Consider the following 72,089-nt stretch of genomic DNA (forward strand, 5'->3'; position numbering starts at 1 on the left):
CTCTATGGATGCAACGCATGCATGAGGGAGCAGAGGGTTAAAGCTTGGTCGTCGGGCAGGAATCTCCCAGCTATGACATGCAGGGCGTGCAAGGGTTAAAAGCTTGGTCGCCGGGCATGCATGGCGACCTCCTTGGTCGCCCGGAGTGCATGGCGACCTAGGAGGTCGCTGGGAGTGCATGGCGACCTATGGGTTGGGTTGTGCATGTCCCATGCACACGATCATTCTCTCGTCGGAAGCTGCCACGTCGTAGGTCGCCCGGAAGGCATGGCGACCTACGGCCAACACTGTGCAATTCGCCCTACTTCAGCAATTAATCTTGAGAACATTATCTCGTGAAATAAATAATTCCAACACATTATCTAGTAGATTTAGTCGGAAAAGGTCATAGGAAACCAAAGCCAAAAGATCGCCATTAAATGACGACGGTGATCGCTCAAGTACATAAACAAAAAAAATTCATAAAAATGACAGCAGATCAACTAAGTACAAACTCTTTACTTTAAGAATGACAGCAAATCCATATTTTTTTTTACTTGAAAATTCTGCCATTTATTGAACCAAAACCAGCTGTCTTGCACTACAATGAATTAAACTAAAGCGTTAAAAACAAACTTAAAAAAAAAAAACAAAAAAAAAACAACTCGAGCTAGTAACTAGAAAACAAAAACAGGAAAAACCATGGCCGGCGTTTCATCTCCTCGCGTGTGAATAAGAACCGTGAACGGGCAATCTGCAAGAAGACTCATTGACAAATAAATCTATCCTCAGCCGCTTGGAGTTCCACAGCAAGAAGTGATTCCTCCACCCAAAACGGGTCACTATCTCCAACACCTCTCTCCTTCACCAAAATATGTGCCGCTTGATTTCCGTTCCGAAGGATGTAGCAGAAAGAGCATGCATGGAAACCAGCCGCCCGTTGCCTAGCTTCCCAGGTCAAAGAACTAATTTCAGACAGATTCAGCTCCAAAGATGATATTTTTCCAATTACCGTCTTCGAATCCCAATCGACGATGACGTTATGGAACCCCAGGTCCTGAGCAAACCCAATATAGCATGAATCGCCGCCCAAGCTTCTGCCGAAAAACTGAGGTAATTCTTGAGACTTTCCTCCTACAAGCTCCTAAGATCTGACCATGGTTTTCTCGTATGACGATACCTGACCAAGCTATTTTGCGTGCAAGCAACACATGGGCATCGAAGTTGATCTTAACAACCCAAATTGACACTTGAGTCTCTGCATGTTTAGAGCTTATATTGTTGGTAAATAACCACCCTAACCATTCCACCATATTTGACTGAGATATCGTTTGTGGCCCAGTATAGTTTAAATCCCTCCAAACTAACTTTGCAAGAACACAATCTTTGACCTAGTGCCGAAAATTGTAATTACCAGTTCAGAAGTAGGATTAACTTATTGGGGCGATGATGGTCAGTGGTGGATCCACTTTTAAAGTATATTTTATTTTTTTGATTAATTAATTATTTTATTAATTATATTCATCTTAAAAATTTATGTATACCTATTATATATGAAAATTTATATTATTATTACATGTACACTCACCCAAAAAAAAGTTTCTGAATCTGGTAGAGAAGCCTTGTGTGCTATCCACAAGCCCGCCTTGCACTCAAATTCCGTTCTGTGGCCACAAGGCAGCCTAACAGTTAGAGAAAAGCTTAAAGTGAGATGTTCTGCGTTTGTCTTCATCTGTGGCAAAGGCCAAAAGGTCCCCTCTCTCTCTCGACCTCCAAGTGTAATATGCAATGCCCTCTGCTTTGTGTGACCGCTATATTCTTTGCGTGACTCATCACAATACATTTTTGACCATTCAACCTTCATCGATTTAATTCAAATACCACTTGGCCCACGTAATGTATTATTTTTCCTCCTTACAAGGTAAAGAAAGATGGGAGCAAATTTTTCCAAAAAAAAAAACTTGCTTTTTTATTTTGTCATGCTAGAGACAAAGATCAACACTTATCCAAAACGTCAAATCTTCTACTCTTATGCCAACTGTTCACTCCTCCAAACATGGTCTAACAAGTTCTTTTGATTTTTTTTCTAATTTATAGAAGTATAAGATATTTTCTGTTTAAAGATAATTTTTAATCATTTAATATTGAACACATACATCTGATATTTTTGTATTTAAATCCGAGACCTTAAGAAATACAATTCCTTTATCATTGAGATCACTTGGTTCGTTAATATTTAAACCTAAATTCTAAACACAATTTAACCCTTATTCAATTAATCTAAATCCAAATTAAAACAAACCTGATAGGTTCAAGTATACTCGATCAACTAAAAGAATTTCACTACGTAAAATATCTCAATTGACTTTCTTCTCAACGATAAAAGAGCGAAACTTGAATCGATTTAACATAAGTTGATAATTTAATTGAAGATATAGCAAGATGAAATGGAAATAGGAAACAGATTTTATAAGAAAAGGGCATAAATTTAAAATATAATAATAAAATAATCAAAGCCAGCCAAAATAAAAGAATAAAAAAAAAGATGAATACACAAACGAGTGCATGTATTGAAAACACATTATCCTCTAAGAATATCGTCCTTATCAACTTAGACCTTGTAGAAGAACATCAAATATTTATTGTTGTGCAATTGATCACTCAAACTTTTGAAACAAGAACAAGATGAAAAATTTGAAGAAAGAAGTACAAAGAAATCTCTCAAAAAATTGTAAAAAATCAATGTATTAAATGAATTATATTTTGAATACAAAAGAGAGGGGAGGTAGGTAATAAGAGCCTAAAACTAAAGCTATAGTTTTAGAATAAATGATAAATTTGATTTAATTTGAAAATCTAACAAGATAAATAATAACAAGAAATGAACTTGAATATTATCTTAATCTAGAGAAGGATAAATAAAAATAGATAAAATAAAATATTATCCTAATAAAAGAGATAAAATAGAGTCTTTAACTATGTAATTTATTTTTAATAAAATTAGCGGTTTTCTATAAAAAAAAAATTACACAAAAGTATTTAACTTCAATCTCATTTGTTTAACTTGCTTCTTATGATTAGGCCGGTTGGAAGATTAGGTCAGATTATGAACTTGGGTCTATAATGCTTATATCATATTTCTCCAAATCTTTTATATTAAAATATTGATGTTGAAAACATATTACAAAATAAAAGGAACAATATATATATATATGAGAATATGAAAAAAATTGTATTATTTTTCGATATCAATTGTATACGATACTTCTCTAAATTTTATATTTGTTGATATAAAGAACTTGAATACTAATGTGCATTAAAGTCGTAATAACAAATACATAAAAGTCTTGAATAATATACAATGTTCTAATCATAATAGATATCTACATAAACAAATATTCATGATAATATATAATTTTTTAATAATAGTAATATATAATTAGGTCAACTAGCTGTTTAGTTATTCACATATTATTATATTTTTATTTTGATCAGTCAACTATTTTTTTTTCAAATCATATGTATTCACTACTATTATAATTTTATAATAAACATCTTATGAAAAGAAAATTTCACATTGCATAGATCTGAACCTTGAAACAAAGTGACTAAGCATATTATGTGCACGAACCAAGCGACTTCAGTGGTAAAAGGGTTGCTATTATTTCTTAAGGTCTTGGGTTTAAGTACCAGTAATGTCACGGATGTGAGCATTCAATGTCAAATGGTTGAGAGTTATCTTTGAACATATAATACCTTATACTTACTTCATATTAATAAATAAAAATATTATCTATATTGGTTTCAACAAAATATATATTTAATTTAAGTTAAAATATAACATTGAGCACTTATCTAATTAGCCATTTTATTTTTACTATTGATCTTTTAATTTTGTTGATTATACTAATGTTATTTAATTGTTTTCAATCAAGTCATTTATTGTTAACATTTAACAGTTTAGGTGACATTTGTTATAGTCACACATTTGGTCCATGTGTCACCCTCTAATTGAAAGAAAATAAAGCAAAGCAATTTAGGGTCAAACAAATTTGAAACTTGGAAACTTGGGAATCCAAGCATGTATTCAACCATTAGCCAAGATCATTGCTTGGTCCAAAATATACACAACATTATGTATATTTTGTATTTTACTATAATATATAAGTACTTAACTTAAATTCATAATATTATATGTATATTAACTTAAAATATTTTATTTTTATATTAAATTATTTAATATTTTTTATTAATGTAATATAAAAATATTTATTTTCATTATAAATTAAAAATATATATTTTATTTTTATCTTAGGTTAAATATATATTTTATTCTTATTTTAACTTAAAAATATATTTTATTTTAAATTTTGAACATATATTTTATTTTTATCTTTATTTAAAAATTTAAATTAAAAATATATTTTATTTTATTTTAAATTTTGAAAGTATATTTTATTTTTATCTTTATTTAAAAATATTAAAAATATATATTGACTTAATAATATTTTTTATTCTTATTTTAACTTATAAAATATATTTTAAAAATATTTTTAAATTAAGATAAAAATAAAAATATTTTTTTGAACTTAAGATAAAAATAATATATATATATATATATATATATATATTAAGTTATGATAAGAATAATGTATTTTTAAGTTAAAACATATGTTTTTAATATATATATATATATATATATATATATATATATATATATATATTAAGTTATGATAAGAATAAAGTATTTTTAAGTTAACATAATATTAAAATATTTTTAAGTTAAGGTAAGACTAAAATATATTTAATAATTTAAAGTAATAATATAATATATTCAATAAATTAAGATAATATATATTTTAAATTAAATAAAATTCAAATATTTTAAGTTAAGATAATAATAAAATATATTTAATAAGTTAATATAAAAAATATTTTTTAAAGATAATATATATAAGATATTATAAATTTAAGTTAAATATTTATACACTAAGATTCAAAATATATAAAATATGTTGTCCATTTTAAACAAAGGATTGGTTTTAGCTCAGTGGTTGGATACATGCTTGGTTTGGTTTCTAAGTATCCTACGTTTAAATCTCTTTGATCCCAAATTACTTTTTTTTACTTTCTTTTATCCATATGGTGACATGTGTCACCCTTCGATTGGTGAAAATGAATATATTAAATTAAAATAAATTAAAAGTATAATTAAATTGAGAGAATATGTAAATAATAGTGACTAAATATGCGATCATACCAAAAATATTTAACTGCTATGTAACTTAATTTGTTAAATATTACGACACATGACTTAATTGAGAAGATTTAAATAATCTAGTGGTCTAATTCAAAAAATTGAAAGATCGATAATAAAAATAAAATGGCTAAAGTGATCAATGATATAGTTTATTCTTTAATTTATATACTAAATTATCTCTAAAAATAACTTTTGCTATATTTGAGATTGAGACATTTCATAAAAATATCAAACACTTAACTGCTAAATTAAGTAGAAAAAAAACATTTAGAATTAAAAGGAGCCTAAATTAAATAATATCATTGAACTTATATTAAATATTAAATAGTTTCCACTAAAATATAGCAATGTGAAAAGAATTTAACGGGCTAGAAATTCCCCAAAAAGCCTATTTTATTGAAGAAAATTTTACAACGCAGGACACACATCGCAATACATAACTAAAGGTACACCGAAACACATATTTTGTACATGAATTATCTTTATTAAGATTAAAAGGGAAATTACAAGTTTTGTACCTAAATTATCATCTTTGTTAAGATTAAAAAGAAAAATTACATGTTTTGTACCTGAATTATTATTTTTATTTTATTTTAGAATCAAAATTTTATTTTTTTAAATCATTAACCGTAATGATTATGTGATAGATGTATCAATTTTTTATTTTTAATTACGACGTCTCCTTTTCTTTATTCATCAATATTTTTAATTAATTTTATTCAACCAATTAGGGATAAAACGATAAAAACGATTCTTACTCCTAATATGAATTGAACTTCAATCTCTTACATGAGAAACAAATCACTCAACCATTGACATAAGTTAGTCATTTGAGTAAATTTCACTACATTTTATATTTAATTTATATGACGTATCACCACAAAATCAATATTTTTTTTTATAATTATAAGATTCAAATATGAGACTTTAAATTAAAGGTAAATTACAAATTTGATAACTGTTATTACATAAATAATTTTAAAAAAATATTATTTTAAAAGATATATTTATAATATTATAAAATCATTTATTTAATTTTTCAAATAACATTAAGTATTTATTTGAAATGAAATTATTTTTAAATTATCTATTTAATTTTAAATATTTTAAAATTTATGATAAATTATATGTTTAATATCCAACTATCATTTGGTTTCGTATAATATTATTTAAAATTACATAAACAATTTAAAAATAATATTATTTAAAATATATATTTAATATTATTTCAAATAAATAGGTGATATGATTTTAAAAATTAAATACATATTTTAAAATATTTTTAAAATATTATAAATATAATTTTTAAATAATTTAATATAAAATTTATTAATATATATAAATAATTATTTAATTATATTTTATTTCCAAATAAAGTGAAAATATTATTTAATTTAATAATGATATAAGTAAGTATTAAGTCTAATGTAATAAAAATATATTCACATTATAGTTGAATAAATAACCTTTCGATCATTAATTTAAAACACCACATATTTGAATTTTATAATCATCAGGAAATGTTGTTTTTGTGATGATATTATTATATAAAAAATATGAAATATGGTGAAATTAACTTAAATGACTAGTTTAATTCAACTGTCGAGTGCCTTGCATTTCATGTAAGAAGCATAGGTTCATTCATGCTAAGAGCAATAATAATTTCTTTTATTTTATCATCATAATTAGTGAAACGTGTCACCATTTAATTGGTTAAATAAAATTTATTAAAAGTATTAAAGAGAAATAAAAAGTGATGTGAAAATAAAAAAAATTGATATTTCATGTCACATTAATATTGTCGTTAATAATTTAAAAAAAAAATTCTAAGTATTAAAATAAAATAAAAAAATAGTGAAAGTACTAAACATATAATTTATTATTTTAATATTTTTATTTGATAAAAATAATTTAATTAGTGATGTGTTTTAATGTTTCACTTTATTTGTGTGTCGTGATGTTCAACTTGCGTCGAGTTATCCATCCCACTAGATATATCACGGGTTCACCACACGCCTGCCTACGTGTGTCTACAATAATATATAATTTATTATAAATTATTAAGATAAGAATAGTTGAATATTTAATACATTGATATATAATAATAAACATATCATTTGATGACACGCTAAAGATGGCAATGTGGAAAGAATCTTCGAGACTAAAAAATTCCACAAAAAGCTTATTCCATTGGATAGACCACGAGTTCTCCACACGCCTGCTTACGTGTGTCAACCTCGACCGTCCACCTGATTTCCAATCCCACGGTCCAAAACGAACCCCGTTCATTCCAGAACTCTTGTAACAGTGCATCACCACTCCCAATCGTGCTTCTATATATACCAGGCCTGCCATCCCTTCACCTGCAATCGCATCCTACCCTCCATCTTTCTTCATTTCTTAGATTATTCCCCGAAACATTTCACTTATTTCAATTCAATCCCCTTCCAGTGGAAAGCAATGCTTCTGAGATCAGTTTCATCCTTGTATGCCCAACCCAAGAACGGGGAAAATCTAATTTATTCCCCTAAGGGTTCCTCTGTTTTTCCTTCTCCATCAACCCTGAGTTTTCCTTCTGGAAAACATGGAAGGAATTCGGGTGTTTATGCATCCATAGGAACAGACAATTCTGCACTTACAGGAGTAGTGTTCCAGCCCTTTGAAGAGGTGAAGAAGGCGGAGCTCGGTATTCCCATGGCCCCTGACCGTTCACTTGCTCGACAGAAATACGCCGACGACTGTGAAGCCGCTATTAACGAGCAAATCAAGTGAGTCGTTGTTCTTTGTATTACTTTTTAATCCATGTTGTTGTAGTGTTTTATTCTGTTAATGGGTTGTTGTTTATCTTGTTCGACAGTGTGGAGTACAATGTTTCCTATGTGTACCACTCGATGTACGCTTACTTCGACAGAGACAACGTTGCTCTCAAAGGTTTAGCCAAGTAAGAAATATTAAAGAACTTCCCCAAAATTTCATTTTTCTTTTCTTTTTTGTAGAATTGTAGGAGATGATGAATCATTGATATGGTTTGCAATCAGATTTTTCAAGGAATCCAGTGAAGAAGAAAGAGAGCATGCGGAGAAGCTGATGGAATATCAGGTTTTCTTTTAATGTTTATTTAGTTTAGGTTGATTTCACCTGAAATTTGGAGGCATCTGATACAATTTCTAACTGTTTGATTAGAACATACGAGGAGGAAGAGTAAAACTACACTCGATTCTGACGCCGCCATCAGAGTTTGAACATTATGAGAAGGGAGATGCACTATACGGTCAGTCACTGTTCCCTTTTCTGCCATTTCCTAATTGATTCATGGTTGAAAATCTCTGTTACTTTTTTGCCATTTTTTAATGAGTTCAGCTATGGAACTAGCATTGTCGTTGGAGAAGCTGACGAACGAGAAGCTTTTGAACCTGCACAACGTAAAACTACTTGTTCCGAAACTTAGGTTATAGCCATAGTCGTAGATGAGGTGTTTGAGTCCACAACTAATCAATTGGTGTTTACTTCATTGATGAATCACAGGTGGCCGAGCAAAACAATGATGCTCAGATGACGGAGTTCGTCGAAAGGGAGTTTTTAACCGAGCAGGTGAGCTCTTAACTTTCATTCGTATCCGAAACAAAAAAGGTCTTTCGAACGACCCTGGTTTCTAAGTATATGAAGTTTATAGGTTGAAGCCATTAAGAAGATATCGGAGTATGTTTCTCAACTGAGGCGGGTCGGAAAAGGACATGGTAAGCTTTGAAAGCTACATGTTTCATCTTGTTATGTCATCAGAGTATTCCGTACATAAAACACTGGACGATGTTTGAGCTATTTTGTGATAACCGAGTGCAAATGATTTGCAGGTACTTGGCACTTTGATCAAATGCTCCTCGATGAGGGGGCGTGATGCTTGTATGATCGACATCTAAATGCTCAATCTTTTTGTCGTTCAAGTGTTTCAGAGACGTTCTACTATATATATGAGCAAATAAAGTGGTGTTGTAGGATATCATTGTAACTACTCCTTAGCTTTGGCATGTAAGATAAAATAAAATGCTTTGTTTTTAGTCCCATTTGCTTTCCCCACTGAGATTGTATAATTTGAAGATTTTTATAATGAAACTTGGATTTCTTACAAAGGAAATTAGTAAACTAACTAGAGTTAACAGCTTATCGACAATATAAGTCGGATAAAAAATAAAAATAATTAGAATGTAATTTTTTCAAAATAGATGACTAAAATAAGGTAGAACAAAAATAAAAGGGATTATCAGTGTCATATATTACCCTATAATGAAACTTGGAAAAGTACTCTTCTTCCCAAGGGAAATTTCCCGTGAAGGAATAGGAACAACTAGATTGTGGAAAAAGCGAGCTCTGTGCGTGTTGCTAATGACAAAGATCAGCACTGTCTAAAATGTCAGACAAAGATCAGCACTGTCCAAAATGTCAAATCTTGCAAGGCTTAGTTAATGCGAATAAATCACATATGTTGAGAACGTGAGTAAATATAAAAATAAAAAGTCTAAGAGATAAATTGTAGGAAGGAAGAAAACAAAGTATAAGATGGTGTGGGAGATTCGAGCAAGGAAAAGTTGTTGTCGTATTCACTCGTGACAGCTATTTTGACTAGACGCATATTGGGATGTAGTGGCCCAAAGATACCACGAAAGGCTTGTTGAATTGGATAAACCACGAGCTCGCCACACCCCTGCTGACGTGTTTCAACCGTGTCCGACCACATAATTTTTTATCTGACGGTTCAAGACGATCCCCAGCACTTCCGCAACTCCAAGTGATAGAAAGGTTATGAATTTACAGACTGAAGCCAGCCGTTCAAGAAGACAAGGGAACATGTTTCTCAACTGAGTAGGGTCGGAAAAGGACATGGTAAGCTTTGAAAGCTACTTGTATCATCTTCATCTTTCAGTTTCCTATGTCATCTGCATTCCATTCATAAAATCATTGGATTCAATGCTTCAATTACTTGTAATTTTGAGTTAATCTAGTATATTTTATAATTTTAATTTTGTTTTAAAAAATTGAGTTATGAAATTCAAATTGAATTATTTAAATTTATGTTTAAATTTAGTTATAAATATTTATAATGTTATAGTACTAACTAATCCTAATTTTAACAATTTTTTATAATTGTATGATATACATATATATTTCTTCATATACATAAATCATGTAAATTAAAAGATTAAACTTGAACTTAAAAATAATACATTAATTACTATAAATTGAGTTACTCAAATTCTATATTATAACTCAAACTTCATTTAAAAAAAATCAAACCGTTCTAAATTTATAAAGTTATGACATCAAATTATTTAATTTTTTCAAATCATTTTAAATTTATGAAGTTATGACATCATAATATTTAATTTTTTCAAATCGCCCCCAGGAGTGTAGAAGAGCGAGATGATCTATGATCTACATCTAAATGCCGTATCTTTTTGTTGTTACTTTCAGAGATATATATCTAAATTCAATTTTTTTGCCATGCAAAAGAGAATCAAAGCTTTGTTTTTAGCTACCCCAAAACTAAGGGTTATGCAGCTCAATACCTAGAGGAACAATGTTAACTCCAGAACAACAAAAATTGCAACAAAAAAGTCCTCAAAATTTTACTCATAACATAAAACAAACAATCTATCAAGTCCAGAAAAAACTACAGCAGCTAAACATATCTGAATATCTTATGCTAATGTTCAAGCAGAATTTTGGGCTGCAAGCCTCTTCCTAGCTTCCTCAATGATGGATAACTTGATACCCTTGCCCTTGGGAAGGGATACCCATGGCTTTGTTCCTTTTCCAATGGTGAAGACATTGCCAAGACGAGTTGCAAACTCGTGCCCAGCAACATCTTGAACATGGATAGTCTCAAAGCTGCCCTTATGCTTCTCCCTGTTCTTAATCACTCCAACACGGCCTCTGTTTCTTCCTCCAGTCACCATGACAACATTTCCAACATCAAACTTGATGAAATCAACAATTTTGTTGCTCTCTAGGTCCAGCTTGATGGTGTCATTAGCCTTGACAAGAGGATCTGGGTAGCGGATAGTACGCCCATCATATGTATTGAGGTACGGAATACCTTTCTGGCCAAATTGGACAGATCGAACCTTGCACAGCTTAAACTGCAGAACAGAAAAAACAAAAAACATTGTTATACCTACAGGGTGAAGAAAGTAGAAATACTACACTGCTATAAATCAAACCTTGGTTTCATCACCGGTGATGGCATGAAGACGGAAACGTCCTTTGGTGTCATAAAGGAGACGGAAGTCCTCATTTGTTTTAGGAATGGATACAACATCTGGAAGTAGGTGATCAAGTATGTTACACGATACTTGAACAGAATAATCTCAGGAAAGCAAAGAGAAAGGAGGATTATCCTAAAGCTAATATGGGAACAATCCAAGAGAGTGAGATCGCATGTCAATGAACATTGCCCAACTCATCATGTACATCTATAAATTAGAATAAAAGCCTCGGTCGACGAGACTAGTGAAGACGAAGAACGGACGTTAGGAGCCTGAAGCCATGTACAGATCAGAGAAATCAAACCAAACAAATTTCATTCAATTGATTACAGTGTCTCGACAGAACCAACTCAATCTAGTAATATCGAGAAAGGAAGCATACCCATGAAACCAGCAGGATAGGTCTTATCTGTCCGAACCTTCCCATCCACCATAACATGCCTCTGCATGAGAATAGCAATAACTTCTCTGTATGTGAGAGCATACTTCAATCTGTTTCGCAAAATGAGAATCAGTGGCAAGCATTCCCTGGATTTGTGTGGTCCAGATGATGGCTTCGGAGCCTACATAACAGGATCATAAGAAAAACATTTTATCGAGCAGGAGGAGAGAAAAAAGATGACACTGCAGTAAAATAGTATGGAAGTAAAAGGATCAAGGCAAAAAACATACAAAGGCACCACCCAGTTTGTCAAGCATCCAATGCCTAGGGGCATTGAGCCTCTTCAAATGTTTCTTCAAACCTCTAGCCTGTACCACCAAGGAAAATAAAACGTGTTAACGAAGCTCAAATGTTCTACTCTTTCAACGCAGAAAATTAAGACACTTCTAAATCAACAACGGCAAGACCGCACATTCACAGATAAGAAAGCTAAACTAAAATAATCAGATTTAAACAATCTAGCAATTTAAAAAGAAAAGAAAAAAGCTACACAGAAAAACAAGAAGAGAGAATCAATCTAAGATTACATTACAAAATATTGCCAATTTATATTAATTTTAACTTATGCGAAGCGTAGATACCAGATCTGATTATGAACAATGCAAATCACAGAAGAACAATGAAGCGAGTTTTTCATAGACATAGCAGGACTACTTCATTTGTTCAGAACTTAAAAAAAAAAGCCGAAGAACAATCAAATGGAAAAGATAAAAAGAGTTAATATGAAGCATAAACCATCAAAATACCAAAGATTGGGGGAAAGAGGAAACTAACCATCCTGGTGAAATGCGGCTTATTTAGCTCGAAGGCTGGTTTTGATGCTAGATCGCTCTTGAAAGAAGATGGTGTGAGGGGCTAGCAGGAAACCCTAGTGGCCTAATGCTTCACATTGTTTATATTGACGAAGATTGGGCTTGGTTCGGCCTTTTCTGAATAAAACGTTTTAACAACAACGGAATCAAAATACTCAATTATTTTTATGTGTTCTTAATTTAATAATAAAATAATCATTAATTTTTGGAATGATTTTAATGATAAATTTTTTTAAGCGATTTGAATTCAAATAATATTATTTATACATGTAAGCGAGATTAAATCTAAATCTTTTTTTAAAAGAGAATCAATTATTTGGTAAATTGATGTGGATATAAAATATTTAATATATATATATATATATATATATATATATATAATTAGTTGTGAATATTCGATCGAATCAAGTTAGTCAAGTTTGAGAGTACTATTTTATCATTCAAACTTTATTTGATTTTTGTTTTAGTCGGATTTATTATTTAGGATCGAGTTATACTCAAATATATTTTGTTAAGTTTATGTTCAAAATATAATTATTTGTAATGTTTATGATATTGATTGATTTTAATTTAAACGATTTTCTATAACTATATACAATATACATATGTATATTTTATTATCCTTTTCTACATGTGTAAATAAGATTTATAATATTATTTAAATAAATAAAATATCGTATAAAATTATATGATATATTTATAATTTTATTTTTTTAAATAAATAATTTTGAGATAAAGTATTTATAAGAATACAAAAGAGAAAGAATTGATGTGTATCAAAAACAAAGAGAAAGAATTGATGAAAGAGAATTTGCAAAGAGTCACGGTTGAATGATCGAATTAAAGAAAATATAATATTGAGGGACTAAATTGAAAAGGAAAATATTTATTGTCAAAAATAAGAATTGAAGTTACATAAGTTGTCTAAAGCGGTATTCACTTTTTTTTTTATAGAATTTCAACATAAAAAAAATCCTTCAGTTCTGCGTACATGAAGTTTAGCACTAATTCCTCCAAGAGGAGACTCTGACTAGTGTAATGCCTCTCCACTCTAAGGCTAACTCGTTCTCCGAATCCCCTCCAATGGTCACCTCATATAAGTTATCCCTTTCTCTTACTATTTCTTGAGCTTCAAGTAATCTCTCCGATCCCACCCTGAAGCCCTCGATTGCGTTGCCTGCATTGAAATGTCGAGCTTCGTTCATCTCCTTCCAATGTTGTAGCCACGCTTGACCACATATATTAGGTCCTATAAATAGACACTCCATTTTCATTCTTGCTTGCAGCAGGTGCTTTGCGAACCCGGATTCCATTGATTCCAAAACAGCTTGGTAGTGCGTCAATTGGTCGTCGAAGAATGTGGCGAATTCCGAGCAGTCTTTCGGTTTTTCATAAGCATCTCCATCACCAAATGTTATAATCCCCTTGTGTCTTGAAACGTAGTCTTTAGCTATGTTTAGAAATTCGTTTACGATCTTCCTGCTCCGGTGTTTTCCGATCCCCACCGTGCAATTGAAGGCCAACCATTCTCGATTTACACCTCGTTTCCTCATCTTTAGCTCATTCACCAAATCATGGATTCCCATTTCTTCCATTTTCAAGTTTACACCAAAAGACCTTGCATGGTCGCAAAGTTGCCCCATTGTGTCATCGAATCTCCACGGAGACCGACCAGTATCGTCATCTCCCCAACGTATCAATGTTAGTCTCATTGACTTCTGTTTCCATCCCATTGCCTCGATGACCGGAGGCCACTGAATTCCCTCACCGATGTCGAAATCGACTATGTGCACCACGTCTGCATCATTCGGCACGGCTTCAAGGATTGCCGAATTAGAAGCAAAATGGGCAAATCTCCAATATGGAAACATCTGATAGAACACTCTGAAAGCAACCTCAAAGTTCTTGCTAGACTCTTGAATTAGATAATCACTTGTTCCGACATAAACCGAATGCAACCCTTTCCCAAGTTTCACCGACCGGATTCGCCTTCTTTCCGACAGACCTTAGGATCACCTCGGCGAGCTCCGACCGGTCCTTCTCTATAGCTTCTGCATATGCCTTGAGAAGATGAAACACGCTCAATTGATCATCGATCTGCATGGCTTCCCCCGGCATGGTAAGCGTCGATCCCTCACTCGATATTGTCGATGCACTCGGACTGCCGAATTCTCGACTTCGAGAAGACAATGCTTCACTGTCATCCAAACAATTGTATATGTCGTGGATCCCATCGATCAGCATGGACTGGAGCCCCTCCAACGGGTCCTGGAACTGATCATTACATGGGAAAATTGTGGAGAAATGAGAAATTTCAGAGGACTGATCATCAAAATAGAAACCCATGTTAAGGCCACTGTAGGACTGATCAATGGTTGGATTCAATAAGCTTTCGAATGGCCATGAAAGTGGAAAATTATCTGATTGCATCATCTTCTGATGATATATATTTTACAGGCTTAGAACTTGGAAGATACTGTTTCGGGTTGAGTTTTGACTGCCAGTTTATAGTATTCGAGTATATATAAAGTGAAGAAACGGCATGAAGAAGAAGATAAGAAAAGGATATTTTCAATAAAAAAAATGAACTTCCAATCATTATAGAGCTTTATTCCATCAAGGTTCCATGTTGGATCGTCTTCCTTGCCTGGCGTCTTCCATTGCATTATTCTTATTCAATTAATATCTGATATATTTGACGTTATACATTATTATCTTATAATTATTTTAATCTAATCCATAACTTTTATAATTTTTTATTTGACGAGGAGTGATTGGAGAGGAAAATAACCTTCATTAAAAATGAAGCGATGACAATGGCTCATGGGTAGATATCAACAAAATCCTTGTAGATATCAACTTATTTTATTTGAATTTAAGGAAGAAGAAGCAATTAAATTACCAGGTTGCAGGAAGAGTTTAACAATTCTTGAGAACGTCTCTCAGTTAAATATATATGTTTAGTTAATAAAAACTTATTATATGGTTTAAAGTATATAGAATAAATATTATTTTATAATCACATTAATTTAATAAAAAAATTAATAAATGCTTATTGTTAGTCATGTATTGGTTTTCATTTAAGAAGATATTATTTTGATCCAAAATAATAATTAAAGTGTTTAAGAAAATAAGATCAAAATAACTATTCAATCATACATTAATAAGTAATTTTGATATTATGTTAAAAAATTACAAATAATCTTTTATTCTAATATTTTATTAACTTATAGTAAGTACAAGATAATATATATTGTTATATCATTGACATTTATGATGCTCGAATCCGAAATATTAAAAAAATAAGAATGATTCTTTTACAATCGACGTCACTTAGTTGAATGGTTTATTTATTGTGTTTAATAAAAAATTGGAATTATATTATAATTTAAAAATTATAATAGTCAAGTTTAGGGATGAAGTTACTTAGAAAATAAGAAATTTTTTATTTTTTAAAAAGAAATTTTAGTCTAACAATAGTTTAGGTTTTATTACTTCAAATTTATATTAAATTAGGTTTGTCCCTCTTGTATTAAGATTAAATATTTAAAAAAATTCCTTATTTTAAATTTAAATAATTGATTTTTTTTATATTTGATTTTAATTTATCTTTAGTACACTTCTAATTAGTTATCTAAATTTAAGGAATTACCGTAAAAAAACTTTCAAGCCATTTCCAAGGTTTTCGTGTATATTTATTTAATTTTATTCCTATTTTCAGATTCTTTAAGGAAATAGGGTTGGTGACAAAATGTGGATGATTTATCTTTTATTTGGTGAAAGCTTTGCTTTTAATTTTAAGTTTTGAATTTTAGTCGATGTTTCAATCATGTCATGTCTTGTTTATTTTATTTTATTTTATAATTTTAAAATATAATATTAAAAAATGGTTATCGCCGGCTGAGCTTCAAACTCTGTTTTTATTTTCTTATGGTTTTCCTTTTTTATTTTTATGAATTATATCATTTCTCAGTTGATTTTGTTCTCTCTCATACTTTACTCGCTGTGCTTTTAATTTTTTTTAATATATTTAATAAATTTTTGAATTGTTGCCGCTTTGATTAGTCTAGATTATTATATTATATTTTTGTATGATGTGGCATTATTATTATTATTGTTAAATATAAAAATAATCTAAAATAAATAATAAAATAATATTTTATTATCATTAAATTTAAAAATACATAAAATAATCATCGTCCGTTGTATGCACTTAAAATAATAAAATAATATTTATAACCGAGAATATTAGATACTTGAGTATCGTCGAGTGCGCGCGCTATATGTACTTAAAAGTGTCTCATAGGTCTCGTAGTGCAGTTGAAAGTGCCTCGTAGGGTTGCACCATAGGTGTCATATAAACTTATATATCATATAGTCACTCCATCTCATGGCATGCTATTTGTACCTCACACTCTTAAATATACACATTGGGCTTTTATTAAAATTATAACATTCACATGTAAATTCATTCAAACATGTAGCTAAAATAAAATATAAGAAGAACATGTCTCATGAAATTCATATTTAAAAGCATCTAAATTCAGTATAATGAAATTATAAAAATATAATTTCTAGGTACGTAAAAAATGTTTCTTTTAAATAATCGAGGTCGACTCATCGCGAGTCTTCTTCATTGTATAAATATATATAAAATAAGTTAGATGCACTCACATTTGCCTCACAAGTAAATCTTTGTGTCGGTTTTGCTTTCACTCTGGTCATTTGTATCTTTCTTTTTGCTCGATTTAACTTGATTTGCGGTCACATTCTATCTGAGAATTAATTTATCCGACAAATAAAATTTCAAGATATATGTTAGTACCTAACTAACATATAAATATGCATTTACCTAAAAAAAACCATAATATAGTCGATAATAATTTCTATAATTTAATCAATTCTATCTCAACTTCTCAAATTAATCCCTTCATGATGACTTTCAATCCTAAATCAATCACCATATTCATCATTCTTCACAACTTCCAACTTAGTACTTTAACTTTATATTTTTATCATTTCATCACTAATCTTTTCTCAAGCCTTTAAATTGATCCTTAATCTCATACCATTTTCTAATTTAACCACAATTCAACATTCTGACAAAATTTCCAGCACAATACTTAAATTTTCAAAAAATCACATCTTAATCCTTTAATTTCCCAAACTTTGCAAAATAGTCTCATAAACTTAACATAACTACAACTTGATCCAAAACTTAATTCCAACCACACGAAATCATTCCTATATCCATTCTAAGCCTAAAAGAAATTTTTGTATATTTTTCCTATTTTTCTTCCTTAAGGCCGAAAATTTTAAAGAAATTCCTTAATGGTCTCCAACTTTGTTTCAAGCTTGATTTCATCACCTACAACTCATTTCCATTCATTCTAATCATTCGCACATCAAAAACAAATAAAAATAAAAAATTTCCCATAAATTCCCTACATAACCGAATCCAAGTTGGTCCCTTAGTGATTTTTAATCAACTTTTAAACTTGTATATGATTACATAACACTCCTAAAATCAAAATCCAATCTTATTTCATTGATTTATCACCTCCCCTTCAACCACCATAAACACCTATTTCACTCTTTATGCATGAAATAATGCAAAAGTTATACAAAAAGAAAGAGAATTTAGCGTTAAACATTTTTCCTATTTCACACTTTAGTTTAAATTCTAATTAAAATGAACCAAAAATTGAAAAAGAAAATCAAACTCACATTAGCTACGGTGTTTCGTCCAACTGCCGGAGAAGAATAGAGATTTCTTGAATTTTCTTTACAAAAAAAATCTCTCAACCTCGCCTTTAAAATCTAATTAAAAATGAATTCTTTTATTCATTTTGGGCTAAAAGTTAAAATTGCCATTAATGAATCCACTTATTTACTTCAATGCCATCCTTTTATCTCCAATTTAATATTCTTAAATATATATAAAAATCTCAATTATCAATTTCCCTCTTTGTTCTTTTAATTTTCAAAATATTCATTTTAGTCACTAAATTGCACTATTCAACTTATAATGCAATTTCCACCAAATTCCACCAATCCACTGATAAAAATTATCATTATAATTTTTCTAACCCAAAATTACCTTCCTTAAATTTTTTTTAGACTTACTACTCGATTTGATTATCCGAGTATTATATCGAACTTTATCGTTTAATAGAATTTTATACAAACACCAAATCAAAAATATAAAAACCACTAAAATATTATTCTTCAGTTAAATTACTCATTTACAGGACCAAAATATAACTTTTAAAAATTAACATTTTTAGCTCCTGAACTTTTACAACTTTACACTTTAGTCTCAAAGTCTTTCAAATTTTTACATTCCAACCACTAATCCAAATTTTGGGATATTACACACCTCAAAACTAAAAGAGTAGCATAAACGGAAGAATTGAAAGCTCAAACCAGGAATATTCATTGCACCATTACATAAATGAAAGAAATGTTTAACTCACAATACGAGGTTGGAATAGTATAACACCTCATTTTTATCCCAAATTAAAAACCCTAGAAATTGGGGATTTTTCCTTAAAATCCTAAAAATTTATTTAAGATCAAATTAAATTTTTCAAAAACTTTTGTGACCATTTTGTCAAAGAATCAAAATATTTGGCCATTTTTAGAAACGTAAGAAATATAGGGACTTATGATACAATTATCCCTTTTTTTAACCCTATGCCCTTTTATTTTATTTCAGTCGCATGAGTCTCCCTTTTTCATTCTTCTTTTGCTTGTCCATTGTGCGTCATTTTCTCTCATCTCCCTCACCTTGTCCTTATCACCTTTGTTTTTTGACGAACAACGTCGTCGAAGTACAACCACCTTGCCTCGTGTTCTCCTTATTGTTGTGACATCGTCGTTAGCCATTTATTAAGGGGGAAAACTGAGACCTTTCGTCACCGTTGTTAACCTCGACTGTTTTCTAGGGTGTTCTTGTCGTAGGGGTACAATTTGGGAGTGGCGCCCATGCGGCCAGATTGGACCTCTGACCCCATTAATGCTCTTCAATACCCGTTGGTGTGCCCTCTTTCGCCCCTTGTGTGCCCTCTACCACCTTTTTGGTGCTCGATCGGCTGTTATTGTTTGAATCAAAACCCCCTATTTGGTTATGATTATGGTGAGCATTCGATCGAATCAAGTAAAAAAATTCGAGTTATTCGAGTTGATGAGTCGTATTTTACAACTCGAACTTAACTTGAAATCTTTTTCGAGTCGAGTTTAAGATATTTGATTCGAGTTATTCAAGTTGAGTTATTCGAGTTTCTATGCTAATTTTATTATGATTATTTTTAGTATTATGGTTAGGATTGGTTCTAATTTTTTTACTTTCTCTAACCATATAAGATAAATATATTTCATATTCTTTTCACATTATAATGTTATTTAATATATCAAATACAATATAAAATTATAAAACATATTTACAGTATTATATTTTAAAGAAAGCATTTTTTAGGGTTAAATATTGATGAGAGTATAAATGAATCAAAGAATTGATGTGAAGAAAGAATTTAAAAACAATTTCAGTTAAGAGACAAAATCAAATAAAATGTAAAGTTAAGGGAATAAAAAAAGAATGCATTTTTAGTCAAAAATAAGAATTTAAGTTACAGAGGTATTTAGTAGTGGTATATGAGTATGTGATTTAAATTTGATAAAAAATGAAATTAAAATAAATGATGAATTGAAGAAATAAGAAAATTATGAAAATTTGAGTAACTAAATTGAAAAAAAAAATTATCAAAAAGAGAAATTAAAAATACATATCTATTCTACGATGGTTTAGGAGCATGTGGTGCAAATTTGGTAAAAATAGACTTAAAATGAAGGAGGAATTGAAGGAATCATGAAATCAATGACTAAACCATAAAACTATCAAAATACTTAGTCAAATTTTTAGTTTTTCGAGTAACTTAAAATTTTCAAATTTCAACTTGACTAGAACTCAAAAATTGAATCAATAATTCGAGTTGACTCGAATAACTTAAATAACTCAACTCAAATTAAAAAAATTAATTTTGATTTTTCTAGTTGAGTCGAGTTTTGCTCACCCCTAGTTCCGAGCTCAAACTAGAAAATTATTTTAATGTTGTTTTACCACAAAGTATGCAGAATTGATGAATTCAGGATATTAAATTGGATACCGTTATATAAGTTAAATACAAAATGTGATAAAATTCAACTAAATGATTAGCTTAGTCTAATGGTCAAGTGATTTGTTTCTCATGTAAGAGACACAAATTTAATTTATATTAGAAGCAAGAGTGATTTCTAACTTTTTATCTCATAGGTGGTAAGACATGTCACATGTCATGCAACATAAGTATTGTCGTTATTGGTTTTAAAAAAATTAAAATGTAGATACTAAAACGAAACAAAAGTGATAATTTAGGTACAAAACGTGTAATTTACCCTTTTAATATTTACTTAATAAGGATAATTTAACTAGTTGTGTGTTTCGACACGTCGTTTTAGGAGTGTATTGCGATGAGCAACGTGCGCTGTAGAATTTTTCGTCACACTATTATTTTTTGTGATATGACACATATCGTATCATCACTTTAAGTGATATGACAGATGTCATGTTATCATTCTTGGTGATATGACACATGTTTTGTCATCATTTTTTGTGACATGATACTTAATACATTATCAATTAAACACATACGAAAATGATACATCAACAACATACGTTAATAGTTAATCATCAAACGGTTTGCATCCAACATGTATTGTTTAAACTAAAAATTATAATATTAAATTTAAAATGCTAAAAAAGAGAGAATAAAGTGATTATTTATACAAATATTAAATGTTAATTTTATCATTATGCCAAAATATTAACCCATATATAAATTCGTTCGACTCAAAAATCCCTCAAATTGAACTCATCAATTGCTACGTTATTGCATTAACATTCTAATCCCTTTTAATAATATCTATTTTGAACCTCAAATATTGATTATTATGGTATGATACGACAATAGTTCTAGGAGGTCCAGAAAATTCAAATTCTACCTCCTTACGGCAATTGCCCTACATCACCCGCCCACCACTGTTCAACTCATCAACTTTGAGCCAATCAGACGTGCCCTAAAATGTCAATAGACCTTGACTTTGAAACCTTCAAGTCTTTCCATTTAGGACAATTCATTTCTATTCACAGAATTTTGCTCTATATTATCTTCTTTTCATACTAACCTAAAGCTGCAATAAAGAAAAACTTTGTAAAATAACATGGCTTTCCTTCTCTTCATTTGGTTCATCTTCTTCCCAGTTTTTGCTCAAACTCAGCCCACAACTTTCTTCTTCAATGGTTTTAATGGAAGTGAATCGAATTTTACGTTTGATCATGGAGCTTCCATTAGTAGGCCTAGTGGTGCCCTAAAGCTGACAGACAATTCACGTAATACAATCGGCCATGCATTCTATGCAGAACCAATTCAAATGCTTGGCGAAAAGTCTTTCAGCACAACTTTCGTGTTAGCTATCGTTCCTTCGAGCTCCGGTCGAGGACTAGGTGGTCACGGTCTTGCTTTCACGTTGTCTCCGTCCAAGCAGTTCACCGGAGCCGAAGCGGAGCATTACATGGGAATATTTAACAAGGAGAATGATGGATTACCCTCCAACCATATTTTCGCGGTGGAATTCGATACCGTCAATGGACACAACGACAAAGGGGACAGTGATGGAAACCATGTCGGGATTAACATCAATAGCATGAATTCAACCGTGTCAAGATCGGCCTACTATTTCATGGGTAACTCGGACCGGACAGAGGATATGGTGCTGGAGAGCGGCGATCGGATCCAGGCCTGGATCGAATATGATGGGAACGTTGTGAATGTTACAATTAGTCCTTTGAACATTAGCAAACCCTCGAAGCCTCTCATTTCTAGTCCCATTGACTTGACACATATTGTTCCATCCACCATGTACGCTGGCTTTTCTGCATCCACGGGGCTAAAGACAAGCTCCCATTACATATTAGGGTGGAGCTTCTCGACGAACGGAACAGCGCCAGTGCTCGATATTTCCGAGCTTCCCATGGCACCAGCAAGAGAACAAGACGGATCATCCTACGATCGTCGAGTCATCGCTCTTATTGCTTCTTTATCGACCGTGACTGTTTTATTGTTGGGAATATTGATCTATTTCACGTTGTACAAAAGGCTTGGCGGGTCAGAGAATCTTGAAGATTGGGAGTTAGATTGTCCTCACCGGTTCCGGTACAAGGATCTTCATGCAGCAACTAAGGGCTTCAAGCAGAGTGAGATCATCGGAGTTGGAGGATTTGCTTCCGTATACAAAGGTGTTTTGCCGATGACCGGAACTGAAGTTGCTGTTAAAAAGATAACCCAAACTCAAAGTTCAATCCACGGTTTGAGAGAATTCGTAGCCGAGATCGAAAGCTTAGGAAGATTAAGGCACAAGAACTTGGTTTATCTTCAAGGATGGTGTAAGCGAAAGAATGATCTTCTTCTCATCTATGATTACATTCCCAACGGAAGCCTTTATTCCCTCCTCTTCGACAAGACACAAGGCTTTGTTTTAAGCTGGGAACAAAAGATTCAATATCATTAAAGGAATCGCCGCCGGACTCTTATATCTGCATGAAGAATGGGAGTTGGTCGTCGTTCATAGAGACGTGAAGTCGAGCAATGTTCTAATCGACGCCGACATGAATGCACGGTTGGGGGACTTTGGTCTCGCGAGGTTGTATGATCACGGCACCGATTGGCACACCACAAACGTTGTCGGAACTATCGGATATATCGCACCCGAATTGGCTCGCAACGGCAAGGCTTCTACTAGCTCCGACGTTTTCGCATACGGGGTTTTGCTGCTCGAAATCGTTTCCGGGCGAAAGCCCGTCGATTCAAGGAACTTCTTCTTGGTGGATTGGGTAATCGAGTGCCATCAAATGGGTGACATTCTTGATGCGGTGGACACCAAGTTGAATTCAAGTTATGTAGTGGAAGAGGTGAAGCTGGTGTTGCTGTTGGGGCTTCTTTGTTGTCAACAGAAGCCTGAAACTAGGCCTAGCATTAGCAAAATTGTGCGGTACCTCAACGGGGATGAGCATCTTCCTTCTATTGATGACTGGGATTCCTTTGATTCTAGAGATGAAATGTACTCCATGTTCCTGGAAACACTTTCTTCTCATAGCATCACTAAATCTTATCCCTCATCTTCCACCGGTGCCATCTCTTCCAGTTCCATTAACAGAGGCATATAGATACACGATTCGGACCCTTAATTTGTTTTTTTCTTCTTTTTTAATTGTTACAGATACAGAGTATAAAGTTGAATTTAATCTTAAATTTTATTGCCAATGTTATATGCATGGCTTAAAATGGGATGCTAAGCTAAACGATGAGGGTTTTGAACTATCATGCATCTTGGAAGATTTTTTGTGCACTGCAAGATTGAACACATGGCAAAAGGCATGGCCGACAATCTAATTATTGAGATTTGAGACTCTCTCCATGCACTTGGAAAGAAGCCAAGCTCATTTGACAATGAACGACTTTCCATATTGCAAACAGTAAATGAAACTCCGTTGCTTTCTTTTCGATTTGTCAATGTTCGGGACCAAGGGTTAGCTTTGAGATGAAAAATCAACGAACATAATATCACCTTATCACGTGATATGAAAGATCACTTTTAGAGATTTAATTATGTTATATCTCCTTCAAAACTCCTAATCTATATATGTGCGGTAATTTTATCATCTATTGAGGATTGAGGTTTTCGGAACTCTTCGAGGTCTATGAAGTTCCATGTCTTTTAGAGTATCTTAAAACATTCAAACAACTATAGTCTATTAATGTAATCTCTAGCATACTCACGTAATATCATGGTTAACTCTATTTTACCTCTTAACCTGTGAATAATTATACCATCCTAAGTCAGACACCAATATTAAGGCCATTATATAAGTCATCATACAAAACTGATGAAAGTGAACAAACTCTCTTAGATTCTCTTTTTTTATCTCTTTTAATGATTGCTCACCGTTATTTTTAACTCGATATTTTTTATTCTTTTTTATCTAACAACCAGATGCGAAAAGTGCAACACAATAACCACCCTAATCTTACTTTTTCATCGACAAATTTTATCTTTTTCATATTAAAAATGGGGTGAGGACGATTCTTAAAACCAAATAAAAGAGAGTAACTTTTTTTTTATTATCTAATTTACATGGAAAAAGAAGCCACTCAATTTGACTTTGTAGTTTGGGTTTAAGTGGACCAAAAGCAGCCAAGACTTCCTTTAGAAAGCAAAAACCTTGCCTAAAGGTAAAGACCTTTTTGTCTTCAAAGAGTGGGTACCTAGAATTTGATCTCAAGCACAAACTGCATGATAGAACAGTCAAATTTGAACAGCCTTAGCCTAGAAGCTGTCATGTCATGTATTCCACACGGCGACGGAAGTTATCTGCATCACTTTCTTTCCCATTTTCATGGATCAGCTCCACCTAATTTTCAGGGCCGCCCTGAGCCCAGTCGTGGAGGGCGATCGCCTAGGGCCCAGGTTTGATGGAAGTCAATTCTTGAAAATAATAATAATTTAACTATTAGAAAAGGGAATCAGATTTTTTTATCTAAAAAGAAATGGGTATAAAGGCTCTAAAGCATCTGTAAAACAGGGGGCCCATTTCTCTAATAAGCACTAAAAGCTGGATGGCAATTGGCATGAACCTGATTGTACCATTTTTCTTACAACTGAATTATAAATGCTACCCTTTTTGGTTTTACCCATTTTATAACCCTATTTTAAAAAAACTCTCCGAGCCGTTTCACTCTCCCTATTTCTCAGCAACTCACAGCCGCCTTCTCCAAAACCTTCAACATCTCACCGGCCACCACTCTATTTACCTTCAACAATCAACACCAAAGCCTAAAACATCCTAAATACTCCGATCTATTTACCTTAATCTAAATCAAAACTGAAAATCGCATAAATAAGGCCAAACCGCCCTTAAACCGAGACCTGAACTTTGGTTTCTGTTTGCTCCGATGAACCCGACTTCGATGGAAAGCTCCGATGACTCACAAGTAACGCTTTCCCCTTTCTCTTTGACTCTATTTTGCTTTATAAATTTGTGTTTTTATTCTTGTTGTATTCGAAATAAAAAACGAATGGATAAAGACTCTTGTATTGATTCTCTGGTTTGTGTGTTACTTCAAGAAATTAAAGAAAATGTTTGGTATTCTCTGATTTCTCTTGAATGGAGGGGAAAAAGAAATAAATTATGATTTGTCTTGTGTGTAGTAAAATTTTGGCATATATTTCTGGTTTTAAATTATGATTTGTCTTGTGTGTAGTAAAGTTTTGTTATAACTTAAATGTTTTAAAAGGATGATTGATACAATTTGCTAAGGCTCTATTTGCTTGATGCTTTTTGATATTTTTATTTTGGTGTTCATGTTATAACTATTAATATTTATGTCAACAGTGTCAATTATCAAATTGGGAATTTGGGATTTTATCTTACTCCCATGGGTTACAATTCTAATTGAAGAATCCATGTGCAATTGTTCTTTTCTTATACTTATTTATTAGAATTAGTTTGTGTTTGACTCTTTGATGAGATGTTGCCTAAAAAATATTTGTCTGGAAGTGAAAAAAGAAAAAAAAAGAAAGCGAGAGGATGAGTTAAAGAAGTCACAAAAAGGTGCTCTTGATAAATTTGTATTTAAAAATGCTAATTCTCATGCAACTTTGAATCAATCAACTGAAAATTTGCATACTGAAAATCCTGAAAATGTGAATGATGAAGTGAATGATCCAATTGACTTTAATGATGTGTCAATTGATGAAAATGTTGAAAATTTAGGCATTGGTGAAGAAACACTTCCTCATTTGAATATATACGATCCTATAAATTGGGAGAATCTTGACAATAATGCGAGAGATATGTTAGTTGAAAAAGGGCCTATAAGAGAAATGGATCTTGAATTTCATGTTGATAAATATTATAGACATTTCTCATATGCATGTTATTCTAGAAAGTTGAGCAATGGTGAGACTAGTGATAGAAAATGGTTAGTTTATTCCAAAAATGTTGACAAAATATATTGTTTTTGTTGCAAGTTATTCAAATCGATTAGTAATGTAAGTTTGTTAGCAAATGATGGCTTAAGTGATTGGAATGAATTGAGAGTAAGATTGGATCAAAAATCAAACAATCGATAAAAATTTACAAGAAGAGATTATGAAAGAGAAAGAGCGTTGGAGACAAGTGTTACAAAGAATATTCTCAGTTGTGAAATGTCTTGCTAAACATAATCTTGCATTTCAAGGATCCAATGAAAAACTATATCAAGATAATAATGGTAATTTTCTGGGATTGATTGAAATGATTGCAGAGCTTGATGTGATTATGCAAGATCATGTTAGACGCATTCAGGATCGTGAAATTCATTATCATTATCTTGGACATAAAATTCAAAATGAATTCATTTCCTTTTTGTCTCAAAGTGTGATAAATTCTATCATTAAGATTATTAAAGAGGCTAAATACTTTTCCATAATTCTTGATTGTACGCCTGATGTGAGCCATCAAGAACAAATGACCCTCATAGTTCGATGTGTTAATACATTAAATAACAAAGTTAATTGAGAAGTTCTTTTTGGAGTTTCTAAAAGTGGATGATATATTTGGATTAGGACTCTTTAATGAACTACAAAATGTTTTGAAGTCTTTTGATCTTAATGTTGATTATGTGAGGGGACAAGGTTATGATAACGGTTCTAATATGAAAGGAAATCACCAAGGTGTTCAAAAAAGATTTCTTGAAATTAATCCAAAAGCATTATACATGCCTTATGCTTGTCATAGTCTAAATCTCACTCTGGGTGATATGACACATTCTTGTGTTAAAGCTATTTCTTTTTTTGGAGTTGTTCAACGCATATATGCATTGTTTTCGGGTTCTACAAAGAGATGAAAAATTTTACTTGATAATGTTCCTGGATTAACTGTGAAATATTTATCAAATACTCGATGGGAGAGTCGAATTAAAAGTGTCAAAGCTATTAGATTTCAATGTCCCCAAATAAGATTGACTTTGTGTGAATTATATGAATCTTGTGAAAATGATGCAAAGTCAAAAAGTGAAGCTGAGAGTTTGGTGAATGCACTCTCAAGTTTTGAGTTTTTGCTTGGTATTGTGATTTGGTATGACATTTTATTTGCTGTTAATATGGTAAGCAAGAAATTACAATCTAACTCTATGTGCATTGATACTACCATAAGGCAATTAGAAGGTGTGATGTCCTACTTTGAAAAATATAGAGATGAAGGCTTTACAACTAGTATGAATGTAGCTAAAAGTCTTGCATTTGAAATGGATGTGGAGCTTATCTTTCCCACAAAACGTCGTGTGATTAGGAAGAATTTTTTTGGAGAGAATAATGAGGATAACGAAGTTGAATCGCCTGAAGAGTCATTTAGAGTTAATTATTTTTTGGTTGTGGTAGATATGGCAATTACTTCTTTCAAGAATAGATTTGAGCAATTGAAGACATTTGAAAGTATTTTTGGATTTTTATATGATTCAAATAAGTTAAAGTCATTAGATGATAATGAGTTGAAAGAATGTTGTGCTCATTTTCATTCTACCTTTTCTCATGGCAATTCATCAGATGTTGACTTAGATGATCTTTTCTCTGAATTGAAAGTCTTACAAATGACTTTGCCAACAAAATTGTTATCCGCCATTGAAATTCTTAAGTTTGTCAAATCTGCAGATTGTTATCCGAATGCTTCAATTGCTTATAGGATTTTATTAAATGTGCCTGTGATCGTAGCTTCAGCCGAAAGAAGTTTCTCAAAGCTTAAATTAATAAAAACATACTTGAGGTCATCAATGTCACAAGAAAGGTTAAATGGTTTAGCAACATTAGCAATTGAGAAGGAGATGATAGGAAATATTGATGTTGATGTTATTATCAATGACTTTGCATCTCAAACTGCTAGAAGAAAATGTTTCTTATGAGAATTTGTGTATGTTGTTTTGTAGGTGAAAGGCGTCAATTTTTGATTGAGAGAAACAATTCTAAGAGATGATTGAAGACATAATAAGAGTAAATTGAGTGAAAAATTGTGATGTCTCTTTATATATTTGGTAAAATAATGTTGGTTAATGTAATAGTATCTACTCGTACAATTTTTAATGAAAAAATTTGTTTGGCGTTTACCGAAATTTATTCTTGAATTTTAAGTTATTTTTTAAGAGCCCTTATCTCTTATTTTGCCTAGGACCCTTAAAATGTCAGGACCGACCCTGCTAATTTATTCTTAATTTTTAATATAAAGATAAACTACTCATTTAATATCTATAGTTTCACTTTTAACCCGTTTTAGTATCCTACCCTTAAATATTATTATTTATAATATCTTTTAATTATTATTTATATTATCTTTTAATTATTTATTATTATTATTTTTAAGAATAGAATATTAGTTTTAATTTAATATTATTAATTAATTAATTATAAATAATAATTTAATTGATAAATTATTTAAATTTAATTAAATATTTTTATATGTTAAATAATAATTTTGGTATGTATTCAATGAATTCTTAATCTTATTTAGTGATTAAATGATTGAATATTTTGTGAGATATTCTAAGTTGGATCGAAGATCTAACAAATTTCTTTTATTTTATAGTTTACAGATTAATATAAGTTAAATATATACCTTGCCATTCCAGGCCACTTACATGGGCTAGCTCAGGTGGTAGAGCCCTTCTCAATCTCCCCAGGTGGCCCAGGTTCAAATTCTGATGAGTGCAATTCCTTGGTATTATATGCTTAATTTTATTTCTAATAAGGTGGTGACACTCTTATTAATTGAATAAAATAATTAAAAGATAATATAAAAATAATTAAAACATGCTTAAAATTTTAACGGGTATTAAAATAAAACAAAAACTAAATATTATGTATGATTTTATAAAAATTAAAAGTTTAGATACTAAAACAGATAAAAAATAAAACTTTAAGTACTAAATGTATAATTTACCCTTAATATAATTATTATATTCGGTTCAAAGATCAATTAAATCGAACAACGATTTTACAAATACTTTTCTATTATCAAATCAATTGGCGCGCTTAGGCCAAGGTGACCATTCACGTCATGTCATATACATATGCTATGTGTATTCGATTGTGAACCACTTCAAATGCTTGATGTAAATGCTTTTTCCTCTCGGAAGGTCAAATGGGTTTATGATTATTATGGGCATCGGCCCACATAATCGAATTTGAAATCCTCGTGCCCTTGAAGCTTTTAACCCCATATAAATCACATACATTATTTTTTTTTTGAGTTGGAAGACCGCTTTAAGTCTATGATTTAAGTACGAATAATTTTATAATATAAAGGTCTTAATATATCTCTTTAAACAGGCGGTTGAATTTTGAATGGTATCGAGTCGAACAATGAAACTCGATAGTGATCAAGAGCTGACTTTATTATAGTCTCATTGTTGCGTTACCGTGAGATACAATTAATCAATTTAAATCAGAGATTTCCAATGAGCACATGTGACTTTTACTAGTGGGAGAGGGTTGAAGTCTGCGCCAAAAGCAAGGATTAACTTCACGGTACATCTGGAGTAGTTCAAAATCATAGGTCCATGCTACTTGAAGACCAATATAAAGGCTCCACATCTCAGTTTTAATAGACGTGACAATACCAAGAGCTTTTCGAATTCCAATGGTCTATCCATCATCTTTAGAGCCAACCCTATGATAGAGTCGAAACCAGTGATAGATAACATCAAGGCATTAATGATCAAGTAGATCTAGTCTTCCGAAGGTGGAATTCACCCAAAGGACTTCAGTCCGTGATGGTGAGGAACGACAATCATGAATAGAGATGTATATAGGTCGGGTTTTCGATTAACTCAATCTAATCCGAAAATTATACATTCTTTATTTGATCCAAAAATTATACATCTTTCACTTGATTCAACTCGATTCTTTATTTTTAGATAAAATCGACCCTAATTCGATCAGACCTAAAATAATATATTTATAAAAAAAATATTATTTTTATTAAATAAAAATAAGAATTTAATTAAAAAAATAATATATAGATGAATCTTATTATAATTATCTCTAAATATATAAAGTAAAATTATATTTTTAGGTGGAATTAGATCAAATATTTTTACTTTAAATCTAAACTGAATCGATCAAAACATAATGTCAAAAAAATCTATTCCACTCGAATCTTCTGACCCGATAGATTATCGAATCAGAACCCTCAGAGTTTGGGTCTCGTGCCCATCGGGGAGGTTTACGAAGTAGACAGTCCAAACAGAGTTAAAGCGGACGACGTCGGATAGAGGTGTTTGTATTTTGGCTTATAAAAATCGTTCCAAAAGTGCTTACACATCGGGCTTTGCTTTTGGGGTTGTAAGGATATTACGGAAACACCCTCGTTTCCAGCCCAGTTTTGCATCATTGGAGGAGTAATTGAATTAAACTGTACCTCCATCTAGCACTCGATAATACCTTTATGAAACTATAAATCTGTCCTTTTTTAGAGCGTAATGCTACTTGAACTTATAAGCTGATAAAATTATTGGTAAAAGTATTCTAATAACTGTCGGCTCACACTCAATGGAGCCATGGGATTTAATCGGAGAGAATACTAATAAATGAATTCGAAAGCTGTTGCTGTATTGAAGAGGCACAAACAGTAATGACTAAAACCAAGCAGAAGAAGGTATCAAGAAACAGAGAAACGTTTGTTTTCTTGGCGGGATATGGTGAAGGAGGGAAAGAGGACGCTGTCTTTTAGTTGCATAGACTGATTCAAGGCATAGATAACATACTTAGGTACTGGTTTTTTGAAATTTCGACCTTATTGTTCTGGAGTTTAATGGATAAATTTTATCATTTATGAGTAATCACGTGTTCGACGAAATTCCTCAACGAAAATTATCGTACATGTCATTGGTGTAGTTGTTTGTAATGGAAGTCGAGCAACATGCACATAGAGAAATTGAGTTTTTGATTGAGTTATTGCGAGTAAATCGTTGGTTTCGTTATATTGTTTACTGAGTTTCGGAAGTTACATGTTCATTTCTCATCTATGTACAAATAAAAAAAGGGAGCCCAAGGAGAAAAGGGAGAAGAGATGGAAGAAGGAGAAGATAAAGTTGAGGAATCATGGCAGGTACAACTTAGTTCATGAATTGCCTTCTTCCTGGTTATGTCAAGATTGGAGCAAAAGACACAATATCTCCCGCGAAATTCTTCGACATTCTCCTCGCTCTCTTTATCTTCTTCGTCATTTTCTGAGTAGTGTTCTTCAAGATTCTCATCTGTATTGACCTTCCTATCATCAGGACGAGTGTAAGTCCAACCCACCTTTGGAAGCATTACTCCAAGGAACTTGTTGATATTATCATCCACACATTTACTTGCTGGCTTCCAGAATATCAAGGGTGCAACAAATAGAGCAGCTCCAACACCAAAACCCACTCCAATGAATATGAATTGCCAATCGAATTCATCTGCTTCTTGTGATGTATGGGGTGCTGGTGAAGGCTCATTCCCACAGTTTGTAGTTAGAGGAGGCCCACATAATCCTTGATTGTTCTCGAATGAAGCTTCTGAAAATGATTGAATCTGGGTGCCTGTTGGGATCCGTCCCCCTAACTTATTGTTGGAGACGTTAAGAAATGAAAGAAAGTTGAGCTTTGCTAGCTGGACAGGGATCTCACCATTTAAATTGTTACTTGAGAGGTCTAAAGACTCCAGCTGAGACAGATTTCCCAGAAATGATGGGATCAACCCTGTGAAAGCATTATGCGAAAAGTTGAGGACATAAAGTGCGTTGAACGTTCCAATCACTGCTGGTATCGGGCCTTCGAAGTTGTTGCATGAAATGTCAATGGAGGTAAACACAGTTAGGATCTTCTGCAGTTCCAACTCTAAACCTTTCATGGTAATTGTTATTGCATCCTGATAATAAAAGTGGTTTAGCGGTAGAAAATCAAAATGGAGATGGTTAAGCTCTGATAGAGTTTCATCTTCAGTAGCAGTCATAGCCTCCCACGTCGACAAACATGTTTCATGCAGTCTACCACTGAAACTGTTTGAAGATAAGTCGACAATCTGAAGCATAGGCCAGCGGCTCTTATCTGCACAGTGCATGTTCCCATTAAACTTATTGGCTCGTAAAACAAGGACACGCATGCCGGTTATATTTTTCAAATGGCATGGGAATGTATCATTGATCTGATTGTTGCCAAGGTTTAGAGCCTCCAGCATTTTGCAGTTGACCAAGGATATTGGAACCTTTCCTTGCAGTAAATTACCATTGAGATCTAGAGTTTGTAATCTGCAGCTTACTGGAAATGTGTCAGATATTGCCGCTAAGATTGTTTTGCCTTAGATTCAATACTCCAACAGACACTCATCTGTATCAGGCATTTAGGAATTTGATCGCTCAGGGAATTATTAGACAGATCAAGTACTTGAAGATATGAACTGTTGCATATCGACCTGGGGATACCTCCCCGTAAGTTATTACCTGAGAGGGAGAAGAAATAGGCAAACTGGAGGAAGTCACCAATATCAGGTGGTAAAGTAGAGCTGAAATTGTTTCTTGAGTAATCCAGATAGTTGGCATATGGTGGAAGATGGTCTATTTGCCCTTGGAGTTGATTGCCATGAAGGTCGATAACAATTAGTGAAGATGCAATATTCTGCAAAGGTCCTTCAAATTTTGTAAGGAAATTCCGAGAAAGATTCAAGTAAGCAAGGTTTTTAAATTCCCAAACCCAATTGGGTATTTCCCCTGGAATCTGGTTTTTTGACAGGTCTAAACGGATCAACCTGAGTTGAGTTTTCAAGAAAGCAGGGAATTGTTTCAAGTTGCAGGAAGCCAACTTCAATGTGGTTATGTTGGGAAAGGAAGACAAGGCAGAATCAGTAGAAGTTGCATCAATGGACAAGTTGTTATATGACAGATCAAGATTGGAAAGATTCCTCAACTTTTGAATGTCAGTCCATTTTATGAACCCACTGAAATTGTTGGAAGACATTGTTAGGATCTTAAGACCTTGAAGCTCAAAAACAAACACTGGAAATTGTCCTTGTAACTTGTTGCTACTTAGATCAAGGGTATCAAGCAGAAAAGTAGTCTTAGCATGGACGTCACCTAGGCTGCCATTGAATTGGTTTTGGGAAAGAAACATTTTCTGCAGTGATGGAATACCAAATAAACTAGGTGGAATGGTTCCACTTAACGTGTTGTTTCCTAAGTCGATGCTAACTAGATTAGAAAGAACTGACCAGTCTGTGGAATGAATTGAGCCGTTCAACTGATTAGAAGCAAGGTTTAGCTGTGTAAGATTTCTTGACGATGTGAACGATGGCATTGGACCAGAAAATTTGTTGAAAGAAAAATCCAACTGGACAAGCTGTGTAAGTTTCCTCACTGATTTCGGTATTGTCCCACTGAAATTGCAACCTGCAAGCTCTATTCTTCTCAATTGCCCAAGGTTACCAATAGATTCTGGCAGTTGGCCCCCAAACTTTGTGTCGCTAAGTATCAATGTCTGAATAGAAGCATCCACAGGAAAATCTTGAAACGAACCTTCGAGTAACTCGTTATTCGATAAGTCAACAATCTGCAGTGTAGGCAGCCGAAGAACTTCTTCTGGGAATCTTCCCCTCAAACCAGCGGTACTAAGACGAAGGGATGTCAAATTTGGAAATGCTGCAAGGAATTGTGGAACTGAAGCAGACAAATTGTTGTTGGCGAGTCGAATTACCGAGAGGGATCGAAGCTTGGATAGTGAAGAATCTATAGGTCCTGACAGATAACAGTTGGACATGCTCAACACTTGCAGATCAGTCGACGATGATAGGGCCTGGCACCACTCATTTCACCGTGCCGTAACGTTCACCCCATCAAGATGAAGGGATTTTAGTTTTGTGAGATTCCGAACAAGAACCTCTAGGTTCGGGTTCTCAAGTTTCAATGTTCTTCCAAGAAGTGAACTTACAGATAAATCGAGACTAACCAACTTCGTCAAGCGTGAAATCTCGGCTGGAATTTGCCCCGTGAAGCCATTTGACAAATTCAGGTAACTCAAATTCTCCAACTTGTCAAACGCAGTAGGAACAGCAAGCATGAGTGTGTTGTAAGCCAAATTCAGTCTCTGAAGATGTTGTAAACGGAAGAGAGAACTCGAATCGCTCATTACACCACCAATGGATTGATTGTTCAAATCAAGACCAATAACCAAACCACCAGCATCACATGCTACACCATCCCAGGAACAGCAATCCGTAGTTTGATCCCACTTGGCCAACTTTCCTGATGAAGTAGTTGAAGCTGATTTTCAACTCGAGCAACAATCGTCCCTGCTCGCTTCCACACTGGCCGGAAACCGAAACCGCAATGATGCTAAAGAAAACCGATACTAGAAATGAATTAAAGAGAGTCCATGAAAATGGTGAAATCCTCATTTGTGACAGTTAGGAGGGATATCCATACAACTAATATGAAGATAGATGGGGGAATGCATTAGCTTTTAGTATGTCCTGCTTAAGTGGTGAATGACCAAAAGACACCTTTTTTCAGCAGTGGAAAGCAACAGAAAATGGAGAACGGAAGGAATTGAAGCAGAGGGAAGAGGGCAAAGAAAGATGGGTCAAAGGTAAAGCGTGTGTTTTCGTGCGTAGTTGATAGAAAACGCGTTGCTTGCTAGTATTGTCGGCTATTTTTTTTAATATTTATTTATGTCGAGTCGGACATTTCTGGTGGAGGAGGGTTGAGGGCGACGGTAGCATCTTGTTTTTGAAGTTTCAGGCCACATTCGAAAATATCAAACGGAAGACCTTATTGATTGGTGGGTCGATGGTCCCTCACGTTAATAGAATCAGACCAACCAAGCACATTTATGATATGAATAGGGATGAATCGATAAGGGTTAATTAAAAAAAATGAAAAACTGATATTTCTTTTTAAATAATAAAATTTTATTATAAATTAAATCTATTTTATTAATACATTATTTTTAGAGAAAATCACCTCAATGACCAAAAATCTCCGATAATATACGATTTTGACCAATTTTTTTTGTATTTGCGAAAATGACCAACAAAATCGCAATGCGATCTCTAATTCGCATTGCGATCTCCACTATCGCAAATTCGCGTTACATTTCGCGTTGCGATAGTTGAAAATCGTGTTGCGATAGTTGAAAATCGCGTTGCGATTTTTCATTTCGCGTTGCGATAGTCTACAGTTGTCGTTGCGATTTTTCAAATTCGTTGCGATTTTCCAAATTCGTTGTGATAGTTAAAAAAAAAGATTTTGTTTCTTAAGAATTTTCTCTAAAAAAATAGTATCCGCGCGGACGTGTCGAAGACACGTATTACCGCGACCCCGACCCCGACCCCGATCCCGACCCGAGACGGACGGCGGCGGCGCGCGAGAGTCCCCCTTGTTCTCTATCACTCAACAAGAAAGTGGGAAAGCCAAGTCTTAAATACCATTCCTAATAGTGTTTCCAATACTATGTGGGATTTAAGCATTACCAACACTTATTCCCAATACTATGTGGGATTGAGCCTTAAATAGTGATATTATTTTTGAATGTTTTGCTTAAAATTGCAATAATCGCGATTGATTGTAGATTGACTTTTAATTATGACATATTTAATCGTATAATACTAATGCAATTGGTTGCTGATTCAGTTGTTTTAAGGTGCATGATTGTTAATTGTTTCCTGAATAATCACATTGTATTGGAAACAAATGTTGGTAATGCTCAATCCCACACAGTATTGGAAATACTATTGGGAATGGTATTTAAGGCTTGGCTTTCTCACTTCCTTGTTGAGTGATAGAGAACAAGGGGGACTCTCGCGCGCCGCCGCCGCCGCCGCCGTCTCGTCTCGGGTCGGGTCGGGTCGGATCGTGGTCGGGGTCGGGGTCGGGGTCGGGGTCGTTAACACAGAATTGACAGGCATCTTCAGCGATGTTATTTTTTTAGAGTTCTTTTAAAAAATTTATTAAACCGAGAATATTAGAAACGTATATAATTCTTTTTTGGAAAATAGATAACTAGAGAGATGAAATGAATATATACATACTTTTAAATACGTTTATCGAATTTCATCTAGTTGATTAATCGGATATTTTCATATTAGCTTACGTAATCCGAGGTCTCATTCTATAAACAAAAGATTAACGTCTTCAACCTCAATAACTAGATCCTTTTTGAAGAAATTGACTACAAATATGTATTGGGAAATAACCAAGTAATTTTTCTATAATCAGATTAGTGAGAATACGAAATAAAGCAAAAAAATAATACCCAAATTGATAACGGAGTTCAACCAATTATGCTCACGTCTCCAGACTGTTGCAGATCTTTTACTAAGAAGAGAAATTTTACAGGTGTATACAAAACACTCACAACTCACAAAAAAACTCTCTAGTATTGGGAGAAAGAAATGATTTTGAATGATTTTGAAGCTAAATGAGTTAGTGTATTTATAGTTGAAGCGTAAGGACTAATCTTATAAATACCCTAAAGTCCATGAACTAATTGCAATTTTCCCTTTACCATTTTTCAACAATTTGGTTCTGCCTAATTTGGACCATTTGTCAGCCGCCCCATTTTCCAAATCAAATTTGCAGCTAACTTTGAATATAATCAAAACAGCCGGCTGCCTTGACATTTAAACAATCTCCCACTTGAAGATTGATTTTAATATGTCTTCACACCTCGATCAATGCAACAACATTTCTGGTCTTGTTACTCTAGCATGTCAACTGAAGCTGAACACAACTGTTGAAAACATTTTGATATTTCGATATAACAAATTAAGATAAATGAATTTTAAGATTTTCCAAAAAGATTTTCTAAGTATATTCGATATAATTATTCAAATATCAAAATATTACTCAAAATCTTTCAAAAGTCATTTTTAATCCTTACTCAAGTGTAAAATTAAGTTTTAATCTTAAAATTATTTCAAAATAGTTTTACAAAGTATTTCGAACCGTTTCAAAGCCAAAAATTCCAGAATGTCCAGAGGGAACCGATTCCCCCAGGGTACCGATTCCCCCTGAATGGTTTGGCTCTGAGAAAAACAGAATGCTCGGAGGGAACCGATTCCCCCCAAGGGGGTACCGATTTCCCCCTGTTTAACGGTCGAAATATTTGAATTTTACACTTAGGGAATCGATTCCCATGAGGAGGTACCGATTCCCCCCACGCTCCAAGCTGTTTTATTAATGGTTTTCACACTTAAACGGCTCCATTGACTCCACTAATCATCCCCAACGTTCAGAATCAATTGAGGGAGTATTTAAACAAGTTCTGAAGCCTTTGATCAACAAGAAATCATAGAGAAACAAGAGAGAAAGCATCAAACACCAAGTTTGTGCAAATCAAGCCAATTTTCCTTTCAAGAACACCATTTATGCTCATTTGTAATTATTTTTTAGTGTTTTTTTCTTGTTCTAGAATTGTGCAAACATCTTACCTTGTGAGGTTTTCCTTGTAAGTTTGCAAATTTGTGTATTTCTCTTTGAAAAAGAGTGTGCTCAAGAATTTGGGGTATAATTCTTGAGGGAGTTGTAAGGTTACTCTTTGTCCTCAAAAGAAAGAACAAATTAGTGAATTTGTTGGAAAATCCTTAGTGTGGATAGCTAAGGTAGTGGACGTAGACTTTGGTTGAGAAAGTCGAACCACTATAAATCGTTGTGCAAATATTTTCAATTTTTTGCAAAAGCTTCCACCAAAATTTTAATTTCCAATTCACCACCCTCTTGGCCATTTTCATCAATCGATTAACTCAACAATTGGCATCAGAGCTTGACTCATTTTAAGGTTTAACTACCTCTTGAGTAAATCCGGGAAGACTTAAATCGATAAAGATGACGTCCACTTCCGGTTCATTCTCCATGGAAGAATCCAAACCGAATGACGTGTCTCCACACTTCAATGGAATAAATTATCGTCGTTGGAAGAAGCTTATGATGATATTTATCCAAACATTTGATATGGAAGCTTCGATGATGATCGAGAAAGGATATTCTTCTCCTACAAAGAAGGCAAAGAAGTGGAGTGATCAAGAATGGAAGAAATGTCAACAAAACACAAAGGCTATGCACATGTTGTGTTGTGCAATTGATCATAATGTATATAAAGGAGTTTTTTCTTGTTCAAATGCCAAGGAGATGTGGGATAAGCTCGAGGAGATCTATAGAGACTAGGAAGAAGAAGAACCAATAAAGATGATGTCTCTATTAGCTCTCACAGAGCCAAAGGTATCTTCTAACTCAAATAGATTAAATTCAAAATCTTTTAATGAGTTACAAGATGCTTATGATGAATTATTTTCGGAGTTTGAGACCATGAACTCCAAATATAAAAATTTGATTTCTAAATTTATTGCTAAAAATGATATTCTTTTGAAAGCTAAAACAGACTTGGAAAATCAAAATGAAATGTTGAGAAAGGAGTTAGAGCTTTCAAAAATAAAATCTGAAAACTTTGAAAAAGAAATTTTCAAATTAAACAAACTTCTTCTAGAAACGAAAATGGATTTTGAAAATCAAAATGAAATCTTGAAGAAGGATTTAGAGCTTTCAAAAATGAAATTTGAAAGTATTGAAAACGAAATTTGAAAGTATTGAAAATGAAATTTGAAAGTATTGAAAATGAAAATTTCGATTTGAAAGTTAAGCTTGAATGCTTAACAAAAGAAAAAGAGATCATTTTAAATAATTCATCTAGTTAAATAATGACAATATGTTTACATTGTCATTATCATGGTCATAAGGAACATACTTGTCCTTTAAAGAAAGGAAAACGATTTAAAATTAGACAAGTATGGGTTCCAAAAGGAACAAGAGGTATTGAAACTAATGTTCAATGATCCAAAGCAATTTGGATACCAAAATCTACTTAAATGTCTCTTGTAGGTGTGTGGGAGCAATGGTGATGAAGATGATGATATTCAAGATGCTCTAGCCACACATGAAAAATGAATGGGTAACCTCTAAACTTAATGTTTTTATTTTATTTGGTTGCTCATTTAGTTTATGCATGCATGAGGTTTTAAATGTTGAATAATTCTAAATGATTATGTTTTATCTCATGTATGTTGAAAAATATTGTATGATGAACATAATAATTTTTGGAAATGTTTTATAAACTCTAGTTCATCATATTAATTGTTTTGGGTCAAAATTGGTTTTTAAAATGTAATTGAAATCTCTTTAACAATTGATATCGATTTTTCAAGAACTTTGGTTTTACAAAATTTTGACCTTAAAATTTTCTTAATGTTTATGCATAGATTTTTTTAAATATTATAAAGTTTTAATGCATAACATTTTCAAAAACTTTATGCATGTGCTTTTAATCTCGATAATCAACATTGCATAATGTTTTGTATGTGAATGGATTAAAGCATAATCCGATTAGATAAATCTGACAAAAGATACAATGTCTTATTTTTAAATTAAGTGTTTGCAAAATTGATTTACATTGCATCTATTTTGATTATGCTTGTTGGTCATAGAATAGGAAACATTTACATGGTGCATTTAGACTCTATAGATATGACTGATTTATGCCTAGTTGCTAAGGATGAGCATGATAGTTGGTTATGGCATAAGAGACTAGGTCATGCTAGTATGAGTGTTTTACAACGGTTAGTTCAAGGAGAATTGGTTCGAGGGCTGCCTAAACTAAAATTTGATAATGATAAAATTTGTGATGTTTGTGCTAAAGGAAAACAAAAACGAATTTCTTTTAAATCCATTAATGATGTATCAACTAGTAGAGTATTGCAACTGAACCATTTAGATCTTTGTGGGCCATCTAGAACTACTAGCTTGGGTGGAAAACAATATGCATTTGTCTTGGTAGATGACTATTCTAGATATACTTGGGTTCTATTCTTAAGTACTAAATATGAAGCATTAGAAAAATTCATCACGTTTTCAAAAATAATCCAAAACGAAAAAGGTTACTCTATAACTAATGTTAGGAGTGATCATGGAACTGAATTTGAAAATCTTGGATTTATTGAGTTTTGTAATTCTAATGGTATTAGCCATAATTTTTCAGCACCTAGAACCCCTCAACAAAATGGAGTTGTTGAGAGGAAAAATCAAACTTTAGAAGAAATGGCTAGAACCATGCTTTGTGAAAACAATTTGCCAAAATATTTTTGGGCGGAAGCTAAAAATACCGCTTGTTATGTTATAAATCAAGTAATGATTAGGCATATTTTAAAGAAAACTCTATATGAACTTTTCAAAAATAAAAAACCTAACATTAGTTATTTTCATCATTTTGGATGTAAGTGTTTTATTTTAAATAACGGTAAAGACAATCTTGGCAAATTTGATGCTAAAAGTGATGAAGGAATTTTTCTGGGTTATTCCTTAAATTCTAAAGCTTATCGAGTATTTAATAAAAGAACTTTAGTTGTAGAAGAGTCTATACATGTTGTTTTCGATGATAATCTCCTTTCAAGGAAGGATTCTTGTGTGAATGATGATGTAGGTGTTATAAATACAAATGACGTTAGACATGACATTGGAGAACCATCATCAAAGGATGAAATGAAAAATGAGGAAACTCATGATCCTCTCGAGAATCTAACCATTGAAGAAAGGGAAGTCTCTTATCCAAGGGAATACAACTATGTCAAGGATGGTGAGATTACAGGTGATCCATCCAAAGGGGTAACAACTCGATCTTCTCTTAGAAATATATGTAATTATGTTGCATTTATCTCATGCATTGAGCCTAAGAATATTAAAGAAGCATTAAATGATGAACATTGGATTATGGCTATGCAAGAAGAGTTAAATCAATTTGAGAGAAGTAAAGTATGGACATTAGTTGAAATGCCTAGTAATAAATCTACTGTAGGTACTAGATGGATGTTTAGGAATAAGCTTGATGAAAGTGGAAATATAGTGAGAAACAAGGCTAAACTTGTTGCTCAAGGCTATACTCAAGAAGAGGGCATAGATTATGATGAAACATATACTCCCGTAGCTAGGATGGAAGCAATTAGAATGTTTTTAGCATTTGCATGTTTTCATGAATTTAAATTATATCAAATGGATGTTAAAAGTGCATTTTTAAATGGTTTTATTAAAGAAGAAGTGTATGTGGAACAACCTCCTGGTTTTGAAGATTTAAAATTTCTAAATCATGTTCTTAAATTGACAAAAGCACTTTATGGTTTAAAACAAGCTCCTAGAGCTTGGTATGAAAGATTGCCAAACTTTTTAATTGAAAAAGGTTTTTCAAAAGGGAAGGTTGACACTACATTGTTTTTAAAGCATAAAGGTAAAGATTTATTAGTAGTTCAAATTTATGTTGATGATATAATATTTGGTTCTACTAATGATGTTCTTTGCCAAGAATTTTCTAAGCTAGTGCAAAGCGAATTCGAAATGAGCATGATGGGGGAGCTCTCATTCTTCTTGGGACTCCAAATCAAGCAAAGAAAACATGACATCTTCATTAATCAAGCTAAGTACATCAAAGATTTGCTCAAGAAGTTTAGGCTGGAAAATGGGAAACCTTATGACACTCCAATGAGCTCATCAACAAAGCTTGACTTAGATGAAGGAGGTAAATGTGTGGATGTTAAATTATATAGGTCAATGATTGGTTCTTTGCTCTATCTAACTGCAAGTAGACCGCATATTATGTTTAGTGCTTGCTTATGTGCTAGATTTCAATCATGCCCTAAGGAATCATATTTACTAACTGTTAAGAGAATTTTTATATACCTTAAGGACACTCCTAGTTTAGGACTTTGGTATCCTAGAGACTCTAGCTTTAGCTTGCATGCCTTTTCTGATGCGGATTATGGAGGATGCAAATTAGATAGGAAAAGCACCTCTGGTACTTGCCAATTCCTTAGAAATATGCTGATTTCTTGGTTTTCAAAGAAACAAAATTGTGTTGCATTATCTACCACTGAAGCCGAATACATTTCAGTTGGTAATTGTTGTGCACAAGTTTTATGGATGAAACAACAACTTTTTGATTATGGAATTGAAGTAAGTACCATTCCTATCAAGTGTGACAATACTAGAGCTATTTGTCTCACTAAAAATCCCATCCAACACTCTAGAACTAAGCATATTGAAATAAGACATCATTTCATTAGAGACCATGTCACTAAGGAAGATGTAGTTCTAGAATTCGTTGATACTTTGCATCAATTAGCGGATATCTTTACAAAACCTTTAGACAAGGAACATTTTTGGACACTTAGGAGAGAATTAGGTTTAACTGGCCTATATTCACTTAGTGTTTAAAATAAATTTAGCACTTTTAAGAATAAATGAAAAATGCTTATAATAGTAATTTTTGATTGCATTCATTGCTTTTAGTTAGGGGGAGTTTATGATTCTTGGTGAAAATTAACTTTATGTTCAAATGTAATTTAAAGATTAATTTGATGGATTGAACATGATTAATTTTCAATATATGAGTTGTCAATACCACTAGAGAAAATTAATTTAGCATTTTGAGTGTTTAAAATAAAATTTTAGCAGTTTTAGTGCAGAGGGAATCGATACCCCCTTGAAGAGGAACTGATTCCCCCTTTGAATGGGAACTGATTCCCTCATTGAGGGAATCGATACCCCCTACGGGTTCTGGATATATCACGACCAGAAAACCCATTCTCTCAAAACCTCTCTTCTTTCTTAAACGTCGTTCATCTTCTCTTTCTCTCTAAATCTCCATTTTTGCGAAAATCATCAAATACAAGTCGGAATTAGATCGTTCTTCAACTTCTAATCCTTGCAAACAACATCACATTCTCATAAAATCCAAATTTTCAAGGTAATATTTCAAAATCCTCTATTTCATTGATTTTTGAACTTATGACTAGTTTTGATTAGTTCTAAGATTAACATTACATCGGGCATTGGTTATATGATGATTTTACAACCAATTTCGTCAAAAACACTCAATTTTTCAAAATTATTTTTAAATTTTGAAATAAAAAAATTGAAAATTGTTGTTTTAATTGATGTTTTTGATTCAATTATGTTTTCATAAAACCTATACGTATTATGATTTTCAAACATTATTTTCCAAATAGTTTTTCAAAACATTGCCCTTTAGGATTCGGTTTAGAGAACCTTGAAATATTGAGGACTCATTTGAGTTTTGGGTTTGATTATATTGCATACATGTGTTTAAATTGGCAGGTTACATATTATATTCTGATTCTTAAACCATGTCAAATCCTAAATGACCTAAGACATTGTCTAGTAGCTTAAGTCAAAATTGACCTCTTATTCCTCCACCCAATCCAAATAACCCAAATATGACCATTATGAACTCTTGTTTCAATGTACCTGGTTATGGACAAGATCTATACCATATGTACCATACTTGTTTTGAGTCATACAAAATCTGGGAAGAGCGTATCCCTTCGATCCAAGCTATAGAAGATATGAACTTCCAATATCTTCCTACTCTTAAATCCTAAAAGTTTGATAAACTCTTTAAACTCAAACCTTTGGTTTATCATCAATTAGTCAGCATTTTTCTATTCCAATATGGTATGTGTCCAAAATGAGCGTCGATCTGAAACTATAGGAATTCGATCCTATCTTTTAGGACAATTCATTTTTATTGACTCCGGCACAATCGCTACCCATTTTGGACTAGATAACTCAGGTTTAATGAAAAAGAGACCGTGGATACACCCTATAAGTCTAAGGATAATGAGAGTACCCTAAGAACTCATCGTGATAGATTCCTTCATTATTTGATCTCTTGGTGGTTTAGTCCATCCGGAGGTAGGTACTATTCCCTTAGGAACATAGATATATGGTGGATATATTGTATCCAACATAAAAAGAAGATCAATTTGCCACAGATCATCTTTAGTGAGTTTCCATAAACACTGTTCCTTGTATGAATATAGAAACCTTGGTTTATGGTTATTTCCTTAGTAATTTGTTTATCAAACTCGGTCTTAGGGTCAATGGGTTTATCGTCCTGAACTCAGAACTTTTAATTGTGAAACATTTTGATGTTCATGGATTGTTTTACTTTGGGTGTTTGAATTTGTTGGATAATTGGATATTTGAACTTACATGCTTATATATTTGGTTTGATTTTCACTTTCATTTTGAGCTTAATGTTTATTTTTGCATCATTTACATATTAGTTGCATTATGACCAATTTTTTGCCATTTCACATTGTTTATGAATATTGAATTATGGAACTAATGGCTAATCTTTCTCTTGATTATGATCTTAGCAGCTTACGCTATATTTAGTTATCATTGGTTAATTGTTTTTCAAAAACTTGTTTAAAATCTTTTAAAGGTCTTTTTGATTTAACAAAAAGGGGGAGAAATATTAAAGTGTTTTTAAAGGGGAGAAGTGTTAGAGTAAGGGGAGTAATTTCAAAACTTGATTTCAAAATCTTAATATTACTAAAATGTTTTGTTATATCAAAAAGGGGGAGATTGTTGAAAACATTTTGATATTTCGATATAACAAATTAAGATAAATGAATTTTAAGATTTTCCAAAAAGATTTTCTAAGTATATTCGATATAATTATTCGAAAATCAAAATATTACTCAAAATCTTTCAAAAGTCATTTTTAATCCTTACTCAAGTGTAAAATTAAGTTTTAATCTTAAAATTATTTCAAAATAATTTTACAAAGTATTTCGAACCGTTTCAAAGCCAAAAATTCCAGAATGTCCAGAGGGAACCGATTCCCCCCCCCAAGGGGATACCGATTCCCCCCCAAGGGGATACTGATTCCCCCCTGAATGGTTTGGCTTCGAGAAAAATAGAATGCTCGGAAGGAACCGATTCCCCCTCAAGGGGGTACCGATTCCCCCTCAAGGGGGTACCGATTCCCCCTGTTTAACGGTCGAAATATTTGAATTTTATACTTAGGGAACCGATTCCCCCCACGCTCCAAGTTGTTTTATTAATGGTTTTCACACTTAAATGGCTCCATTGACTCCACTAATCATCCCCAACGTTTAGAATCAATTTAGGGAGTATTTAAACAAGTTCTGAAGCCTTTGATCAACAAGAAATCATAGAGAAACAAGAGAGAAAGCATCAAACACCAAGTTTGTGCAAATCAAGCCAATTTTCCTTTCAATATTCATTTTGCTTTCAAGAACACCATTTGTGCTCATTTGTAATTATTTTTTAGTGTTCTTTTCTTGTTCTAGAATTGTGCAAACATCTTACCTTGTGAGGTTTTCCTTGTAAGTTTGCAAATTTTTGTATTTCTCTTTGAAAAAGAGTTTTCTCAAGAATTTGGGGTATAATTCTTGAGGGAGTTGTAAGGTTACTCTTTGTCCTCAAAAGAAAGAACAAATTAGTGAATTTGTTGGAAAATCCTTAGTGTGGATATCTAAGGTAGTGGACGTAGACTTTGGTTGAGAAAGTCGAACCACTCTAAATCGTTGTGCAAATATTTTCAATTTTCTGCAAAAGCTTCCACCAAAATTTTAATTTCCAATTCACCCCCCTCTTGGACATTTTCATCAATCGATTAACTCAACAACAACTTCAATTTGTCCATCTCATCTTTCATGGAAGACTCCCACTTGATTGAATCCTCCACATGCATTGCTTCATCATAGCACTTTGGTTTACCATTGTCAGTCAGCAACAAGTAGTGCAAAGAAGGCGAATAACGTTAGGTTGGTTTAGGAATTCTTGAGGAGCGTCTCAGTTCTGGTGTGCCTGGTTCTTCTTGAACTGCTTCAGGATTGATCTGAACATCATTTCCAGAAATCTCCTCAAACTCAGCAAATTCCTTTATTTCAGCTTCTGTATTTAAGCTACTTGATTCTATGGTTGACCCGTCTTTGTACATCACATTTTCATTGAAAATGACATCTCTTCTTCTGATGATCTTTTGATTTTCATAGTCCCAAAAATTGTAACTGAACTCATCACCACCATAACCAACAAAGACACATTTGTTGGACTTGGCATCAAGTTTACTTCTCTCAACAGAATTTATGTGTACATAAGAAATACAACCAAACACTCTTAAGTGTGAAAGGTTTATTTCTTTCTTGCTCCAAACTTTCTCTGGTATTCCACCATCCAAGGGAACTGAGAGTCCACGATTGATCAGGTAAACTACAGTGTTGATAGCTTCAGCCCATAGCAATTTGGGCAATCTGACATGTATCATTATGCTTCTGGCACGTTCATTCAGAGTTCTGTTCATGTGATTTGCTATGCCATTCTGTTGTGGTGTCGTGGGAACTATTGTCTCCATCTTGATCCCATTGTTTGTGTAGAAATATATGAATCTACTGTTTCTGTACTCTCCTCCATTATCAACCTCAATCGCTTGACTTTCAAACCAATCTCATTTTCCACCATGGCCTTCAATTTTCTAAAGGTATCAAAGACTTCTGATTTCTTATTCAGAAAATAAACCCACACCTTCTTTGTAGAATCATCGATGAAGATGACATAATATAGTGAGCCTGCAAGAGATTGAACTCGAGATGGTCCCCATACATCAGTATAAACCAACTCTAACTTTTCAGCCTTGGGTGTCTTGCCAAACTTTGCAAAACAGACTTTCTTTTATTTGCCAAAGATGCAATCTTCACATAGTCCGACATCTATATTCTTTAGATCCGGCAGCTTCCCTTTTGACAAAAGTGTCCTCATCCTTTTCTCGCTCATATAGCCAAGCCTTTGGTGCCATAGGTTTGATTTTCCATCAGGATCTGCTACTGTAATGATATTCTCTAAGTTTGAGGTTACATAGAGAGTATCAGTCTTCTTACCACGAGCAATGACGAGTCCTCATTTGGTAATCTTCCATTCACAGCCTGAAAAGGTTGTACAATATCCTTCTCCATCAAGCTATCTAATATAAGTCAAATTTATTTTGAGGCGAGGAATATGTCTCACTCCTTTCAGCTTCCAGGTGGTCTGGTTTGACAACTTTAACCGAATGTCTCCTTTTCCGACGATCTTCAAGGTTTCATCATCAGCTAGATGGATCTTCCCAAAATCATCACTGACATAGTTCTCCATGATTTCTTGGTATATAGTGGAGTGGAAAGATGCCCCTGAATCCAAGATACATGATTCAACTGGATTGTTGACACTTAGAATCATGACATCACATGTCTCCTCTGTCATGTTGGCAGATTCCTGTGCGCCAGTGTTTTTCTTCGGTGCTCGACAATCCCTTTTAAAGTGACACTTCTTGCCACAATTATACAAGTTAAAATCTTTATTTCTCATTCTTAATTTTCCCCTTCTTGATTTTGATCTGTCACGATTTAGATTTCTTTATGAAGTTCTCCCTCTAGACTCCGTGTGCAATCGAATTTCTTCACTCAATACCAGATCCCGAACATCATCGAATTTCAATTTACTATTTCCTGACGGGCTGCTGACTGTCGTAACAGTAGCATTCCAACTGTCTGGTAGAGATAATAAGAGAATTAAAGCTCGAACTTCATCATCGAATTCAATTTCCACAGAACTCAAATGGGCTATGATTGTGTTGAGTTCATTTAGGTGTTGACCCACTGATGCCTCTTCTGGCAACCCACAAATTGAATAATCACCTCATTAAGTGAACTTTGTTTGAGGCTGATGGCTTCTCATACATATTGGAGAGAGCCGTCATAAGACCCAACGTGGTCTTTACTTTTGCTATGTTGAAAACAACATTGCGGGATAACGTCAGTCGGATAACTCCGAGGGCTTGTCTGTCGAGAAGAGCCCAGTCTTCATTCTTAATGTCATCTGGTTGTTTTCCTGAGAGAGATTGATAAAGATTTTTCTGGTACATAAAATCTTCAATTTGTATCTTTCAAAAGCCAAAGTCCGCACCATCGAACTTCTCAATTTTCACCTTCCCTTCGTCTGCAACCATCGCTCCCATTCGAATCTGGCTTCTTTTGGATCGTTTCTGACAATTTCTTGCGAACCACCGTGTATTAGAACACCTCCGTCGACAAATTCGTATCGCCGACCAAATTTTACTATTCACAAAATTTACTATTCATGTAATTAGTAACCTCACAGAAAAACCGACAAAATTAACCACCAAAAGTTCTTGATACCAGTTGTTGGGAAATAAAACGAGTAATTTCCCTATAACCAGATTAGTGAGAATGAGAAATAAAAGCAGAAAATAATACCCGAAATTGATAACGGAGTTCGACCAATTATACATACGTCTCCGGACTGCTGCAGATCTTTTACTAAAGGGAGAAAATTTACAGGTGTTTACAAAACACTCACAAGAAAGCTCTCTAGTATTAGGAGAAAGAAATGATTTAGGATGATTTTGAAGCTAAATGAGTTAGTGTATTTATAGTTGAAGCGTAAGGACTAATCTTATAAATACCCTAAAGTCCATGAACTAATTGCAATTTTTTTTGGATAAGTTAAATTTTATTCATCCAAGTAAAAGTACATCATACAACAATCATCCCAACCAGGGAGTATAAACATCTATATACAACAAAATAAATTTAGTTTATACTCCAAGAAATACAAAGTCTAGAATTAACATAATCCAGTCTATTAATATTTTTATCTCTAAGTTTGATCCGTACAAGCTCCTTAATAGACTTGAGAAGTTGATCAGCTGATCTTGTTCCTCTGTTGAAGATTCTTCTGTTTCGTTCCTCCCATAAGAAGTAAATAAAGCAGTCCAAGCAATCCTCAATATGATGGAAAGCAAAGATTTAACCTTCCATTTATGTGTAGCCCATTCAATTTGAGATTCTCAGGTCCTATGTGCATTTCTTATGCTTGATAGAGTCATAATAGAGTTCTAAAGAGAAGAAGAATAAGAACAGTAGAAAAAAATATGATTTTTGGTTTCATTAATCTCATTACAAAGAACACATATTCTGTCAGAAGTAATGCCCATCCTAAAGAGTCTGACACGAGTTGGAAGACGATCCAGAATAGTCATCCAAGTAATCATGCTGAGTTTAGGAATATAGTGAGAAAACCAAATCACTTTGTGCCATGAAACCTTTTCTCTTGGAACTCTGATATCTTCCCAAATGTCTTTTGTACTCGTGATACCAGTAGCAATTGTTGAAGGAGTCTCGTTCCTAAGTTTCAAAAGTTTTCTGATGGTCCAACTATAGGAAGTGCTTGTACTTATGTTACTTATATCATTATATTTTAGAACATAGCAGTGAATCCAAGCAACCCATAAAGATCCCTGTCCTGCCATAATTTTTCAGATAAACTAGATCATGCAGGCTTTATTCCAAGAGCGAATGTCCTTCAACCCGAGACCTCCCTCAGATTTGGGGAAACATATACGATCCCAACTAATCCTAGCACCCTTGGCGGCTGTATCACTACCTTTCCAAAGGAATCTAGAGCAAAGTTGTTCTAATCTATTGATAACTTTCTGAGGGAAGATAAATTGTCTATTCCAGAAATTAATAACACTATGTAAAACAGTTTTTATAAGTTCAAGACGCCCAGCATAACTTAAATTTTTTCCTGACCATTGATGAAGTCTTTGTTTAATATTATCGAAGAGAGAATGACAGTCTTTTTCAGTTATTTTCCTAGTGACCAGAGGAACACCAAGATATCTGACCGGAAGAAAGCCTTGTTTGTAACCGGTGGCGGATTTAATGGATTCAAGAATTCTGTTCGAAATTCCAGCATAATTGCAATTTTCCCTTTGCCATTTTTCAACAATTTGGTGCTGCCTATTTTGGACAATTTGCCAGCCACCCCATTTTCCAAATCAAATTTGCAGCCAACTTTGAATATAATCAAAGCAGCCGGCTGCCTTGACATTTCAACAATATGATGCTTAAAATTTGGAGATTTTGATGAGATACTAATTTCTATTTTATTATCATTTTTTGAATTAGAATTCAATCTTTTTTGTTTGTTCATAATTTTCACACAACTTATAGCGTATAGGCATAAAAATATATTAATTTAATTTCATAATAAATACACATAATATATAAATTTAATCGAGAAAGTTAAATATTTATATTTGAAAATTCATGAATCCACATTATAAAAATAGATATTTGAAATAAATCATAACTAAAAAATATTTTTAAAAAACTACTTTCAACTGAAATAAAATACTTGATAACTTGATTGATGCTCTCAATTTAAACAAGATAAACACCTCAATAAGATGAACAATCAAATTGAAAAAAAAAGCACAATCAAATTGAAAAAAAAAACACAAAAAAGAAAGTATATCTTGAAATAAAAATGACAAAGGGAAAATAATTTTAATTTATTCAAAAAAATAATAATATAAAAAAATTAGAGATTAACTATTTTTAAGAACTAATATTTAAGTGATTTACAAATTTTAAAATAATATATACATTTTTTGAACAATCAAATTTAATAACTTATAATATATTTTTAAAAAGCCATATTTAGTAATTTAATATATATATATATATATATATATATATATATATATTATGTATATAAATAATATATATTTTATTTTTTAAAAATATTTTGAGGGTCATGATCCCCATTAGTCCTGTAGGTTCCAAGTCATCTTCGGCTCAGAGTCAGATAAAAAAAAGGTCATCTCTTTTGGTGTGTACGAGGATTCTATACCGACTCTTAGAGTTGTTAGATTTAGTGTATGACTTCTCGTGTGTTAACAAGTTGAGTGAAAATGATAGAAGGTTTGGTTTTAATGAATCATGTGAATTTGTCATAGATCACATGAAATATTATCGTTGATCGAGGATGTAGGCCTCTACGTTCATCAATCGGAGGAGTTCTTACGAAAGTTTCAGTTAACGGAGTAGTAAAAATGAAGATATGAGGTCTGAAAGAGATATAAACAATGTATTGGGGGCTGAAAAAGAGTTTGGGAGATTAACTACACCATTTTAGTTTAACCGTGACATTCATCAACCCAGTAACAATGATCGCATAAAATAGAAAAATATAAGGATAAAAGCTCAGGTTTTGAAAAAATACAACAGATTGACGAGTAAAATATTAATGGAAAAGAAGCCCATAATCGGGCGGACAGAATCCATGCTTTATTTTGATGCGCGGGGAATATATTGTCAAATCAGTTCGAAACATACTCGAATCGACGTTTTGTACGTGTATTGATTCAAAAGAAATAAGTTTTCGCTTTTACGATTCAACTTCTTTTATAATGGTTTTAGTTTGTAAAACAGAACAAAAGTAGAATTCATGACAGATTTGTTAATTTAGGGTTAAAGAATCTAAGTCAATTAAATGAATTTAAAAAAAAGCAAGTTTTGATTTTGAAACTTTTTGAATAAAATTATTCGACATGAATCTTTGGATTGAAGAAAGAATCGTTTAGATGTAATTCAAGAAATTTAAAAAATGTTATAAACGCTTTAATTTCTTTTGGGTTTTTTATGTTTGATTCAAGTAATCATTAAGTTTAGTTCGAAAAATTGAAGAAAACTTTACACAAATCAAGTTTTTGGAATTTTTGTGTTGGATTAAAAAGAATTAGATTTTTTGTTGAATTAATTATTGGTATATGATCTATTGATCAATTAATCTAAATCAGATACTGCAAATCCTCTCAATTTAGTTTGCTTCATTCGTAAACGTTAAAGTTTGAACCTTTAATTTTACTTGAGGGATCTAGTGTCTCATCGGACTAAACCAACTAGTTGTCGATATTTTTGATTTCCCTCGCAAATAGAGGCCTTGGGTTGGGCTGGGCTCGAGAAACAAAGTCCATTTCCCAGTGAGCCAAGGGAACCGTGGGTTCTAAATGATAGCTCGAGTCTTAACCTCCATGTGTAATGATGGAAGTTTCAGTCATGTTGTAGTATTATTTGTCTTATTTTATAAAATCATGCGTTTGTCTAATTTACGCTTACACTTTGATCATCTTTACTCAAATAAAATGAAAAATGAGTGAATGTGGCAAAATCGAACTATTTTTAGCATATTTTGATGATCCCCAAAGCCTTAAGTTATACCTAAAACTTGATTCTTCCCAAGCTAATAAGTTTCCCGCTAAAGTTAATATTTATAGGCAAAAGCATAAGGAAACCAGTCATGGTGGCATATATGCACTCAAACTAGAAAAATCACTTTCTTAAGAGAACTTATATGACCCGTGCATGTTTCTCACACACCCTAAAAGCCAATGCCATTTTTGCCTTGGAAAAATTTCCTTTCGCTTAACAACGAACACTTGTACGTGAATTTTAATGAACAAAACGAATCTTCTTTTAGTAAAGACAAGTCATGTGATTTTATGCTTTTTATAGCTTAAGATATAAATGTAACCAAATTATGCCAAATACTCCCTTTGTATCAAATTATTACCAAAAGACAAATAGACAAGCATTCATTACCAGGAAGGATATTGAAAGTGAATGTACACAAATATCAGCAAGCACTCCTCAAATTATGTAAAATGTTAGGAAAATAAAACAGATTTTAATTCATAATCCATACGATAAATTCTCATGAATTTTACTGAGGATTTGGGGCACGGCTATTGGCAGCAGAAACCCTAGAGCCCCACTCCAGCAGTTCTTTGCTGGTATCATCCTTGTGAGCTATAACCTCAATGAAGCATAAGCAGTCCTTCTTGGCTCCTGTTGCCGTCTCGATTGCTTCAATCAGGTCTTCCTCGCAGAATACCTGAAACAACAACAGATTTTTAGTATTATATTGGGGCATGTGAGCGATGTACGAAAAGTTCGGATTTTGATCTCACCTTGGCTGTCCAGCACTTGCCTTCACCATTATGAATAGCATCAACAAAGGCAGTGTAGTTCCAGTTCTTGATCACATTGTATGGTCCATCATGAATCTCAACTTCAATGGTGTAGCCACCATTGTTGATGAGGAAGATGATGGTCTTCTGTCCACATCGCAGCATTGTGGATACATCTTGTGCGGTTACCTGTTGAACATCATCAACATGAGTGAATCAATTTATGGTACATTGGTTGTTTTATATCTTAAACTAGTGGCAGAAAATGACAGTATGTACCTGGAAACTACCATCACCGATGCAAGCGATGATGCGTTTCTCTGGAACAGCTTGTGCATATCCAAGAGTGGCACCAACGGACCAACCGATCGATCCATACTGCATTTGGAATTCATACCTGCAAAAAAAAATAATAATAATAATAATGAATTCAACATCAAATCCAGAATCCAAAATTTGGGTTTTCATTCATATTATGACTGATACTCACCCACAACCAGTAGGCAACTTCAGCTTCTGGCAATTAAACCAAGAATCCCCAGTTTCAGCAATGACTGCAGTTCCACTAGAAAGCATCTTCTGTATATGTTGAAATAGAACATTGACCCTCAAAGGCTCTTTGGGTGCTGATTTCAAAGGATGTCCGTCGGGGACGAAGATCCTATGGTAATTCTCATAGGCAGTATCATTGTGGTTAAGCCTCTTAGCAAGTGCTATAAGGAAATCTTTCATCAAAACACACCCGAACGCCGGTCCGTTACCAATCACTACCCTCTCGGGCTGCACAATGATCGCCTTCTCTTTCTTGAGAAGCAAAGAGTACCCAACAGAGCTGTAATCGTTGTAAATAGGTCCGGCAAACAAGTAAGCATCGGCGGATTCGACGATCTCGGCACAAAATGAAGTACTGACAGCACCCCAATATGTCCCAATAAAATGAGGATGTTGCTCGGGGACAAGCCCTTTAGCCGAAGGCATCACCGCCATGGCGTAACCACTAGCATCGGCCAACTCAGCAAAAGCCTTGCATGCCTTTGCAACACGTAGCTTCGGTCCGCCTACTATGACCGGTTTCACCGCCTTGTTCAAGAACTCCGCAGCCGCTTCCACCGCCGCCTCTAATCCCATCTTATTACTTAATCTACAGCGATTACGAAAAATGAAATTAATCAACGTGAAAACTAATCACTAAACAATCTTGAAATTGAGAAGGGGAGAGGTAAAAAAATTGTAGTTTTACTTTGGAGAAAGTGAAAACGGAACTGGCTCGCGGCTAAAAGTTGGGTGAGGAATTGCAGGCAAATTACAGCTAATGCTGATATAAACAGGCTTGCTTTCTTTCAAAGCAGTTGAAATAGCTGTGTCGATCATTTCGTGAGCATCCTCCAAGTTATTCACCACGGCCTAGTTAAAAAAACCAAAGACTCCATGTTTATGATCAAACTAACACTACAAAAATATTACGAAAACAGGGGAAGGGAAGAAGAAAGAAGAGCACCTGATAGCAAGTAATAGTCTGGAAACATCTAAGCTCTTGACTAAAATCAGGCAAGCCAATAGTATGGTGAAGAATCCGGTTAGTTCCATAGTCATTGGAGTTGGGTCCACCGACGATGCAAATAAGAGGTAGATTCTCACTGTAAGCACCGGCGATGGCGTTCAAGACGCTGAGCCCGCCAACGGTGAACGTCACAACGCAAGCTCCGACACCACGCGATCTAGCGTAACCGTCTGCCGCGTACCCAGCGTTGAGTTCGTTACAGCAGCCGATTAAGTTAAGCCCAGGCTCGGCTATCAAGTGGTCAAGCAAAGTCAAGTTGAAGTCCCCGGGAACGGCGAAAACATCGTTGACTCCGACCTGAACGAGCCGCCTAGCTAAGTGGCGGCCAAGAGTGGCTTCGGCGCCCCGGACGACAGTGGCGGGAACGGAGCTTTGGATTGCCGAAACGGTGCCGTTGGGTGGACTGCAAATGTCGTTGGAACAAGGCTTGCAAATGTCGAGTGATCCGATCTTGGTATCCATTTCCAAAGAAGAAGAAGAAAACGTTTGATGAATTTGGGCTTTCAAAGTAATGGGAAAGTTGTTTGCTTGTTTGTTGGGTGAGCAAATAATGGTGGTGGATATGGAATTTATACGAGGAATTGGGAGAGTGGAAAATAATACTGCGGGCGGTTTTTTTTTCACGAGACCGGCCTGGGAATTGGTTTCGGTCTCTATGGATCGGATTCCATTTTGAACTTTTTATGGGAAGATCTCTATAATCTTCAATGTTAAATATTCACTTGACACTCGAGTTTATTAATAATCAAATTTCAAAAACTCTTTGATTAATAAAATTTCATGGTTATCAAGTAATAAAAATTACCAAAACTAGATTTAAATTTAGAATTAATAAGGGCGGATGATAACTGTAATCTGTAGAGAGATTTTTTAGCTAAGATTTTCTTAAACATTTATATATATTTCAAATTATTATTTAAAAAATACCAATGCGATGTTTTAATTATAACTGAGATATCGAAAGAGAAATTAATAATTGATTTAATATTTTATATTGTATGTTTAATGATAATTGATATATTTTATAATAATTTAATATTTACTTTAAAATTTGCTAACTCTATTCTCATATGTAATGAAATAAGGGGGAGATAGGATAGTAGGGTACCCCCAACGCCAGGTTGAGAGTAACTTCCGTGAAAGACCTCCAGCAGTCAGAATTATGAATTACCTACCATGAATATTTACTTTAAAATGTATTAACTAAAAGGATTATTTGTATATAATGTAGTGATTTAAACGTAGAGCCAAAAGATGAATAATGTTTAGTGTTGAAAAGGTTGGTAAAGAAAAGGGGGCGTCCATCTATGTGTATGGTTTTCGGCCTTTACAATTACCACTTGGTTTATGCTTACTTGCCGCGTGGTTGGTGCTCACTGGCACGCGCACAGCCCCAAAACAAAACAAGGATCAAAACCCATTTTTTCTATTTTCAGATGACGATCCCACTGGTTTTACAAACCATAGGAATCCATTTTCCTCAAAGGTATTCAGTCTCCAGGTCATGACAGAATTAGACGACCATGTGGATTCATGGTCAATTTATTCTATTTAAATAACGTTTTAAACTCTATAAATATATTTAAGGTAAAGCACATACCCTGACTGTAGAGTATCAAGTTCATCGAGGAATAATCAGTGAACTATAGAATATTATTTTGTTAAATCCATCGACTATTAAAAGTTATAAAATGATCATCTGACTATTTATTATGTTTCAAACACATATTTCCCGTTAAAAATTTAGCGTTTGTCTAAGCTGGATATTAACATGATGTCTGAGATGTAATAGTCATTCGAGATTATAAATTAGATTTTATCATATCACAGTTAACAAGTTGATGTTCGATTCAGAATACCGTCAATTTTTTAACGAAAAAATGAATTTAAAATATAATAAATTATCATGTGATCATTTTATAATTTTTAATAATTGATGGATTAAACAAAGCAAACACTAAGAAGACCTAGGGGTGTAAACGAGCCGAGTCGAGCTCGAGTATTGCTGAGCTCGACTCGACTCGAAAACTCTGAAATGGAGCTCGACTCGACTCGAAAACTCGCGAGCTTAAAATTTTCAAGCTCGACTCGAACTCGAAATCCTGAACTGAAGCTCGTGAGTAGCTCGAAAAGGCTCGAAATGAAAAAAAAAATTCTTAAAATTAACTCGATTGAAGTCTCAAACTCAAACTCGAGCATGAACCTTAAATACATGAAATCTTATTGTATTTTAAAAAAAATCAATACATAAATATTAATATTAATATTAATTTATTTTTTAAATAAAATCTTAATATATTATATTTTCGAGCTGCTCACGAGCTTTTCGAGTCGAATATCAAGTAGCTCGTTTCAGCTCGTTAAGAACTCGAGTCGAGCTCGAGTCAAGTCCATTCGATCCGAGTATTTATCGAGCCTTAATCGAATCGATCTCGAATAACTCGTGATATGTCTCGTCTCATTTACACCATTGACCATGCGACACCTACCTTTTTCCTGCAAGTCACACTGTACACCAAATTTTCATGCATGTGGACGGCTGATTTTTCTTGCATATTCATGTATTTTCTCAGATAATGCTTTGGAATTAATCCATGGTGTTGCGAACTTATAAGAGAGTGCATTGCGACATCGAGGGGTAAAAAATAGGGAGATGCATTGTCAGGGCTTGGTTAGGATTAGCATGTGCATACTCTAAAATTTGAATATTCTTCAATTAATTACTTATTTAATTGATAGTGCTCACTTTATATTTTAAATTTTTTTTAATTAAATACTTATTCGGATGATACCCATACTAAAATTTTATTTGTATCCGTCTCATTTAATTTTTTTTATGTTATTAACATATATATTCATCCTGAAAAACATTTATGAATCCGCTATTGCGTATTGTAAGGGTTGCGCCACCCTTTTGGTCGTGCTGACGGTATTATTTACTCTATTCTATGAATTAATTCGATTTAAACATTATTCGAGAAATTATTTCTTTCCCAGACATATCTGAAAAGTTTTGCCCTAAACATTTGAGAAATGATACATCTAACGATTAAAAAGTTGAATAATAAAAATATAGTTTGAAAAGTTTAAATATTAAAATAATAGTTAAGATACAACTTTATTTAGATATTTGACAATTCGGAAAGGGTTTGGAGATGTCCCACATGTTGGGTACTAAATTCTCGTAATCCGTATCATTTTGTAAACGTCTAACGCAATGATCATGAAAGATAATCACGGGAAGGGTTTACTTTCTAAAGCTGTAAAAAAAAAAAAAGGAGAATCACATTTATGGTGAGTCGGAGTCCACAGAAAAAGAGAGCTGGCGGTGGACGCAATACGCGGCCGCTTCCATGCGGCAAAACCTGTTTCAAAGAGAAGCAGGAGCACATGCATTGATTGATTGCAATGCGGAGCCCCCAATACCAACGCCCAACGTGAATCACGAACCATGCCTATTGGCTATTGGTTTTCTTTTACACTTAATTACCCTAAGTGGCGGGTCTACAGCTTCACCATGCCTATTGGTTTTCTTTTACACTTGATTACCCTAAGTGGCGGGTCGTTGAGAGTAAACACATGTTTATATTAAAAATTAATTTTTTTAACTAATTAATTATTTTACCGATGATATATATTGGGAAATTTTTTACGTCCACTTTAAAATTTGAGTTTTCTTCAATTAATTATTTATTTCACGAACTGTGTTCTTCTTAAAATTTTATTTATACTTATTTTATTTGAAAATTTTATGTTATTAAAATATGTTTGCATACCTTGAAAAATATTGTTGAACCCGCCATTGATTACCCTTTTCTTTATAACTTTAGGAGGGTTTCTCCAATACCTTTGTTGTTTTGTAACAAAATATTAAGATTTCCATTGGTGATATATTTACAAGTATGTAGACACCCGTTTTTGACCGGACTTAAAAAATATATTATATTATTATTATTATTATAATTACTTATTATTATTAGTATTATTATTATTTTATATATAATTATTTTATAGGTCTCAGAGGGACCCACGATAAATGGTGAAGTGCTGCAGATTAATGGGTCTCTGAATACTTGGAGAAAAAGGAAGAAGTTGAATTAAAAATCATATATCCAGGGCCCCACGATGGATTCCCATAACACACGTCCCTATAATTTCTCCTTGCACTCTGCTCTCAATTAGATTAAAAAGCTCTCTTTCAAGGATGGGGGGTTCTGGGTACTATGGGGGATGATGAACCAGCTTGATGGCTTGGATGCTCGTGGAAACATTAAAGTTCTGATGGAAACAAACGGACCAGCTAACAATCCGACCCAAATCTCTTGAAAGAAAGAAAAAATTATTGTTTACCCTTCGCTTTCAATTCCTTCACCCATCTCCTGAGAATGCTTCAAGAACACTGTCTCTCTCCCTCTCTCGAATTATTATTACACATTCAATACAGAAATAGAAAGACAGCCGCTCCAGCTATGGCCATTCCCCTTCTACGCTAGCAACCAAATGGTCCACGTGAGCGCACGAACCAGCGGTGGTCTCCTAACTATGCGCCACATCAACAACCACAACACTCCGAGTGGTCCCAAGATCAGTAGCGTGCTCCTTCAATGCCAACCGAGCCTCTCTCGTTCCGTCAGCATTATGTACATGCAAACTAAAGAACAAAGGAGATTTTATATCATTTTTTTTACCTCTGTAAGCAAGGCCAAGAGCTAAGCTTCGGATCCTGCGTTTGATGGACACAAACGAATAAGATAGGGGAGGAAATGATTTTTTAAAAGGGAGAGAACGATAGAATACACACTGGGCCATGTTCACACTAAAGCTATGCATGATTTGTTGATTTTCAAGACCTGGTTTCCATGGGAGCACATCACATTCAAGTTGATATAAAAGTGAAATCCAAGAGGCGGCAACATGAGTGCCTAGGAACCTAAGGTTTTTTTAATATTCTTAATTTTATTTATTTTTTATTTTTTATTTTATATTTACATATTACACCATTTAGTATTTATCTTGACTTTTTTAGGGACAACTTTAACTAATCAAAGGTGAGTAATTTGAATCGAATATTTTAAATTTTGATTTAAATTTTAATTTTTGCAAATAAGACAACCGATAAATTAATTGGTACCGAAAGGGCGGTCCAAGGGTGCTAATCCTTCCTTGACCGTAACCGACTCCCGAACCCGACACATTTCTGGTAAAACGCAGATCAGGTAAGATGGTGTCCGATCCACCTAAATGTTTTTAAAGTGATCGGTGGCGACTCTAATTCACTTATTTCAAGTCGAAGCCCAATTCCGAGCCCACCCGAAAGAAGGTTGCGACAGCTTGACGACTCCACTGGGAACAGGTAAGTGAGTCAGGCCAGAATTAATTTTCGGTTATCTTTTTATGCGAAAATTGTAAATTTTAATTTTAATTTATTTATTCGATTCCATTTATTTACCTTTTGATTATCTTTCAAGTAAATAGATGTACTAACGTTTGTTCAATGATTTCAGATTTTTTAAAATTTCCATCTTTGGCTCTATACCTGAGCTCCGAACCCGTTTTAAGTGGGGGGTGAAAGCGACGCATTCGTGTGAATTTATTCACCGCATATGCCTAGCAAGTAGCCTTTGGGATTCATATACCTTACGTCTTCGTGTGAATTTATTCACCGCACAGACATAAGGGAATGTGTCCTCTCGAGTTTAACTTAGTCCACGGAAGCTTGTAATGGGCTTAGGACTAAGGGTCTGGCAAGCCCAAGGGGGCACCGGCAAGGAGAACTCGAGTACCTTTTTAGAACCTAAACCGGGAGAGTGTAGATAATTAGAGCCCACCCCAAAACCTCATTTCAAACCCTAGGCTACTTTGTTTTCGACTTTATTTTCTGTTCAAAGCATGCGAACTAGACAAATATACGGTTAGGATTTGTTTGAAATTAGCATGTGGGGTAGAGATCATGTCCGGGTATGAATTAAAGCATGTGGGGTAAACATCATGTGGGGTAGGACTTTTATTTTTCATGATTATTTTTTATCTTCACCTCGCTAACTCTTTTCATTTTTATTTTCTTTTATTTTATTTTCATCACTTGCATCATTTCAAAGAGGTGTTGATCCACCAAAAACGTGTTTGTTAAACATGAATAATCTGCATTAATGGACAAAGGGGTTGTAATACAAGAGATGAAAATGCAGAGGGCAATCTACAAGGTGACTATGCATCATATTCAATCCAGAAGACGTGGTGCCCACAATTGAAGAGTATATCGCTCTGCTTCATTATAAAGGACTCAGGATGAACCGGGTCTACATCAAGTACAATGAAAGTCTATCTTTGAAAAATTGACTGGCAAAGGTTGCAAGGGCAAGATGAGAAAAATGTTACTGACCCGGACGCTCCTTTCGAAAACTACGAGAACAAGATGGCGAAACCCTAACTGAGCTGAATGTCATTGCTGACAAATTCAAGAAGCAAGTTTCAGATAGTTTCTATCAATGGATGGCTCTAATGGTATTGTCGTTAGGGAACAAACTCAGCAGAGAGCGGAAGCCGGAGGTGCAGTCCTTTGAGATTTTTTTGGGGCAAACAACTCGTCATTTGCACGGTTCATCCAGATAAGCCAGAGCGGTTCGACAGGTGATTCAACCGGTGACAGACGAAGGTAGAAGACTAGTCAACATATCAGAAGCTGTCAGGATATTTTTGTCTCTTAAAAGATAAAACACTTTTGTCCCCAATAAGGATTATTCCTAATAACAAACACATTTTTTGGATCAATGCCTCGAACATTGCATGCATCATGCATTTCTGCATATTTCGCATTACTTTTCTATTTTTTATTACATTCACATGTCTAATAAAAATGAGAACATTTCGATCTTATGACATATAAGGAGCTTTACCAACTATTGTTGGCACACATGTGGTGTCACCATATTCAGAGAAATCCATGAAGCCCCCATACCCCAAGTGGTATGATGAGAATGCACATTGTGAATATCACGGCGGTGTCCCAGGGCACACTATCGAGAACTACTCCACATTCAAGAGAATCGTACATAAAATACATAACAAGAATTGGATCAACTTCAACAACTTGGGGGCATCCAAGTGAGGAATATCATTTCATCATTTGAGGCATTCTGTTTGACTTTGCTTTTTTCCATTTTTTTCTCAAGTTTTTGTAAGAACATTTTAATCAAATTTATGTTACTTTAATGATGACGAGCAATGAATCACATTTGCAAACTTGCAATTCTTTGAATATCAATTGAGTTAAGAAACTATGTAAATGGCTCAAAGTTACAGATTTTTGACAAAGTAACATGATTTAAAACAAGGACTTTGACCTTACCCAGAATATACCCTCAAACACCGTACCCTGCTCTTGCAATTAACCAATATAACCTTTTCCTTTCATAAGGTGCGGACAACATGGGGCATCATTTTGCATATGAAATTACTATGTTTTTTATTTAAGACGTTCATTGATGATCATTATCTTCACAGATGGAATAGTCGAGTAAGCAAATCTAGTTTAGGCTAGTTGCTTGGAAATTGAACTCTAAAGATGAAATTCCTTGACTTTTAACAACACCTAGGCTATAATAGGTTCCTCTTGACAATCATAAGAAATTAAATCCGTAAAAACTGAGCTATTCCGCTAAGGCAATTGGTTATAGAGGAAACTCGAAAGCCCTGGCTTTATGAATAGATTGCGTTCAAGCCATGACATTGCTCAGACACTTGGCAACTCGGTGTTTGCTCCACTGCTATTGTCAGGCTGAAGACTTTGTGATGAGATGAACCTTTCAGTTAACCTGATAAAAGTGATTATAATATTAAGCTTTCCCTCTAAAGCAATTGGTTAAACGCCCTGGCTTTATGGATTTGGCTAGCCAGATAATGGAAAATTAAATCAAATTTATCTAAACAAGAGATTTTTGGTAATGATGGACTAAGGGAGTTCAGGAACACCTGTTATAGTCAAATACACACGAGCACTCAAGAATTTCATTTTTAGACCGATATTTTTGTACTACCTTTGTTAGAGAAGCTTACAAAACTTGAACAAATGGAAGATTTCATAGGACTAAAATAAAAGGTCTAGTAATTGATCATGCTAGTTGCGTCATTTTGTCCGCACCCAATTAAAATGGCAAACCAAAGAAAAAGCATGTTGCGATATTTTAAAAAATGACATTTTGGGTTACCAAAACCTTAGAAATGAAGTCAACCTAAATCCAACTCATCCATTTGAACATTTGTCCAAGAGCTGTAACTCTGAAAGCATTAAAAGAGCTCTTGATTCCTTTGATATTCTTTGAACTCACGTTTACAATTTGCGAACAATATTTTACAACATTTTTATTATTTTTCGTCTTAAAACAAGAAAAAGGAGAAAAACATTTTCAAACAGAACAATCTCAGATATGAAAGGTCTGTAAAGCCCAAGCTTGAAAAGATGATGGGGCACGATCGATTCCATGGACCAGATTGGCAGGCAAAACACGGGACTCGATCCAAGAGATAAAACATAACTCATTTATGTTGCATGCATCTTAGACATACTTAAGAGCATCACATTTATCATTTTTAGCACACATATTTTTTTACAGCTTTTAGAGTCAAATTTTAACTTCAAAACGAAATATACTCGATTCAAAAGTGCATTCGAAAATTGATGGTGGTAGCTCAACTTCACAACGAAGGGGCGACTGACTGTCAACAAACAACTTTTCAGTTTCATTCATAGTCAATTTCAACTTCACAGCGAAGGATATTAGACTCGAGACAACACAAGTTCAACTTCACAACGAATGGACGGCTGGTTGTCAACAAATAATTTCCCAATTTCATAGCCAATTTCAACTTCACAGCGAAGGATATTGGACTCCAGACAACGCAAGTTCAACTTCACGACGAAGGGACCGCTGGTTGTTAATAATAACTTCCCAATTTCAGAGCCAATTTCAACTTCACAACGAAGGATATTGGACTCCAGACAATGCAAGTTCAACTTCACGACGAAGGGACCGCTGGTTGTCAACAACAACTTCCCAATTTCAGAGCCAATTTCAACTTCACAGCGAAGGATATTGGACTCCAGACAATGCAAGTTCAACTTCACGACGAAGGGACCGCTGGTTGTCAATAAACAATTTCCCAATTTCAGAGCCAATTTCAACTTCACAGCGAAGGATATTGGACTCCAGACAACTCAAGTTCAACTTCACGACGAAGGGACCGCTGGTTGTCAACAACAACTTCCCAAATTCAGAGCCAATTTCAACTTCACAACGAAGGATATTAGACTCCAGACAACGCAAGTTCAACTTCACGACGAAGGGACCGCTGGTTGTCAACAACAACTTCCCAATTTCAACTTCACAACGAAGGATATTGGACTCGAGACAACACAAGTTCAACTTCACAACGAATGGATGGCTGGTTGTCAACAAATAGTTTCCCAATTTCGGAGCCAATTTTAACTTCACAGCGAAGGATATTGGACTCGAGACAACACAACTTTCATTGGATTTCAACTTCACGATGAAGGATATCCAATTCAAGGCTCAACTCCACGACGGAGGGGCCATCCACGGTTTCAACTTCACGATGAAGGGAATCGTACACACAAGCAACATCCATCTCTAGATTGGATTTCAACTTCACGACGAAGGATATCCAAATAAATTTTCCAATTTCGGAGTCAATTTCAACTTCACAGCGAAGGATATTGGCCTTGAAACAATGCAACTTACATTGGATTTCAACTTCACGACGAAAGATATCCAATTCCCAGGCTCAGCTTCACGACTTAGGGGCCATCCACGGTTTCAATTTCACGACGAAGGGAATCGTGCTCACCAGCAATATTCATCTTCAGGAACAAGCAAATTATCGATCACCTTTGAGATTGTTTCTCTCGAAACAAGGGGTCATCTCTCTTGAGACATTTTCCCTTGAAAAAAAATCTTTGAATATGTTTTCCTTGAAACAAATTTCGTCTCCCTTGAGACAGTTTCTTTTGGAACTAAGTTTTGTCTCTCTTGAGACGGTTTCTCTTGAAACAAAAAAAAACCTTTGAAAATGTTTATCTTGAAACACCAAACCTTCGAGTTCGACTACGCTCAGCTCCGAGGCACATCATTTACAGCATAACTTAAGTCGAGAAGGGCTATCTGCCAACCAAAGACCTGACGAGTTCGATTTCATTCAGCTCGGTGACAACGATGAATTGCTTTCTGGAAGAATTTTCAAGCCGAAATCTTTAAACCGAGAAGAAGACAAAGGCTCAATTCCAGGAAGCTCAATCACATTTGAGAACACTGGACAAAAACTGGTTGTCTTTTTCGTCTTTGCCCTATTCTTGCTAACACAAGAATGTGCAAAGAGGGGCAGCTGTAGACACCCGTTTTTGACCGGACTTAAAAAATATATTATATTATTATTATTATAATTACTTATTATTATTAGTACTATTATTAATTTATATATAATTATTTTATAGGTCTCAGAGGGACCCACGATAAATGGTGAAGTGCCGCAGATTAATGGGTCTCTGAATACTTGGAGAAAAAGGAAGAAGTTGAATTAAAAATCATATATCCAGGGCCCCACGATGGATCCCCATAACACACGTCCCTATAATTTCTCCTTGCACTCTGCTCTCAATTAGATTAAAAAGCTCACTCTCAAGGATGGGGGGGGGTTCTGGTACTATGGGGATGATGAACCAGCTTGATGGCTTGGATGCTCGTGGAAACATTAAAGTCCTAATGGAAACAAACGGACCAGCTAACAATCCGACCCAAATCACTTGAAAGAAAGAAAAAATTATTGTTTACCCTTCGCTTTCAATTCCTTCACCCATCTCCTGAGAATGCTTCAAGAACACTGTCTCTCTCCCTCTCTCGAATTATTATTACACATTCAATACAGAAATAGAAAGACAGCCGCTCCAGCTATGGCCATTCACCTTCTACGCTAGCAACCAAATGGTCCACGTGAGCGCACGAACCAGCGGTGGTCCCCTAACTATGTGCCACATCAACAACCACAACACTCCGAGTGGTCCCAAGATCAGTAGCGTGCTCCTTCAATGCCAACCGAGCCTCTCTCGTTCCGTCAGCATCATGTACATGCAAACTAAAGAACAAAGGAGATTTTATATCATTTTTTTTTACCTCTGTAAGCAAGGCCAAGAGCTAAGCTTCGGATCCTGCGTTTGATGGACACAAACGAATAAGATAAGGGAGGAAATGATTTTTTAAAAGGGAGAGAACGATAGAATACACACTGGGCCATGTTCACACTAAAGCTATGCATGAATTGTTGATTTTCAAGACCTGATTTCCATGGGAGCACATCACATTCAAGTTGATATAAAAGTGAAATCCAAGAGGCGGCAACAGGAGTGCCTAGGAACCTAAGGTTTTTTTAATATTCTTAATTTTATTTATTTTTATTTTTTATTTTATATTTACATATTACACCATTTAGTATTTATCTTGACTTTTTTAGGGACAACTTTAACTAATCAAAGGTGAATAATTTGAATCGAATATTTTAAATTTTGATTTAAATTTAAATTTTTGCAAATAAGACAACCGATAAATTAATTGATACCGAAAGGGCGGTCCAAGGGTACTAATCCTTCCTTGACCGTAACTGACTCCCGAACCCGACACATTTCTGGTAAAACGCAGATCAGGTAAGATGGTGTCCGATCCACCTAAATATTTTTAAAGTGATCGGTGGCGACTCTAATTTATTTATTTCAAGTCGAAGCCCAATTCCGAACCCACCCGAAAGAAGGTTGCGACAAAGTATAAAGCGTGGCAGCAGAAACCGTAGGGTGGGTGGATGAAACATGAAGGAAGCAACTAGAAGAAACCTGTAACAAGGTTTTTTAAACAATGGACTGGCCTTTTAAAGCATAAGTTTATTGCTCTATCTTAGTTCTGATGCATATTCACGGGGCAATCGGAGGAAAGTTGGAAAAGTGACCAACCCGGGAAGCTTTGTTTGAGAAACAAGAAAGGTTTTAGGTAAACCGGTAAACTACACTTATGACCATCCAACTATTTCCTATTTTTCACTTTAACCACCTATATTTAAATTTGATCAATCAAACCACCCAACTATTTAAATACTTTAATCAAACCACTAGTCATTAACTTTTAACGGAGGAGGTGGTGTGACATAAAAAGACTTGGTATAATTTCATATTTGATTCTCAAATATTTATACATTCTATTAATTTGATCACAATTTTAATTCAATTTAATAAATGTAATCTCTCAATTAGATAGTTCCAATTATATAATGACACATATCATCACGTGATTGAGAGTTATTTTTAATTAATTTTATTTTTTGTCTATTCAGACTGTGACATGTGTCAACTGATTGGTAGAAAATAAATAAAAGAAGAAGAGCATACTAAAGAGAAATGTGCAGTTAGGGGATTTGAACCCAGGTTCAAAGGAATTTAAAGCATGCATGAAACCACTATCCAATATCTCTGCTTGCTAAGAGATTAAAACATATTTTATATAATCTAATCTAACTGGGAAAAAGGGGATCTAAAATACTGCTTAAGGATCTCAAACTTAGGATATTAAGGAAGAGTGAGTATATTATCCATCAAGCCAAAGAAAATATTTAATTAAATTTTAAACATTATATATAATTAAATTTTATACATTTTAAACATTATATATAATTAAATTTTATACATTATATAAATATATAATCATTTTATAATAAGATGAGATTAAAATTTTAAACTAGATTTACTTTTTGCTTTTATAATTTAATATATATAAAAATAAACGTAAAAAATTAAAAATCTAGTTTAAAATATGTAAAAATGTAATCTCGTTTTTATTATAAAATATACATTTTATGATTTTATATATAATGTATAACCTTGAGTTAATTATTTGGTTTGGATTGGTGGCTAATCAAATTACACTTTCCTTGAGTTAGGATATGGTACATAAACAATGTTTTAAATAAGAGAAAATAACCTCAGTGACCAAAAATCTCCGATAATATACGATTTTGATCAACTTTTTTTGGATTTGCGAAAATGACCAACAAAATCGCAATGCGATCTCTAATTCGCATTGCGATCTCCACTATCTCAAATTCGCGTTGCATTTCGCGTTGCGATAATTGAAAATCGCGTTGCGATTTTTCATTTCGCGTTGCGATAGTCTACAGTTGTCGTTGCGATTTTCCAGTTCGCGTTGCGATAGTCTACAGTTGTCGTTACGATTTTCCAAATTCGTTGGGAAAATCGCGTTGCGATTTTTCATTTCGCGTTGCGATTTTCCAGTTCGCGTTGCGATAGTTGAAAATCGCGTTGCGATTTTCCAAATTCGTTGCGATAGTTTACAGTTGTCGTTGCGATTTTCCAAATTCGTTGCGAAAATCGCGTTGAGATTTTCCAGTTCGCGTTGCGATAGTTGAAAATCGCGTTGCGATAGTCTACAGTTGTCGTTGCGATTTTCCAAATGCGTTGCGATAGTCTACAGTTATCGTTGCGATAGTTGAAAATCGCGTTGCGATAGTCTACAGTTGTCGTTGCGATTTTCCAAATGCGTTGCGATAGTCTGCAGTTATCGTTGCGATTTTCTAAATTCGTTGCGAAAAGTCGTTGTTAAAAAAAAAGATTTTATTTCTTAAGAATTTTCTCTAAAAAGATAGTATCCGCGCGGACGTGTCGAAGACACGTATTACAACGACCACGACCACGACCACGACCACGACCACGACCCGAGACGAGACGGGCGGCGGCGGCGGCGCGCGAGAGTCCCCTTTGTTCTCTATCACTCAACAAGGAAGTGGGAAAGCCAAGCCTTAAATACCATTCTCAATAGTGTTTCCAATACTATGTGGGATTGAGCATTACCAACACTTGTTTCCAATACAATGTGATTATTCAGGAAACAATTAACAATCATGTACCTTAAAACAACTGAATCAGCAACCAATTGCATTAGTATTATACGATTAAATATGTCATAATTAAAAGTCAATCTACAATCAATCGCGATTATTGCAATTTTAAGCAAAACATTCAAAAATAATATCACTATTTAAGGCTCAATCCCACATAGTATTGGAAACAAGGGTTGGTAATGCTCAAATCCCACATAGTATTGGAAACACTATTGGGAATGGTATTTAAGGCTTGGCTTTCCCACTTCCTTGTTGAGTGATAGAGAACAAGGGAGACTCTCGCGCGCCGCCGCCGCCGTCCGTCTCGTCTCGTCTCGTCTCGTGGTCGTGGTCGTGGTCGTGGTCGTGGTCGTGGTCGTGGTAATACGTGTCTTCGACACGTCTGCGCGGATACTATCTTTTTAGAGAAAATTCTTAAGAAACAAAATCTTTTTTTTAACTATCGCAACGAATTTGGAAAATCGCAACGACAACTGTACACTATCGCAACGCGAAATGGAAAATCGCAACGCGAAATGGAAAATCGCAACGCGATTTTCAACTATCGCAACGCGAAATGGAAAATCGCAACGCGATTTCCAAATACAACGCGAATTTGCGATAGTGGAGATCGCAACGCGATTTCCAACTATCGCAACGCGAAATGCAACGCGAATTTGCGATAGTGGAGATCGCAATGCGAATTAGAGATTGCATTGCGATTTTGTTGGTCATTTTCGCAAATCCAAAAAAAGTTGGTCAAAATCGTATATTATCTGAGATTTTTGGTCACTGAAATTATTTTCTCTTTAAATAAATATCAATTAAGAAGGCTGTCTCAGTGGTTCTACACATAAGTATTGTTAAAAACATTAAATACCAATTAAGAAGGCTGACTCAGTGGTTTCACGCCAAGTACTGTTCTCTTGAACTTTTGTTCAAATCTCCCAGTTACTTATTATTTAGTATCCTTTTCCTTTATTTGTTTTATACCTAGTCATAAGATGACATGTGTTAGTATCTAATTGAAATATTAAATTTATTAAATTAAATTAAAATTATGATTAAATTAAAATTATGATTAAATTAATAAAATATATAAATATTGACGATTAAATATGTAATTATACTAAATTTTTTAACTTTCATATCATCTCCTCTATTTAAAGTCCTCAATTTAATGATAAAGGCTAGTAACTTGAATGAAATATTTAAATAGTCTAATACTCTAATTGAATTAAATCAAAACATTGATGATCAAAGTAAAAATAAAAAATAATTAAATGATCATCCTTATAATTTACCTGAAGTTTTAATACTACTGGAAAAAAGATTATAAAAAAATGACTTTCCTTTGTTCCTATATGTAATGGGGTAAGAGAGGTAAGATAGTAGGCTGTCCCAACACCAGATTGAGAGAAGTTTCCGTAGAAGACCTTCGAATTATGAAATGCCCTCCGTGGGATTCGATCCCACGACCTCAAGGTTAAGAACCTTGTGCTCTACCAACTGAGCTGGATAGTAATACCAAATGCCTGTCTCTTTCAGAGACTAATAAAAGAAGGCAATTCAAAAGCTCTGATTTAACAGTGCAAATGACAACTACAATCACTAGTTTTACTTTCCATGTCAAGTGTTGTGAATAGATCTTAAAATCTTGATTTTCTTTTTCCATACTGTAGAGTGTTTCCAGGGTACAATAGCATGTTAAAGATAAATTACTCTACAAGAATGCGACAAAAATTGTCCCATGTGAGTGATCACCCCTTGCATTATGCAAGATGTTTCAAACTCATAGATTTGTGTATAATGAAAGAACACCCCACACCGGGCATGTTGGAGCCAAGGTGTTCGCATAGTGTAGGTGTGAAATCTTTACACTGTATATGGTGTTCGAAAACCAGAACTGAATTCACAATGATCGACTGGTTCACTTGAGAACTGGCTTCTGCCTTGTCTTGGTGAATTGTACGTCTCCGTTAAGAACGGCGCTAACGAAATTCTCTACCTCTTCGATGCTCATGTCACCTGTAAATGTAGCAAACTTCCCCTTCCGGGGTTTATATGCCACCAGGAGATTATCCATTGATTTAAATCCAGATTTGTCGAGTGCACCTAAAAATGATTGTTGCTTGGTAGCATCTAAGAGGGCATAGGACACAGAATCCCTGGAACCAGATGCCACATACTTTCTCCTTGATAGGGATTTCTGAGAAACCTGAAAGCACGCATATCATGCGACAGTGAGAAAACTAAACATAGGCATATCTACATGATTAACCATAACATTTCTATTGCACCTTTATATGTATGTTCTTTGAAGGGAGGAATTATTCTCACCTTAGATAAAAGGGACTCTAGCTTATCCCTAGCTTTGGGCGATCGGAATGCACCAATAATACAGACAGGAGCTTTATCCCCGCAAAGAGCATCTAAGTTTGATGCTGTCAACAAAGGTAACTGTCCCTCCTTGGAATCCGTCTGTTTTTCAGTAGACTGAGATGAAGCTACCTTCTTATTCTTCTTCTCAAAATTATCAAGCATTGAACTGAGATCTTTGATGGCAGACGTCAAATCCTTTACAGAAATACCAGATTTTAGAATGTGCTTCTCTCCATTGGACAGCCACCCAATTATAGCAGGAAGTTCATTGACGGCTAACTTCTTCACAACTGGATCAGAGACATCATGAACCTACATAAATGATGAATGAGTCGGGACTTAGCATGGAATCAAATTAAATAGTAAATCATTTCTCTAAATTTCTGAAGTCTGGCTTTGAGCAACTCCTTATCTTATCCCAAGCATTAAATTGAATAGGCTAGATTTGCTTTCTAATTCAAAAAGGATATAAAAGAACCGTGCTTCCTTGTAAGAAAAAAACTCCAAACAATAAGATATCGGAATCATACCTCTACATCGTAGAAAGTGAATCTTTTGTGATACAAGCCACTGAGAACACGCCAGATTACCGGTGTATCCTTTTTGGTAGAAAGAAGCAT

At 33.9% G+C, this 72,089-nt stretch overlaps 5 protein-coding genes and 2 pseudogenes across 6 annotated transcripts in view; 2 read left to right on the forward strand and 5 right to left on the reverse strand.

Annotated features, from left to right (window-relative positions):
- Positions 1-7,600: 7,600 nt before the first annotated feature.
- Positions 7,601-9,300, forward strand: LOC120135731 (ferritin-1, chloroplastic-like). Its single transcript, XM_039151952.1, has 8 exons — positions 7,601-8,007; positions 8,097-8,180; positions 8,278-8,338; positions 8,423-8,510; positions 8,600-8,661; positions 8,765-8,830; positions 8,913-8,976; positions 9,091-9,300. The coding sequence occupies exons 1-8, from the start codon at positions 7,700-7,702 to the stop codon at positions 9,132-9,134; spliced, it is 777 nt and encodes a 258-aa protein (XP_039007883.1). The 5' UTR covers positions 7,601-7,699; the 3' UTR covers positions 9,135-9,300.
- Positions 9,301-10,848: 1,548 nt separating this feature from the next.
- On the reverse strand, positions 10,849-12,818 carry LOC120135730 (40S ribosomal protein S4-like). The gene is made up of 5 exons (XM_039151951.1): positions 12,716-12,818; positions 12,172-12,249; positions 11,882-12,062; positions 11,455-11,552; positions 10,849-11,373 (listed from the first exon to the last, which is right to left on the reverse strand). Exons 1-5 carry the CDS (start codon positions 12,716-12,718, stop codon positions 10,945-10,947), a joined length of 789 nt encoding a protein of 262 aa, XP_039007882.1. The 5' UTR covers positions 12,719-12,818; the 3' UTR covers positions 10,849-10,944.
- Positions 12,819-13,691: 873 nt separating this feature from the next.
- On the reverse strand, positions 13,692-15,186 carry LOC120135729 (annotated as a pseudogene).
- Positions 15,187-21,916: 6,730 nt separating this feature from the next.
- LOC120135728 (lectin-domain containing receptor kinase VI.3-like) lies at positions 21,917-24,054 on the forward strand. The gene is given in 2 exon segments (XM_039151949.1): positions 21,917-23,334; positions 23,336-24,054. Coding segments are annotated over 2 exon segments (2,001 nt in total). The 5' UTR covers positions 21,917-22,011; the 3' UTR covers positions 24,014-24,054.
- A 7,780-nt stretch (positions 24,055-31,834) lies between these two features.
- LOC120135727 lies at positions 31,835-35,549 on the reverse strand (annotated as a pseudogene).
- Positions 35,550-53,185: 17,636 nt separating this feature from the next.
- On the reverse strand, positions 53,186-55,619 carry LOC120135446 (pyruvate decarboxylase 2-like). The gene is made up of 6 exons (XM_039151708.1): positions 55,078-55,619; positions 54,820-54,983; positions 54,070-54,720; positions 53,859-53,976; positions 53,580-53,768; positions 53,186-53,503 (listed from the first exon to the last, which is right to left on the reverse strand). The coding sequence occupies exons 1-6, from the start codon at positions 55,600-55,602 to the stop codon at positions 53,333-53,335; spliced, it is 1,818 nt and encodes a 605-aa protein (XP_039007639.1). The 5' UTR covers positions 55,603-55,619; the 3' UTR covers positions 53,186-53,332.
- A 15,113-nt stretch (positions 55,620-70,732) lies between these two features.
- The window catches only part of LOC120135554 (dnaJ protein ERDJ3A-like), a 3,347-nt gene continuing 1,990 nt past the window's right edge, over positions 70,733-72,089 (reverse strand). Inside the window, exons 4-6 of one of the 2 annotated variants that reach the window (XM_039151828.1) lie at positions 72,000-72,089; positions 71,428-71,781; positions 70,733-71,305 (exon numbers count right to left, since the gene is read on the reverse strand). The exon at positions 72,000-72,089 is cut by the window's right edge and continues 252 nt beyond it. In XM_039151828.1, coding sequence (XP_039007759.1) covers positions 71,018-71,305; positions 71,428-71,781; positions 72,000-72,089 — 732 coding nt within the window. In that variant the 3' untranslated portion in view covers positions 70,733-71,017. The remainder of the gene's footprint in view (positions 71,306-71,427; positions 71,782-71,999) is intronic. The other variant, XM_039151827.1, reaches the window with a different exon arrangement.

Source organism: Hibiscus syriacus, unplaced genomic scaffold (assembly GCF_006381635.1).
Source record: "Hibiscus syriacus cultivar Baekdansim isolate YM2019G1 unplaced genomic scaffold, ASM638163v2 tig00110610_pilon, whole genome shotgun sequence".
NCBI classification, from domain to species: Eukaryota; Viridiplantae; Streptophyta; class Magnoliopsida; order Malvales; family Malvaceae; genus Hibiscus; species Hibiscus syriacus.

Coding starts and splice junctions, on each gene's coding strand:
- LOC120135446 (XM_039151708.1), bottom strand. CDS start 55,602: ATGGATACCAAGATCGGATCACTCGACATTTGCAAGCCTTGTTCCAAC. Junction 54,721..54,819: donor CCGTTTTCACTTTCTCCAAA/GTAAAACTACAA, acceptor TAATCGCTGTAG/ATTAAGTAATAAGATGGGAT. Junction 53,977..54,069: donor AAGTTGCCTACTGGTTGTGG/GTGAGTATCAGT, acceptor TTTTTTTTGCAG/GTATGAATTCCAAATGCAGT.
- LOC120135730 (XM_039151951.1), bottom strand. Junction 11,553..11,881: donor CTATCCTGCTGGTTTCATGG/GTATGCTTCCTT, acceptor ACCTACTTCCAG/ATGTTGTATCCATTCCTAAA. Junction 11,374..11,454: donor TCACCGGTGATGAAACCAAG/GTTTGATTTATA, acceptor TCTGTTCTGCAG/TTTAAGCTGTGCAAGGTTCG.
- LOC120135731 (XM_039151952.1), top strand. CDS start 7,700: ATGCTTCTGAGATCAGTTTCATCCTTGTATGCCCAACCCAAGAACGGG. Junction 8,511..8,599: donor GAAGGGAGATGCACTATACG/GTCAGTCACTGT, acceptor TAATGAGTTCAG/CTATGGAACTAGCATTGTCG. Junction 8,662..8,764: donor AGCTTTTGAACCTGCACAAC/GTAAAACTACTT, acceptor GATGAATCACAG/GTGGCCGAGCAAAACAATGA.